Source organism: Amblyomma maculatum, chromosome 3 (assembly GCF_055883805.1).
Source record: "Amblyomma maculatum isolate TAMU_Amacu chromosome 3, ASM5588380v1, whole genome shotgun sequence".
In the NCBI taxonomy this organism is placed as follows: domain Eukaryota; kingdom Metazoa; phylum Arthropoda; class Arachnida; order Ixodida; family Ixodidae; genus Amblyomma; species Amblyomma maculatum.
Genome location: NC_139346.1, coordinates 63,486,221 through 63,558,309, shown reverse-complemented (window position 1 = coordinate 63,558,309; position 72,089 = coordinate 63,486,221). Strand labels below are relative to the sequence as shown.

General features: G+C 42.1%; 1 long non-coding RNA gene across 1 annotated transcript; it reads right to left on the bottom strand.

Annotated features, from left to right (window-relative positions):
- Positions 1-34,671: 34,671 nt before the first annotated feature.
- On the bottom strand, positions 34,672-42,506 carry LOC146194870 (uncharacterized). Its single transcript, XR_014705499.1, has 3 exons — positions 42,457-42,506; positions 36,471-36,673; positions 34,672-34,843 (listed from the first exon to the last, which is right to left on the bottom strand). It is a non-coding gene; the product is annotated as an uncharacterized LOC146194870 (long non-coding RNA).
- Between the last annotated feature and the right edge of the window lie 29,583 nt (positions 42,507-72,089).

Here is a 72,089-nt window from a genome sequence, read left to right as displayed (position 1 = left end):
GCGCGCGTCTCTCAGCCGACTACCGCATATTGTGAAGCGACTTACATACCCTTGCCGAATCCTTGCTGTTTCCCGCAGCAAAATGGACTTGATGCGTTCCCCTCGACAAAGCGTGTCCCTGCGTTGGCGCTTTTTCGTGAACATGGTGATAAAGAAAGCGGAGGAAATCACGTCTGCCTCGTGTCCTGATGACTCCTACAGTGAATCTGATGAAGACGACATTGTTGTGCTTGTGTAAAAATGCGACTCCTTCGACAGCTTCGTTTCATGAGAACAAAGCCGACAAGGGCCCTGTGCCTGCTAATTGAGATCAATGCTGCCAACAACCCTCTCCCTGGAACTTGTATATAATTTGTATCCATGCCCATATTTTATGTCCGTTTCTAATTAAGCCAAGCTTGGGTAAATAAACTATGGTTTCATCTCGAACTCTTTCTTGCTATTCATATTATTAAGGGAGGCTTTGCATAATTCATTTTTTGTAAATTGCCTATTCTCGATGCACTTCGCATTTCCTTAATTGCTCTCAAAATAGTTGCCAGAAAAACATTGTTTTTTTTTCACGCGCCCGTTTGCTGCCTGTCGCAGTCCTTTTTCTCACCGTACTCTCCAAATCTTGTTTGAATAGTTACCACGCAGGAGCGAAGAAAGGAACAAATGTATATACTGATTTATTGTTGGTAGAGCATTCAGTAGTTATTTCAATATTGTTTCCATTATTCCTATACAGTAGGTTATGGCGGCTAATTAGGATGGAGAGTTTTCTTGTCCCTTCCGACTAAAGCTGCTTATAGCACTAACAGTTCACGTGCAAGAAAAATAGAAGGGTTCAATGGTGCTGAACCTAATTAGGAGGGAAATCATGAGATCAGCTGCTCTAGTAGGCGAGGATATTTTCGATGAACATGCAAGTGTGAAACAACAAAGTGAAAAGCACCTTCAAAGGACTCTCAGGTCGAATCGACTTTCGCAATCGCTTTCACACACCTCATCTAAAAACAAAAGCGGCATTTTACGAGCCGCGTGTTACACAAATTCTTGCAAACCTTGGGTCGGTGAAAACCATAAGCATGCATTCGCAAGCGTTTCTCCCAAGGGTGATATAAAAAAAATATTCAGCGCGCTGTTTAGGCCAAATTGACGCAGAATATGGAGGTGGACGCCTATTAGTAAGCAACAAAAATTGTAAACCCAATTGTTCTACACAAATATACAGAAACATAAACTAGATGCGAACGCAAAATATGTACGTCCAAATAATGAAATTGACAATGCAAAGGATCAAAATTGGACACTAGAAAGGGGCGCCCTAACCGCGTTCAAAATTATCCTAGTTCGAATTCTTCTGGAAATGTAGCTTCAAAACTGTTTCAACTTCCCTCCGGCTATTTTAGTTGTTTCCGCCGCCGGACATACTCTGAAGTGCACAAGGGAATATTCCGGTCGCGTGCGTGGTGCTTCCTCTCTTAGTAGCGATTTGGAATTTATTTTGCAAGGTCAACTCTTCTCAAACGTAAAAAGAATTTGACGGTCACGCATTTTTCCTTACTTTTGTAATTTACGAACTTCAACTTCTGAGGCTGGGCACGCGCGAGCTAACAAAAAAAACAAAAGATGTTATTGCTCGAAATCGACTTCATTTGTTCCTCGTTATCATATACGAATAACGTTTGATAAAGCTAAGGTTTTTTGATAAATGGAACTGTCACTTTCCATTGCTACAATATTACGCCTGCTCATATTATTTCTACACATATTATAGTTACTATACCTTAAACAGTGATGTCATGGTTGCAGATCGCAATACCAGAGTATGAAATAGGAAACAGAGACTTTGATTTGAGTTACGGTTGTGACGAATCCTCAAGGCGTAATGTTTATATAGGGCATAACTATATATTTCTGGATAACGCAAACTTGCTATTTGGAATCCATTTTCGCAATGCTCTTATACAAAATTTTAAACAGGATATTGCGTTGACTATGTAACACCAACTCGCCCACGCTTCCACTCCATCAAAAATAAAGCAGGAAAAGATGCTATCGGCTATCGATATTTTTTGTTTTTTATGACGAGCGTTAAAAATGCTAAAATATTGCAATTCAGCTGCCCAGTATTATAAGCCAAATAATTACTTTATTAAAACACAAGCACACATAATAAGCGGCGTGCCGAAACGCACCAAATAAACTTTTACTCACGAATGGCGGGAGAAAAAACGTTTTGCCATTTTCTTTAAAAGTCCCCGCGTCAATCAACTATAAAATTGTAAAAAAACTAAATGTTTTGCCGGTGAGCCAGCACTACCAAAGGAATCACAACGCCGCGAAAAGCGCCTAATTTAACTCGCAGACTTTGCTCTGCTTCGGGGTTTGGAATTCTATGTTGCCGCATGTGATTTCGGCCTCAAACCGTACCAGTGCCGACACTAACGCGCATTGTCTTGTGCTCATGCGCACAGTTTATACATTTACGTTATAGACAGGTATTCGAAACTGTGCTTAGTGCCAGTTTGGTAGTTTGAGCCGCGTTATTCTGTTAAAACATGGCCGTCGGTATTACATTAAGAGCTGTGCGTCTGGTGTCGTCATTCTTCTTCCTCCCCTGAGCTGTATATGCTTTTAACCATGAGCTGTCTTGCTTAGGAACCTCTACAGGCCATGTCAGTCTGTAATTCGCACCAGAGCAAAAGGTGGTCGCCACCAGCTGGTGCTGAATATGTTTTTCTCTCTGTAGAGATAAGATAACGGGAGTGAACAGCCGGGCTTCCACAGAACTAGAGGAGGAAAGGGAAAATACACTGCTTTCCCTAAACCAGTCAAGTTTTATCTATCCTCTACATCTTCGACACATTAAATGTGTAGTGCTTCATGAAACAAATAAATAAAAACCTAATAAAGAACTTAAGCAAGCAAAGTTAGATTACTATGAAAAGTTGTTTACCCGTGTTTCCGATAACCCTAGGAAAATTTGGCAAGAGGTCAGAAACCTTACGCACTGCAGTCCTCGTAAGGAAACTATTCAGGTTTCCTCGCCACACGGAAATCTTAGTGACACAACAGCTGCTGATACCCTCAACAACCATTTCATACAAAGCGGAAAATACACTTCCACTTGCCCACCTGTACAAGAGCTTGTCTTACCGAAACCTGCTATTGTGAACTCATTGGCAGTGTCGCCAACCACACCACTTGAAATTGAGCGACTGATAGAAAATCTTAAAAATAGCACTGCGGCCGGCATTGATGATATTAAGGCAATTCCTATAAAATATATTTCCGATCTAATCTCTGTTGTTCTTACCCATATTGTTAATAGTATGCTGGAGACTGGAATATTTCCTGATCAACTCAAAATAGCAAGGGTGAGTCCAATTCATAAAGGCGGGAGTGATTACTCAGTTAACAACTTCCGTCCCATATCAGTGCTCCCCCTTTTGTCAAAAGTTTTTGAGGGTGTTATAAACGTCAGAATGGAAGATTTCATAAGAAAACATAACATAATCTATGAGACACAATACGGATTCCAAAAGAATAAGTCAACTGAACAGGCTTTACTAAACATTAAAAACGAAATAATACGCAATATTGAACAAAGACTCTACACAGTAGGTATATTTCTGGATCTTCAGAAGGCTTTCGATTCGGTGGACCATGAAATATTATTAATGAAGCTTTACGACTACGGTATACGAGGTGTCGCTTTAGATCTAATAAGAAATTATTTGACTAATCGTTCCCAATATGTTACAATAAATAATGCGCATTCATCATTATTAAATGTACTGTACGGCGTACCGCAAGGATCAATTCTAGGACCGATATTGTTCAATTTATACATTAATGACATCTACAATATACCAAGTTCGCCAAAATTAATTATGTACGCAGATGACACTAATCTTTTCTTCGCAGGCAGACCGCTCATTTCGCTCCAGGGCACAGTGAATAACTACCTCAACTCACTATCCTTCTGGCTCGATGTTAATAAATTAAGGTTAAACATACACAAAACCAAATATATAATCTTTGCACCAATAAATAAGCCTCTATGTTTCAAAATCGCCATCAATTTCCGTAATAAACTGCTAGATCAGGTATCGACACAAAAATTTTTGGGTGTGTGGTTTCAGAATAACTTATCTTGGAATACGCATGTTAGTCGTCTAGCAGGGGACTTAAGTCGAGCTGTTGGGTGTCTGTATAAGATTAAGAACCTCGTTCCACTTTGGCTGAAAAAAATGTATTACACCCTCTTCTACTCTCGACTGTCTTACTGCGCACTCGTCTGGGGAACTACGACAGCCCAAAATTATAAGAATTTAATTTTATTGCAGAAGAAAATGCTGAGAATATTTGAAAACTTTTATGGCAAGCCCCATCTTCTCCCAACGCATCCGCTTTTTTCACAACATTTAATAATCAAAGCAAACCAGGTCTACTACTACAAGCTCATACAGTACATTAACAATAATAAGTTATATAAAGCTTCTGATTCAAACCCATGTTCACAGTATTCTTTTCGCCGAGTACTCAGAAGGACACCTGTCACAAGAACAAACTACGGCCGGCAACATACAGACTACCAGATACCGTTTCTGTTGAATCGTGTAGATACGCTCGTAAACTTTAACAAACCTGTCACCAAAAAGTTTCTTAAAGCCCTATTACTCAAGTATGACATCGCAATTGCATAGTTTAATTTTTTGTTTTGTGTTTTTTTGTATCAGAGGTTACATGTGCTTTTCTTTATTATTTTGCAAGTGTTCTATACTGTATCACTAAGTTCAACAAACGGTTTTATTGATATCGTCTACAGCGGTATGTTTCATCTGTTTCATTAATTGCAGTTGGTTTATTACATAGCAATCCGCAATAAAATGCCAATCTTTTGTATTTCTTTTTTTCCTGTCCATAGTTATTTGGAGTGACTCAGTTTCATGCAATCAAATTTCTGTATTTGCGCGTTGTGTTTATGATTCGAAGTGCTCTTTTGTATGTTTTGTATACGTTTTTCAAACTGCACGCTGAACGTCATCCGGAGCGGAAGCCTTTGTCAGGCTCTGTAGCCTTTAGCTTTCGCTCCGGCTTTCTGTAATAGAAAGGAACAAATAAAGAAAGAAAGAAAGAAAGAAAAGCCATTCTTGGATTGTTGCAGCCAAGCTTCAGTCGTGCGGCCTCGCGAGTCCCTGCTCAACTTTTGCCGACCCATGGAGTCAACGTCGCCTTTTGCTGGTGGCAACAATGGTTCAGTTCCATCTGCGCGCGTCTCTCAGCCGACTACCGCATATTGTGAAGCGACTTACATCGACCCTTGCCGAATCCTTGCTGTTTCCCGCAGCAAAATGGACTTGATGTGTTCCCCTCGACAAAGCGTGTCCCTGCGCTGGCGCTTTTTCGTGAACATGGTGATAAAGAAAGCGGAGGAAATCATGTCTGCCTCGTGTCCTGATGACTCCTTCAGTGACTCTGATGAAGACGATATTTTTGTGCTTGTGTAAAAACGCGACTGCTTCGACAGCTTCGTTTGATGAGCACAAAGCCGACAAGGACCCTGTGCCTGCTAAATGTGATCAATGCTGCCAACAACCGTCTCCCTGGAACTGGTATATAATTTGTATCCATGCCCATATTTTATGTCCTTTTCTAATTAAGCCAAGCTTGGGTAAATAAACTATGGTTTCATTTCGAACTCTTTCTTGCCATTAATATTATAAGGGAGGCTTTGCATGCTTCTTTTTTTGTAAATTGCCTATTCTCGATGCTCTTCGTATTTCCTTAATTGCTCTCAAAATAGATGCCCGAAAAACATTGTTTTTTTTACGCGCTCGTTTGCGGCCTGTCACAGCCCTTTTTCTCACCATACTCTCCAAATCTTGTTTGAATAGTTACCACGCAGGAACGAAGAAAGGAACAAATGTATACACTGATTAGTTGTTGGTAGAGTATTCAGTAGTTATTTCAATATTGTTTCCATTATTCCTATACAGTAGGTTATGGCAGCTAACTTGGATGGAGAGTTTTATTGTCCCTTCCGACTAAAGCTGCTTATAGCACTAACAGTTCACGTGCAAGAAAAATAGAAGGGTTCAATAGTGCTGAACCTAATATAGAGGGAAATCATGAGATCAGCTGCTCTAGTAGTCGAGGATATTTTCAATGAACATGCAAGTGGGAAACAACAAAGTGAAAAGCGCCTTCAAAGGACTCTCAGGTCGAATCGACTTTCGCAATCGCTTTTACACACCTCATCTAAAAACAAAAGCGGCATTTTACGAGCTGCGGGTTACACAAGTTCTTGCAAACCTTGGGTCGGTGAAAACCATAAGCATGTATTCGCAAGCGTTTCTCCCAAGGGTGATATAAAAAAAATATTCAGCGCGCTGTTTAAGCCAAATTGATGCAGAATATGGAGGTGGACGCCTATTAGTAAGCAACAAAAATTTTAAACCCAATTGTTCTGCACAAATATACAGAAACATAAACTGGATGCGAATGCTAACTACGTACGTCCAAATAATGAAATTGACAATGCAATGGATCGAAATTGGACACTAAAAAGGTGCGCCCTAACCGCGTTCAAAATTATCCTAGTTCGAATTCTTCTTCTGGAAATGTAGCTTCAAAACTGTCTCAACTTCCCTCCGGCTATTTTAGTTGTTTCCGCCACCGGACATACTCTGAAAAGCACAAGAGAATATTCCGGTCGCGTGTGTGGTGCTTCCTCTCTTGGTAGCGATTTGGAATTTGTTTTGCAAGGTCAACTCTTCTCAAACGTAAAAAGAATTTGACGGTCACGCATTTACATTTGTAATTTACGAACTTCAACTTCTGAGGCTGGGCACGCGCGAGCTAACAAAAAAACAAGGGATGTTATTGCTCGAAATTGACTTCATTTGTTCCTCGTTATCACATACGAATAACGTTTGATAAAGCTAAGATTTTGTGATCACTGGAACTGTCACTTTACACTGCTACAACTATTACGCCTGCTCATATTATTTCTACGCATATTATAGTTACTATACCATAAACAGTGATGTCATGGTTGCAGATCGCAATACCATAGTATGAAATAGGAAACAGAGACGTTGATTTGAGTTGCGGTTGTGACGAATCCTCAAGGCATAATGTTTATAGAGGGCATAACTATATATTCCTGGATAACGCAAACTTGCTATTTGGAATCCATTTTCGCAATGCTCTTATACAAAATTTTAAACAGGATATTGCGTTGACTATATAACACCAACTCGCCCACGCTTCCACTCCATCAAAAGTAAAGCAGGAAAAGATGCTATCGGCTATCGATATTTTTTGTTTTTTATGACGAGCGTTAAAATGATAAAATATTGCAATTCAGCTGCCGAGTATTATAAGCCAAATTATTACTTTATTAAAACACAAGCACACATAATAAGCGGCGTGCCGAAACACACCAAATAAACTTTTACTCACGCATGACGGGAGAAAAAACGTTTTGCCATTTTCTTTGAAAGTCCACGCGTCAATAAACTATAAAATTGTAAAAAAAACTAAAGGTTTTGCCGGTGAGCCAGCACTACCAAAGGAATCACAGCGCTGCGAAAAGCGCCTAATTTAACTCGCAGACTTTGCTCTGCTTCGGGTTTTGGAATTCTAAGTTGCCGCATGTGATTTCAGCCTCAAACCGTACCAGTGCCGACACTAACGCGCATTGCCTTGTGCTCGTGCGCACAGTTTATGCATTTAGGCTTAAGGTATAGACAGGTATTAGAAACTGTGCTTAGTGCCAGTTTGGAGTTTGAGCCGCGTTATTCTGTTAAAACATGGCCGTCGGTATTACATTAAGAGCTTTGCGTGTGGTGTCGTCATTCTTCATCTTCCCCTGTGCTGAACATGCTTTTAACCATGACCTGTCCTGCTTAGGGACCTCTCCTGCCCATGTCAGTCTGCAATTCGCACGAGAGCAAAAGTGGGTCACCACCAGCTGGTTCTGAATATGTTTTTCTCTCTGTAGAGATAAGATAACGGGATTGAACAGCCGGGCTTCACACACGACTAGAGGAGGAAAGGGTAAAAACTCTGCTTTCCCTAAACCAGTCCAGTTTTATCTACCCTCTCCATCTTCGACACATTAGATGTGTAGTGCTTCATGAAACAAGCCATTCTTGGCTTGTTGCAGCCAAGCTTCAGTCGTGCGGCCTCGCGAGTCCCTGCACAACTTTTGCCGAGTCATGGAGTCAACATCGCCTTTTGCTGGTGGCAACAATGGTTCAGTTCCATCTGCGCGCGTCTCTCAGCCGACTACCGCATATTGTGAAGCGACTTACATCGACGCCTGCCGAATCCTGGCTGTTTCCCGTAGCAAAATGGACTTGATGCGTTCCCGTCGACAAAGCGTGTGCCTGCGCTGGCGCTTTTTCGTGAACATGGTGATAAAGAAAGCGGAGGAAATCACGTCTGCCTTGTGTCCTGATGACTCCTACAGTGATTCTGATGAAGACGACATTGTTGTGCTTGTGTAAAAATGCGACTCCTTCGACAGCTTCGTTTCATGAGAACAAAGCCGACAAGGGCCCTGTGCCTGCTAAATGTGATCAATGCTGCCAACAACCCTCTCCCTGGAACTTGTATATAATTTGTATCCATGCCCATATTTTATGTCCGTTTCTAATTAAGCCAAGCTTGGGTAAATAAACTATGGTTTCATCTCGAACTCTTTCTTGCTATTCATTATATTAAGGGAGGCTTTGCATAATTCATTTTTTGTAAATTGCCTATTCTCGATGCACTTCGCATTTCCTTAATTGCTCTCAAAATAGTTGCCAGAAAAACATTGTTTTTTTTTTCACGCGCCCGTTTGCTGCTTGTCGCAGTCCTTTTTCTCACCGCTTTCTCCAAATCTTGTTTGAATAGTTACCACGCAGGAACGAAGAAAGGAACAAATGTATATACTGATTTATTGTTGGTAGAGCATTCAGTAGTTATTTCAATATTGTTTCCACCATTCCTATACAGTAGGTTATGGCGGCTAATTTGGATGGAGAGTTTTCTTGTCCCTTCCGACTAAAGCTGCTTATAGCGATAACAGTTCACGTGCAAGAAAAATAGAAGGGTTCAATGGTGCTGAACCTAATTAGGAGGGAAATCATGAGATCAGCTGCTCTAGTAGTCGAGGATATTTTCGATGAACATGCAAGTGTGAAACAACAAAGTGAAAAGCACCTTCAAAGGACTCTCAGGTCGAATCGACTTTCGCAATCGCTTTCACACACCTCATCTAAAAACAAAAGCGGCATTTTACGAGCCGCGTGTTACACAAATTCTTGCAAACCTTGGGTCGGTGAAAACCATAAGCATGTATTCGCAAGCGTTTCTCCCAAGGGTGATATAAAAAAAAATATTCAGCGCGCTGTTTAAGCCAAATTGATGCAGAATATGGAGGTGGACGCCTATCAGTAAGCAACAAAAATTGTAAACCCAATTGTTCTACACAAATATACAGAAACATAAACTGAATGCGAAAGCAAAATACGTACGTCCAAATAATGAAATTGACAATGCAAAGGATCGAAATTGGACACTAGAAAGGGGTGCCCTAACCGCGTTCAAAATTACCCTAGTTCGAATTCTTCTGGAAATGTAGCTTCAAAACTGTTTCAACTTCCCTCCGGCTATTTTAGTAGTTTCCGCCGCCGGACATACTCTGAAGTGCACAAGAGAATATTCCGGTCGCGTGCGTGGTGCTTCCTCTCTTGGTAGTGATTTGGAATTTATTTTGCAAGGTCAACTCTTCTCAAACGTAAAAAGAATTTGACGGTCACGCATTTTTCCTTACTTTTGTAATTTACGAACTTCAACTTCTGATGCTGGGCGCGCGCGAGCTAACAAAAAAACAAGGGACGTTATTGCTCGAAATTGACTTCATTTGTTCCTCGTTATCATATACGAATAACGTTTGATAAAGCTAAGATTTTGTGATCACTGGAACTGTCACTTTACACTGCTACAACTATTACGCCTGCTCATATTATTTCTACGCATATTATAGTTACTATACCATAAACAGTGATGTCATGGTTGCAGATCGCAATACCAGAGTATGACAAAGGAAACAGAGACGTTGATTTGAGTTACGGTTGTGACGAATCCTCAAGGCATAATGTTAATATAGGGCATAACTATATATTTCTGGATAACGCAAACTTGCTATTTGGAATCCATTTTCGCAATGCTCTTATACAAAATTTTAAACAGGATATTGCGTTGACTATATAACACCAACTCGCCCACGCTTCCACTCCATCAAAAGTAAAGCAGGAAAAGATGCTATCGGCTATCGATATTTTGTGTTTTTTATGACGAGCGTTAAAATGATAAAATATTGCTATTCAGCTACCGAGTATTATAAGCCAAATATTACTTTATTAAAACACAAGCACAAATAATAAGCGGCGTGCCGAAACGCACCAAATAAACTTTTACTCACGCATGGCGGGAGAAAAAACGTTTTACCATTTTCTTGGAAAGTCCACGCGTCAATAAACTATAAAATTGTAAAAAAACTAAAGGTTTTGCCGGTGAGCCAGCACTACCAAAGGAATCACAGCGCTGCGAAAAGCGCCTAATTTAACTCGCAGACTTTGCTCTGCTTCGGGTTTTGGAATTCTAAGTTGCCGCATGTGATTTCAGCCTCAAACCATACCAGTGCCGACACTAACGCGCATTGCCTTGTGCTCATGCGCACAGTTTATGCATTTACGCTTAAGGTATAGACAGGTATTCGAAACTGTGCTTAGTGCCAGTTTGGAGTTTGAGCCGCGTTATTCTGTTAAAACATGGCCGTCGGTATTACATTAAGAGCTTTGCGTGTGGTGTCGTCATTCTTCATCTTCCCCTGTGCTGAACATGCTTTTAACCATGACCTGTCCTGCTTAGGGACCTCTCCTGCCCATGTCAGTCAGTAATTAGCTCGAGAGCAAAAGTGGGTCACCACCAGCTGGTTCTGAATATGTTTTTCTCTCTGTAGAGATAAGATAACGGGAGAGAACAGCCGGGCTTCCACATGAGTAGAGGAGGAAAGGGTAAAAACTCTGCTTTCCCTAAACCAGTCCAGTTTTATCTACCCTCTCCATCTTCGGCACATTAGATGTGTAGTGCTTCATGAAACAAGCCATTCTTGGCTTGTTGCAGCCAAGCTTCAGTCGTGCGGCCTCGCGAGTCCCTGATCAACTTTTGCCGAGTCATGGAGTCAACATCGCCTTTTGCTAGTGGCAACAATGGTTCAGTTCCATCTGCGCGCGTCTCTCAGCCGACTACCGCATATTGTGAAGCGACTTACATCGACGCCTGCTGAATCCTGGCTGTTTCCCGCAGCAAAATGGACTTGATGCGTTCCCGTCGACAAAGCGTGTGCCTGCGCTGGCGCTTTTTCGTGAACATGGTGATAAAGAAAGCGGATGAAATCACGTCTGCCTCGTGTCCTGATGACTCCTACGGTGACTCTGATGAAGACGACATTGTCGTGCTTGTGTAAAAATGCGACTCCTTCGACAGCTTCGTTTCATGAGAACAAAGCCGACAAGGGCCCTGTGCCTGCTAATTGAGATCAATGCTGCCAACAACCCTCTCCCTGGAACTTTTATATAATTTGTATCCATGCCCATATTTTATGTCCGTTTCTAATTAAGCCAAGCTTGGGTAAATAAACTATGGTTTCATCTCGAACTCTTTCTTGCTATTCATATTATTAAGGGAGGCTTTGCATAATTCATTTTTTGTAAATTGCCTATTCTCGATGCACTTCGCATTTCCTTAATTGCTCTCAAAATAGGTGCCAGAAAAACATTGTTTTTTTTTCACGCGCCCGTTTGCTGCCTGTTGCAGTCCTTTTTCTCACCGTACTCTCCAAATCTTGTTTGAATAGTTACCACGCAGGAGCGAAGAAAGGAACAATTGTATATACTGATTTATTCTTGGTAGAGCATTCAGTAGTTATTTCAATATTGTTTCCATTATTCCTATACAGTAGGTTATGGCGGCTAATTAGGATGGAGAGTTTTCTTGTCCCTTCCGACTAAAGCTGCTTATAGCACTAACAGTTCACGTGCAAGAAAAATAGAAGGGTTCAATGGTGCTGAATCTAATTAGGAGGGAATTCATGAGATCAGCTGCTCTAGTAGTCGAGGATATTTTCGATGAACATGCAAGTGTGAAACAACAAAGTGAAAAGCACCTTCAAAGGACTCTCAGGTCGAATCGACTTTCGCAATCGCTTTCACACACCTCATCTAAAAACAAAAGCGGCATTTTACGAGCCGCGTGTTACACAAATTCTTGCAAACCTTGGGTCGGTGAAAACCATAAGCATGTATTCGCAAGCGTTTCTCCCAAGGGTGATATAAAAAAAATATTCAGCGCGCTGTTTAGGCCAAATTGACGCAGAATATGGAGGTGGACGCCTATTAGTAAGCAACAAAAATTGTAAACCCAATTGTTCTACACAAATATACAGAAACATAAACTAGATGCGAATGCAAAATATGTACGTCCAAATAATTAAATTGACAATGCAAAGGATCGAAATTGGACACTAGAAAGGGGCGCCCTAACCGCGTTCAAAATTATCCTAGTTCGAATTCTTCTTCTGGAAATGTAGCTTCAAAACTGTTTCAACTTCCCTCCGGCTATTTTAGTTGTTTCCGCCGCCGGACATACTCTGAAGTGCACAAGAGAATATTCCGGTCGCGTGTGTGGTGCTTCCTCTCTTGGTAGCGATTTGGAATTTGTTTTGCAAGGTCAACTCTTCTCAAACGTAAAAAGAATTTGACGGTCACGCATTTACATTTGTAATTTACGAACTTCAACTTCTGAGGCTGGGCACGCGCGAGCTAACAAAAAAACAAGGGATGTTATTGCTCGAAATTGACTTCATTTGTTCCTCGTTATCACATACGAATAACGTTTGATAAAGCTAAGATTTTGTGATCACTGGAACTGTCACTTTACACTGCTACAACTATTACGCCTGCTCATATTATTTCTACGCATATTATAGTTACTATACCATAAACAGTGATGTCATGGTTGCAGATCGCAATACCATAGTATGAAATAGGAAACAGAGACGTTGATTTGAGTTGCGGTTGTGACGAATCCTCAAGGCATAATGTTTATAGAGGGCATAACTATATATTCCTGGATAACGCAAACTTGCTATTTGGAATCCATTTTCGCAATGCTCTTATACAAAATTTTAAACAGGATATTGCGTTGACTATATAACACCAACTCGCCCACGCTTCCACTCCATCAAAAGTAAAGCAGGAAAAGATGCTATCGGCTATCGATATTTTTTGTTTTTTATGACGAGCGTTAAAATGATAAAATATTGCAATTCAGCTGCCGAGTATTATAAGCCAAATTATTACTTTATTAAAACACAAGCACACATAATAAGCGGCGTGCCGAAACACACCAAATAAACTTTTACTCACGCATGACGGGAGAAAAAACGTTTTGCCATTTTCTTTGAAAGTCCACGCGTCAATAAACTATAAAATTGTAAAAAAAACTAAAGGTTTTGCCGGTGAGCCAGCACTACCAAAGGAATCACAGCGCTGCGAAAAGCGCCTAATTTAACTCGCAGACTTTGCTCTGCTTCGGGTTTTGGAATTCTAAGTTGCCGCATGTGATTTCAGCCTCAAACCGTACCAGTGCCGACACTAACGCGCATTGCCTTGTGCTCGTGCGCACAGTTTATGCATTTAGGCTTAAGGTATAGACAGGTATTAGAAACTGTGCTTAGTGCCAGTTTGGAGTTTGAGCCGCGTTATTCTGTTAAAACATGGCCGTCGGTATTACATTAAGAGCTTTGCGTGTGGTGTCGTCATTCTTCATCTTCCCCTGTGCTGAACATGCTTTTAACCATGACCTGTCCTGCTTAGGGACCTCTCCTGCCCATGTCAGTCTGTAATTCGCACGAGAGCAAAAGTGGGTCACCACCAGCTGGTTCTGAATATGTTTTTCTCTCTGTAGAGATAAGATAACGGGATTGAACAGCCGGGCTTCACACACGACTAGAGGAGGAAAGGGTAAAAACTCTGCTTTCCCTAAACCAGTCCAGTTTTATCTACCCTCTCCATCTTCGACACATTAGATGTGTAGTGCTTCATGAAACAAGCCATTCTTGGCTTGTTGCAGCCAAGCTTCAGTCGTGCGGCCTCGCGAGTCCCTGCACAACTTTTGCCGAGTCATGGAGTCAACATCGCCTTTTGCTGGTGGCAACAATGGTTCAGTTCCATCTGCGCGCGTCTCTCAGCCGACTACCGCATATTGTGAAGCGACTTACATCGACGCCTGCCGAATCCTGGCTGTTTCCCGTAGCAAAATGGACTTGATGCGTTCCCGTCGACAAAGCGTGTGCCTGCGCTGGCGCTTTTTCGTGAACATGGTGATAAAGAAAGCGGAGGAAATCACGTCTGCCTTGTGTCCTGATGACTCCTACAGTGATTCTGATGAAGACGACATTGTTGTGCTTGTGTAAAAATGCGACTCCTTCGACAGCTTCGTTTCATGAGAACAAAGCCGACAAGGGCCCTGTGCCTGCTAAATGTGATCAATGCTGCCAACAACCCTCTCCCTGGAACTTGTATATAATTTGTATCCATGCCCATATTTTATGTCCGTTTCTAATTAAGCCAAGCTTGGGTAAATAAACTATGGTTTCATCTCGAACTCTTTCTTGCTATTCATTATATTAAGGGAGGCTTTGCATAATTCATTTTTTGTAAATTGCCTATTCTCGATGCACTTCGCATTTCCTTAATTGCTCTCAAAATAGTTGCCAGAAAAACATTGTTTTTTTTTTCACGCGCCCGTTTGCTGCTTGTCGCAGTCCTTTTTCTCACCGCTTTCTCCAAATCTTGTTTGAATAGTTACCACGCAGGAACGAAGAAAGGAACAAATGTATATACTGATTTATTGTTGGTAGAGCATTCAGTAGTTATTTCAATATTGTTTCCACCATTCCTATACAGTAGGTTATGGCGGCTAATTTGGATGGAGAGTTTTCTTGTCCCTTCCGACTAAAGCTGCTTATAGCGATAACAGTTCACGTGCAAGAAAAATAGAAGGGTTCAATGGTGCTGAACCTAATTAGGAGGGAAATCATGAGATCAGCTGCTCTAGTAGTCGAGGATATTTTCGATGAACATGCAAGTGTGAAACAACAAAGTGAAAAGCACCTTCAAAGGACTCTCAGGTCGAATCGACTTTCGCAATCGCTTTCACACACCTCATCTAAAAACAAAAGCGGCATTTTACGAGCCGCGTGTTACACAAATTCTTGCAAACCTTGGGTCGGTGAAAACCATAAGCATGTATTCGCAAGCGTTTCTCCCAAGGGTGATATAAAAAAAAATATTCAGCGCGCTGTTTAAGCCAAATTGATGCAGAATATGGAGGTGGACGCCTATCAGTAAGCAACAAAAATTGTAAACCCAATTGTTCTACACAAATATACAGAAACATAAACTGAATGCGAAAGCAAAATACGTACGTCCAAATAATGAAATTGACAATGCAAAGGATCGAAATTGGACACTAGAAAGGGGCGCCCTAACCGCGTTCAAAATTACCCTAGTTCGAATTCTTCTGGAAATGTAGCTTCAAAACTGTTTCAACTTCCCTCCGGCTATTTTAGTAGTTTCCGCCGCCGGACATACTCTGAAGTGCACAAGAGAATATTCCGGTCGCGTGCGTGGTGCTTCCTCTCTTGGTAGTGATTTGGAATTTATTTTGCAAGGTCAACTCTTCTCAAACGTAAAAAGAATTTGACGGTCACGCATTTACTTTTGTAATTTACGAACTTCAACTTCTGAGGCTGGGCACGCGCGAGCTAACAAAAAAACAAGGGATGTTATTGCTCGAAATTGACTTCATTTGTTCCTCGTTATCACATACGAATAAAGTTTGATAAAGCTAAGATTTTGTGATCACTGGAACTGTCACTTTACACTGCTACAACTATTACGCCTGCTCATATTATTTCTACGCATATTATAGTTACTATACCATAAACAGTGATGTCATGGTTGCAGATCGCAATACCAGAGTATGACAAAGGAAACAGAGACGTTGATTTGAGTTACGGTTGTGACGAATCCTCAAGGCATAATGTTAATATAGGGCATAACTATATATTTCTGGATAACGCAAACTTGCTATTTGGAATCCATTTTCGCAATGCTCTTATACAAAATTTTAAACAGGATATTGCGTTGACTATATAACACCAACTCGCCCACGCTTCCACTCCATCAAAAGTAAAGCAGGAAAAGATGCTATCGGCTATCGATATTTTGTGTTTTTTATGACAAGCGTTAAAATGATAAAATATTGCTATTCAGCTACCGAGTATTATAAGCCAAATATTACTTTATTAAAACACAAGCACAAATAATAAGCGGCGTGCCGAAACGCACCAAATAAACTTTTACTCACGCATGGCGGGAGAAAAAACGTTTTACCATTTTCTTGGAAAGTCCACGCGTCAATAAACTATAAAATTGTAAAAAAACTAAAGGTTTTGCCGGTGAGCCAGCACTACCAAAGGAATCACAGCGCTGCGAAAAGCGCCTAATTTAACTCGCAGACTTTGCTCTGCTTCGGGTTTTGGAATTCTAAGTTGCCGCATGTGATTTCAGCCTCAAACCATACCAGTGCCGACACTAACGCGCATTGCCTTGTGCTCATGCGCACAGTTTATGCATTTACGCTTAAGGTATAGACAGGTATTCGAAACTGTGCTTAGTGCCAGTTTGGAGTTTGAGCCGCGTTATTCTGTTAAAACATGGCCGTCGGTATTACATTAAGAGCTTTGCGTGTGGTGTCGTCATTCTTCATCTTCCCCTGTGCTGAACATGCTTTTAACCATGACCTGTCCTGCTTAGGGACCTCTCCTGCCCATGTCAGTCAGTAATTAGCTCGAGAGCAAAAGTGGGTCACCACCAGCTGGTTCTGAATATGTTTTTCTCTCTGTAGAGATAAGATAACGGGAGAGAACAGCCGGGCTTCCACATGAGTAGAGGAGGAACGGGTAAAAACTCTGCTTTCCCTAAACCAGTCCAGTTTTATCTACCCTCTCCATCTTCGGCACATTAGATGTGTAGTGCTTCATGAAACAAGCCATTCTTGGCTTGTTGCAGCCAAGCTTCAGTCGTGCGGCCTCGCGAGTCCCTGATCAACTTTTGCCGAGTCATGGAGTCAACATCGCCTTTTGCTAGTGGCAACAATGGTTCAGTTCCATCTGCGCGCGTCTCTCAGCCGACTACCGCATATTGTGAAGCGACTTACATCGACGCCTGCTGAATCCTGGCTGTTTCCCGCAGCAAAATGGACTTGATGCGTTCCCGTCGACAAAGCGTGTGCCTGCGCTGGCGCTTTTTCGTGAACATGGTGATAAAGAAAGCGGATGAAATCACGTCTGCCTCGTGTCCTGATGACTCCTACGGTGACTCTGATGAAGACGACATTGTCGTGCTTGTGTAAAAATGCGACTCCTTCGACAGCTTCGTTTCATGAGAACAAAGCCGACAAGGGCCCTGTGCCTGCTAATTGAGATCAATGCTGCCAACAACCCTCTCCCTGGAACTAGTATATAATTTGTATCCATGCCCATATTTTATGTCCGTTTCTAATTAAGCCAAGCTTGGGTAAATAAACTATGGTTTCATCTCGAACTCTTTCTTGCTATTCATATTATTAAGGGAGGCTTTGCATAATTCATTTTTTGTAAATTGCCTATTCTCGATGCACTTCGCATTTCCTTAATTGCTCTCAAAATAGGTGCCAGAAAAACATTGTTTTTTTTTTCACGCGCCCGTTTGCTGCCTGTTGCAGTCCTTTTTCTCACCGTACTCTCCAAATCTTGTTTGAATAGTTACCACGCAGGAGCGAAGAAAGGAACAATTGTATATACTGATTTATTCTTGGTAGAGCATTCAGTAGTTATTTCAATATTGTTTCCATTATTCCTATACAGTAGGTTATGGCGGCTAATTAGGATGGAGAGTTTTCTTGTCCCTTCCGACTAAAGCTGCTTATAGCACTAACAGTTCACGTGCAAGAAAAATAGAAGGGTTCAATGGTGCTGAATCTAATTAGGAGGGAATTCATGAGATCAGCTGCTCTAGTAGTCGAGGATATTTTCGATGAACATGCAAGTGTGAAACAACAAAGTGAAAAGCACCTTCAAAGGACTCTCAGGTCGAATCGACTTTCGCAATCGCTTTCACACACCTCATCTAAAAACAAAAGCGGCATTTTACGAGCCGCGTGTTACACAAATTCTTGCAAACCTTGGGTCGGTGAAAACCATAAGCATGTATTCGCAAGCGTTTCTCCCAAGGGTGATATAAAAAAAATATTCAGCGCGCTGTTTAGGCCAAATTGACGCAGAATATGGAGGTGGACGCCTATTAGTAAGCAACAAAAATTGTAAACCCAATTGTTCTACACAAATATACAGAAACATAAACTAGATGCGAATGCAAAATATGTACGTCCAAATAATTAAATTGACAATGCAAAGGATCGAAATTGGACACTAGAAAGGGGCGCCCTAACCGCGTTCAAAATTATCCTAGTTCGAATTCTTCTTCTGGAAATGTAGCTTCAAAACTGTTTCAACTTCCCTCCGGCTATTTTAGTTGTTTCCGCCGCCGGACATACTCTGAAGTGCACAAGAGAATATTCCGGTCGCGTGCGTGGTGTTTCCTCTCTTGGTAGCGATTTGGAATTTATTTTGCAAGGTCAACTCTTCTCAAACGTAAAAAGAATTTGACGGTCACGCATTTTTCCTTACTTTTGTAATTTACGAACTTCAACTTCTGAGGCTGGGCACGCGCGAGCTAACAAAAAAACAAAAGATGTTATTGCTCGAAATCGACTTCATTTGTTCCTCGTTATCATATACGAATAACGTTTGATAAAGCTAAGATTTTTTGATCAATGGAACTGTCACTTTCCACTGCTACAATATTACGCCTGCTCATATTATTTCTACGCATATTATAGTTACTATACCTTAAACAGTGATGTCATGGTTGCAGATCGCAATACCAGAGTATGAAATAGGAAACAGAGACGTTGATTTGAGTTACGGTTGTGACGAATCCTCAAGGCATAATGTTTATATAGGGCATAACTATATATTTCTGGATAACGCAAACTTGCTATTTGGAATCCATTTTCGCAATGCTCTTATACAAAATTTTAAACAGGATATTGCGTTGACTATGTAACACCAACTCGCCCACGCTTCCACTCCATCAAAAATAAAGCAGGAAAAGATGCTATCGGCTATCGATATTTTTTGTTTTTATGACGAGCGTTAAAAATGCTAAAATATTGCAATTCAGCTGCCCTATATTATAAGCCAAATAATTACTTTATTAAAACACAAGCACACATAATAAGCGGCGTGCCGAAACGCACCAAATAAACTTTTACTCACGCATGGCGGGAGAAAAAATGTTTTGCCATTTTCTTTAAAAGTCCCCGCGTCAATCAACTATAAAATTGTAAAAAAACTAAATGTTTTGCCGGTGAGCCAGCACAACCAAAGGAATCACAACGCCGCGAAAAGCGCCTAATTTAACTCGCAGACTTTGCTCTGCTTCGGGGTTTGGAATTCTATGTTGCCGCATGTGATTTCAGCCTTAAACCGTACCAGTGCCGACACTAACGCGCATTCCCTTGTGCTCATGCGCACAGTTTATACATTTACGCTTAAGTTATAGACAGGTAATCGAAACTGTGCTTAGTGCCAGTTTGGTAGTTTGAGCCCGCGTTATTCTGTTAAAACATGGCCGTCGGTATTACATTAAGAGCTGTGCGTCTGGTGTCGTCATTCTTCTTCTTCCCCTGAGCTGTATATGCTTTTAACCATGACCTGCATTGCTTAGGGACCTCTACAGCCCACGTCAGTCTGTAATTCGCACCAGAGCAAAAGGTGGTCGCCACCAGCTGGTGCTGAATATGTTTTTCTCTCTGTAGAGATAAGATAACGGGAGTGAACAGCCGGGCTTCCACAGAACTAGAGGAGGAAAGGGAAAAGACACTGCTTTCCCTAAACCAGTAGAGTTTTATCTATCCTCTCCATCTTCGACACATGAAATGTGTAGTGCTTCATGAAACAAGCCATTCTTGGCTTGTTGCAGCCAAGCTTCAGTCGTGCGGCCTCGCGAGTCCCTGCTCAACTTTTGCCGAGCCATGGAGTCAACATCGCCTTTTGCTGGTGGCAACAATGGTTCAGTTCCATCTGCGCGCGTCTCTCAGCCGACTACCGCATATTGTGAAGCGACTTACATACCCTTGCCGAATCCTTGCTGTTTCCCGCAGCAAAATGGACTTGATGCGTTCCCCTCGACAAAGCGTGTCCCTGCGTTGGCGCTTTTCGTGAACATGGTGATAAAGAAAGCGGAGGAAATCATGTCTGCCTCGTGTCCTGATGACTCCTTCAGTGACTCTGATGAAGACGACATTTTTGTGCTTGTGTAAAAACGCGACTGCTTCGACAGCTTCGTTTGATGAGCACAAAGCCGACAAGGACCCTGTGCCTGCTAAATGTGATCAATGCTGCCAACAACCCTCTCCCTGCAACTTGTATATAATTTGTATGCATGCCCATATTTTATGTCCTTTTCTAATTAAACCAAGCTTGGGTAAATAAACTATGGTTTCATTTCGAACTCTTTCTTGCTATTAATATTATAAGGGAGGCTTTGCATGCTTCATTTTTTGTAAATTGCCTATTCTCGATGCACTTCGTATTTCCCTAATTGCTCTCAAAATAGATGCCCGAAAAACATTGTTTTTTTTACACGCTCATTTGCGGCCTGTCGCAGTCCTTTTTCTCACCGTACTCTCCAAATCTCGTTTGAATAGTTACCACGCAGGAACGAAGAAAGGAACAAATGTATACTCTGATTTATCGTTGGTAGAGAATTCAGTAGTTATTTCAATTATGTTTCCATTATTCCTATACAGTAGGTTATGGCGGCTAATTTTGATGGAGAGTTTTCTTGTCCCTTCCGACTAAAGCTGCTTATAGCACTAACAGTTCACGTGCAAGAAAAATAGAAGGGTTGAATGGTGCCGAACCTAATATAGAAGGATATCATGAGATCAGCTGCTCTAGTAGTCGAGGATATTTTCAATGAACATGCAAGTGGGAAACAACAAAGTGAAAAGCGCCTTCAAAGGACTCTCAGGTCGAATCGACTTTCGCAATCGCTTTCACACACTTCATCTAAAAACAAAAGCGGCATTTTACTTGCCGCGTGTTACACAAATTCTTGCAAACCTTGGGTCGGTGAAAACCATAAGCATGTGTTCGCAAGCGTTTCTCCCAAGCGTGATATAAAAAAAAAAATTCAGCGCGCTGTTTAGGCCAAATTGACGCAGAATATGGAGGTAGACGCCTATTAGTAAGCAACAAAAATTGTAAACCCAATTGTTCTGCACAATTATACAGAAACGTAAACTGGATGCGAATGCAAAGTTACGTACGTCTAAATAATGAAATTAACAATGCAAAGGATCGAAATTAGTTCGAATTCTCCTTCTGGACATGTAGCTTCAAAACTGTCTCAACTTCCCTCCGGCTCTTTTAGTTGTTTCCACCGCCGGACATACTCTGAAGTGCACAAGAGAATATTCCGGTCGCGTGCGTGGTGCTTCCTCTCTTGGTAGCGATTTGGTTTTTTTTTTTTTGCAAGGTCAACTCTTCTCAAACGTAAAAAGAATTTGACGGTCACGCATTTTTCCTTACTTTTGTAATTTACGAACTTCAACTTCTCAGACTGGGCACGCTCGAGCTAACAAAAAAACAATGGATGTTATTGCTCGAAATTGACTTCATTTGTTCCTCGTTATCATATACGAATAGCTTTTGATAAAGCTCAGATTTTGTGATGACTGGAACTGTCACTTTACACTGCTACAACTATTACACCTGCTCATATTATATCTACGCATATTATTGTTACTATACCATAAACAGTGATGTCATGGTTGCAGACCGCAAAACCAGAGTATGAAATAGGAAACAAAGAGGCGTTGATTTGAGTTACGGTTGTGACGAATCCTCAAGGCTTAATGTTTATATAGGGCATAACTATATATTTCTGGATAACGCACACTTGCTATTTGGAATTCAGTTTCGCAATGCTCTTATACAAAATTTTAAACAGGATATTGCGTTGACTATGTAGCACTAACTCGCCCACGCTTCCACTCCATTAAAAAATAAAGCAGGAAAAGATGCTATCGGCTATCGATATTTTTTCTTTTTATGACAAGCATTAAAAATGCTAAAATATTGCAATTCAGCTACCGGTATTATAAGCCAAATTATTACTTTTTTAAAACACAAGCACACATAATAAGCGGAGTGTCGAAACGCACCAAATAAACTTTTACTCACGCATGGCGGGAGAAAAACGTTTTGCCATTTTCTTTAAAAGTCCACGCGTCAATAAACTATAAAACTGTAAAAAAAGCTAAAGGTTTTGCCGGTGAGCCAGCACTACCAAAGGAATCACAGCGCCGCGAAAAGCGCCTAATTTAACTCGCAGACTTTGCTCTGCTTCGGGTTTTGGAATTCTAAGTTGCCGCATGTGATTTCAGCCTAAAACCGTACCAGTGGAGACACTAACGCGCATTGCCTTGTGCTCATACACATATTTATACATTTACACTTAAGTTATAGACAGGTATTCGAAACTGTGCTTAGTGTCAGTTTGGTAGTTTGAGCCGCGTTATTCTGTTAAAACATGGCCGTCGGTATTACATTAAGAGCTTTGCGTGTGGTGTCGTCATTCTTCTTCTTCCCCTGTGCTGAACATGCTTTTAACCATGACCTGTCCTGCTTAGGGACCTCTCCAGCTCATGTCAGTCTGTAATTCGCAGGAGAGCAAAAGTGGGTCACCACCAGCTGATTCTGAATATGTTTTTCTCTCTGTAGAGATAAGATAACGGGAGTGAACAGCCGGGCTTCCACACGACTAGAGGAGGAAAGGGTAAATACTCTGCTTTCCCTAAACCAGTCCAGTTTTATCTACCCTCTCCATCTTCGACCCATGAAATGTGTAGTGCTTCATGAAACAAGCCATTCTTGGCTTGTTGCAGCCGAGCTTCAGTCGTGCGGCCTCGCGAGTCCCTGCTCAACTTTTGCCGAGTCATGGAGTCAACATCGCCTTTTGCTGGTGGCAACAATGGTTCAGTTCCATCTGCGCGCATCTCTCAGCCGACTACCGCATATTGTGAAGCGATTTACATCGACGCCTGCCGAATCCTGGCTGTTTCCCGCAGCAAAATGGACTTGATGCGGTCCCGTCGACAAAGCGTGTGCCTGCGCTGGCGCTTTTTCGTGAACATGGTGTTAATGAAAGCGGAGGAAATCATGTCTGCCTCGTGTCCTGATGACTCCTACAGTGACTCTGATGAACACTATATTGTTGTGCTTGTGTAAAAACGCGACTCCTTCGACAGCTTCGTTTGATGAAAACAAAGCCGACAAGAACCCTGTTCCTGATAAATGTGATCAATGCTGCCAACAACCCTCTCCCTTGAACTTGTATATAATTTGTATCCATGCCCATATTTTGTGTCCGTTTCTAATTAAGCCAAGGTTGAGTAAATAAACTATAGTTTCATTTCGAACTCTTTCTTGCTATTCATATTATTAAGGGAGGCTTTGATGCTTCATTTTTTGTAAATTGCCTATTCTCGATGCACTTCTATTTCCTTAATTGCTCTCAAAATAGTTGCCAGAAAAACATTGTTTTTTTTTTCACGCGCTCGTTTGCTGCTTGTCGCTGTCCTTTTACTCACCGTACTCTCCAAATCTTGCTTGAATAGTTACCGCGCAGGAACGAAGAAAGGAAAAAATGTACACACTGATTTATTGTTGGTAGAGCATTCAGTAGTTATTTCAATTATGTTTCCATTATTCCTATACAGTAGGTTATGGCGGCTAATTTGGATGAAGAGTTTTCTTGTCCCTTCCGACTAAAGCTGCTTATAGCACTCACAGTTCACGTGCAAGAAAAATACAAGGGTTCAATGGTGCTGAACCTGATATAGAGGGAAATCATGAGATCAGCTGCTCTAGTAGTCGAGGATATTTTCGATGAACATGCAAGTGGGAAACAACAAAGTGAAAAGCACCTTCAAAGGACTCTCAGGTCGAATCGACTTTCGCAATCGCTTTCACACACCTCATCTAAAAACAAAAGCGGCATTTTACGAGCCGCGTGTTACACAAATTCTTGCAAACCTTGGGTCGGTGAAAACCATAAGCACGTATTCGCAAGCGTTTCTCCCAAGGGTGATATAAAAAAAAATATTCAGCGCGCTGTTTAGGCCAAATTGACGCAGAATAGGGAGGTAGGCGCATATTATTAAGCAACAAAAATTGTAAACCAAATTGTTCTGCACAAATATACAGAAACAAACTGGATGCGAATGCAAAATACGTACGCCTAAATAATGAAATTGACAATGCAAAGGATCGAAATTGGACGCTAGAAAGGGGCGCCCTAACCGCGTTCAAAATTATCCTAGTTCGAATTCTTCTTCTGGAAATGTAGCTTCAAAACTGTCTCAACTTCCCTCCGGCTCTTTTATTTGTTTCCGCCGCCGGACATATTCTGAAGTGCACAAGAGAATATTCCGGTCGCGTGCGTGGTGCTTCCTCTCTTGGTAGCGATTTGGAATTTATTTTGCAAGGTCAACTCTTTTTAAACGTAAAAAGAATTTGACGGTCACTCATTTTTCCTTACTTTTATAATTTACGAACATCAACTTCTGAGGCTGGGCACGCGCGAGCTAACAAAAAAACAAGGGATGTTATTGCTCGAAAGTGACTTCATTTGTTCCTCGTAATCATATACGAATAACGTTTGATGAAGCTAAGATTTTGTGATCACTGGAACTGTCACTTTACACTGCTACAACTATTACGCCTGCTCGTAATATTTATACGCATATTATAGTTACTATACCATAAACAGTGATGTCATGGTTGCAGACCGCAAAACCAGAGTATGAAATAGGAAACAAAGAGGTGTTGATTTGAGTTACGGTTGTGACGAATCCTCAAGGCATACTGTTTATATAGGGCATAACTATATATTTCTGGATAATGCGCACTTGCTTTTTGGAATCCATTTTCGCAATGCTCTTATACAAAATTTTAAACAGGATATTGCGTTGACTATGTAACACTAACTCGCCCACGCTTCCACTCCATCAAAAAATAAAGCAGGAAAAGATGCTATCGGCTATCGATATTTTTTGTTTTTTTTATGACGAGCTTTATAAATGCTAAAATATTGCAATTCAGCTACCGAGTATTATAAGCCAAATTATTACATTTTTAAAACACTAGCACACGTAATAAGCGGCGTGCCGAAACGAACCAAATAAACTTTTACTCACGCATGGCGGGAGAAAAAACGTTTTGCCATTTTCTTTAAAAGTCCACGCGTCAATAAACTATAAAATTGTAAAAAAAACTAAAGGTTTTGCCGGTGAGTTAGCACTACCAAAGGAATCACAGCGCTGCGAAAAGCGCCTATTTTAGCTCGCAGACTTTGCTCTGCTTCGGGTTTTGGAATTCTAAATTGCCGCATGTGATTTCAGCCTCAAACCGTACCAGTGCCGACACTAACGCGCATTGCCTTGTGCTCATGCGCACAGTTTATACATTTACGCTTAAGTTATAGACAGGTATTCGAAACTGTGCTTAGTGCCAGTTTGGTAATTTGAGCCGCGTTATTTTGTTAAAACATGGCCGTCGGTATTACATTAAGAGCTTTGCGTAAGGTGTCGTCATTCTTCATCTTCCCCTGTGCTGAACATGCTTTTAACCATGACCTGTCCTGCTTAGGGACCTCTCCAGCCCATGTCAGTCTGTAATTCGCAGGAGAGCAAAAGTGGGTCACCACCAGCTGGTTCTGAATATGTTTTTCTCTCTGTAGAGATAAGATAACGGGAGTGAACAGCCGGGCTTCCACACGACTAGAGGAGAAAAGGGTAAAGACTCTGCTTTCCCTAAACCAGTCCAGTTTTATCTACCCTCTCCATCTTCGACACATGAAATGTGTAGTGCTTCATGAAACAAGCCATTATTGGCTTGTTGCAGCCAAGCTTCAGTCGTGCGGCCTTGTGAGTCCCTGCTCAACTTTTGCCGAGTCATGGAGTCAACATCGCCTTTTGCTGGTGGCAACAATGGTTCAGTTCCATCTGCGCGCGTCTCTCAGCCGACTTCCGCATATTGTGAAGCGACTTACATCGACGCCTGCCGAATCCTGGCTGTTTCCCGCAGCAAAATGGACTTGATGCGTTTCCGTCGACAAAGCGTGTGCCTGCGCTGGCGCTTTTTCGTGAACATGGTGATAAAGAAAGCGGAGGAAATCATGTCTGCCTCGTGTCCTGATGACTCCTACAGTGACTCTGATGAAGACGACATTGTTGTGCTTGTGTAAAAACGCCCCTCCTTCGACAGCTTCGTTTGATGAGAACAAAGCCGACAAGGACCCTGTGCCTGCTAAATGTGATCAATGCTGCCAACAACCCTCTCCCTGGAAATTGTATATAATTTGTATCCATGCCCATATTTTATGTCCGTTTCTAATTAAGCCAAGCTTGGGTAAATAAACTATAGTTTCATTTCGAACTCTTTCTTGCTATTCATATTATTAAGGGAGGCTTTTCATGCTTCATTTTTTGTAAATTGCCTATTTTCGATGCACTTCGTATTTCCTTAATTGCTCTCAAAATAGTTGACAGGAAAACATTGTTTTTTTTTTCACGAGCTCGTTTGCTGCCTGTCGCAGTCCTTTTTCTCACCGTACTCTCCAAATCTTGTTCGAATAGTTCCCACGCAGGAACGAAGAAAGGAACAAATGTATACACTGATTTATTGTTGGTAGAGCATTCAGTAGTTATTTCAATATTGTTTCCATTATTCCTATACAGTAGGTTATGGCGGCTAATTTGGATGGAGAGTTTTCTTGTCCCTTCCGACTAAAGCTGCTTATAGCACTAACAGTTCACGTGCAAGAAAAAATAGAAGGGTTCAATGGTGCTGATCCTAATTTAGAGGGAAATCTTGAGATCAGCTGCTCTAGAAGTCGAGGATATTTTCGATGAACATGCAAGTGGGAAACAACAAAGTGAAAAGCACCTTCAAAGGACTCTCAGGTCGAATCGACTTCCCAATCGCTTTCACACACCTCATCTAAAAACAAAAGCGGCATTTTACGAGCCGCGTGTTACACAAATTCTTGCAAACCTTGGGTCGGTGAAAACCATAAGCACGTATTCGCAAGCGTTTCTCCCAAGGGTGATATAAAAAAAAATATTCAGCGCGCTGTTTAGGCCAAATTGACGCAGAATATGGAGGTAGACGCCTATTAGTAAGCAACAAAAATTGTAAACCCAATAGTTCTGCACAAATATACAGATACATAAACTGGATGCGAATGCAAAATACGTACGTCCAAATAATGAAATTGACATGGCAGAGGATCGAAATTGGACGCTAGATAGGGGCGCCCTAACCGCGTTCAAAATTATCCTAGTTCGAATTCTTCTTCTGGAAATGTAGCTTCAAAACTGTCTCAACTTCCCTCCGGCTCTTTTATTTGTTTCCGCCGCCGGACATATTCTGAAGTGCACAAGAGAATATTCCGGTCGCGTGCGTGGTGCTTCCTCTCTTGGTAGCGATTTGGAATTTACTTTGCAAGGTCAACTCTTCTCAAACGTAAAAAGAATTTGACGGTCACTCATTTTTCCTTACTTTTATAATTTACGAACATCAACTTCTGAGGCTGGGCACGCGCGAGCTAACAAAAAAACAAGGGATGTTATTGCTCGAAAGTGACTTCATTTGTTCCTCGTTATCATATACGAATAACGTTTGATGAAGCTAAGATTTTGTGATCACTGGAACTGTCACTTTACACTGCTACAACTATTACGCCTGCTCGTAATATTTATACGCATATTATAGTTACTATACCATAAACAGTGATGTCATGGTTGCAGACCGCAAAACCAGAGTATGAAATAGGAAACAGAGACGTTGATTTGAGTTACGGTTGTGACGAATCCTCAAGGCATAATGTTTATATAGGGCATAACTATATATTTCTGGATAACGTAAACTTGCTATTTGGAATCCATTTTCGCAATGCTATTATACAAAATTTTAAACAGGATATTGCGTTGACTATGTAACACCAACTCGCCCACGCTTCCACTCCATCAAAAATAAAGCAGGAAAAGATGCTATCGGTTATCGATATTTTTTGTTTTTTATGACGAGCGTTAAAAATGCTAAAATATTGCAATTCAGCTACTGAGTATTATAAGCCAAATTACTACTTTTTTAAAACACAAGCACACATAATAAGCGGCGTGCCGAAACGCACCAAATAAACTTTTACTCACGCATGGCGGGTGAAAAAACGTTTTGCCATTTTCTTTAAAAGTCCACGCGTCAATAAACTATAAAATTGTAAAAAAAATAAAGGTTTTGCCGGTGAGCCAGCACTGCCAACGGAATCACAGCGCCGCGAAAAGCGCCTAATTTAACTCGCAGACTTTGCTCTGCTTCGGGGTTTGGAATTCTATGTAGCCGCATGTGATTTCAGCCTCAAACCGTACCAGTGCCGACACTAACGCGCATTGCCTTGTGCTCATGCGCACAGTTTATACATTTACGCTTAAGTTATAGACAGGTATTCGAAACTGTGCTTAGTGCCAGTTTGGTGGTTTGAGCCGCGTTATTTTGTTAAAACATGGCCGTCGGTATTACATTAAGAGCTTTGCGTGTGGTGTCGTCATTCTTCATCTTCGCCTGTGCTGAACATGCTTTTAACCATGACCTGTCCTGCTTAGGGACCTCTCCAGCCCATGTCAGTCTGTAATTCGCATGAGAGCAAAAGTGGGTCACCACCAGCTGGTTCTGAATATGTTTTTCTCTCTGTAGAGATAAGATAACGGGAGTGAACAGCCGGGCTTCCACGCGACTAGAGGAGGAAAGGGTAAAGACTCTGCTTTCCCTAAACCAGTCCAGTTTTATCTACCTTCTCTATCTTAGACACATGAAATGTGTAGTGGTTCATGAAACAAGCCATTCTTGGCTTGTTGCAGCCAAGCTTCAGTCGTGCGGCCTCGCGAGTCCCTGCTCAACTTTTGCCGAGTCATGGAGTCAACATCGCCTTTTGCTTGTGGCAACAATGGTTCAGTTCCATCTGCGTGCGTCTCTCAGCCGACTACCGCATATTGTGAAGCGACTTACATCGACGCCTGCCGAATCCTGGCTGTTTCCCGCAGCAAAATGGACTTGATGCGTTTCCGTCGACAAAGCGTGTGCCTGCGCTGGCGCTTTTTCGTGAACATGGTGATAAAGAAAGCGGAGGAAATCATGTCTGCCTCGTATCCTGATGACACCTACAGAGACTCTGATGAAGACGACATTGTTGTGCTTGTGTAAAAACGCGAGTCCTTCGACAGCTTCGTTTGATGAGAACAAAGCCGACAAGGACCCTGTGCCTGCTAAATGTGATCAATGCTGCCAACAACCCTCTCCCTAGAAATTGTATATAATTTGTATCCATGCCCATATTTTATGTCCGTTTCTAATTAAGCCAAGCTTGGGTAAATAAACTGTAGTTTCATTTCGAACTCTTTCTTGCTATTCATATTATTAAGGGAGGCATTGCATAATTCATTTTTTGTAAATTGCCTATTCTCGATGCACTTCGTATTTCCTTAATTGCTCTCAAAATAGATGCCAGAAAAACATTGTTTTTTTTACGCGCTCGTTTGCGGCCTGTCGCAGCCCTTTTTCTCACTATACTCTCCAAATCTTGTTTGAATAGTTACCACGCAGGAACGAAGAAAGGAACTAATGTATACACTGATTTATTTTTGGTAGAGCATTCAGTAGTTTTTTCAATATTGTTTTCATTATTCCTATACAGTAGGTTATGGCGGCTAATTTGGATGGAGAGTTTTCTTGTCCCTTCCGACTAAAGCTGCTTATAGCACTAACAGTTCACGTGCAAGAAAAATAAAAGGGTTCAATGGTGCTGAACCTAATATAGAGGGAAATCATGAGATCAGCTGCTCTAGTAGTCGAGGATATTTTCGATGAACATGAAAGTGGAAAACAACAAAGTGAAAAGCGCCTTCAAAGGACTCTCAGGTCGAATCAATTTCGCAATCGCTTTCACACACCTCATCTAAAAACAAAAGCGGCATTTTACGAGCCGCGTGTTACACAAATTCTTGCAAACATTGGGTCGGTCAAAACCATAAGCATGTATTCGCAAGCGTTTCTCCCAAGGGTGATACAGAAAAAATTATTCAGCGCGCTGGTTAGGCCAAATTAACGCCGAATATGGAGGTTGGCGCCTATTAGCAAGCAACAATAAATGTAAACCGAATTGTTCTTCACAAATAAACAGAAACAAACTGGATGCGAATGCAAAATTACGTACGTCTAAATAATGAAATTGACAATGCAAAGGATCGAAATTGGACACTAGAAAGGGGCGACCTAAGCGCGTTGAAAAATATCCTAGTTCGAATTCTTCTTCTGGACATGTAGCTTCAAAACTGTCTCAGCTTCCTTCCGGCTCTCTTAGTTGTTTCCGCCGCCAGACATACTCTGAAGTGTACAAGAGAATATTCCGGTCGCGTGCGTGGTGCTTCCTCTCTTGGTAGCGATTGGGAATTTATTTTGCAAGGTCAACTCTTCTCAAACGTAAAAAGAATTTTACGGTCACGCATTTTTCGTTACTTTTGTAATTTTACGAACTTGAACTTCTCAGACTGGGCACGCTCGAGCTAACAAAAAAACAAGGGATGTTATTGTTCGAAATTGACTTCATTTGTTCCTCGATATCATATACGAATAGCGTTTTATAAAGCTCAGATTTTGTGATGACTGGAACTGTCACTTTACACTGCTACAACTATTACGCCTGCTCATATTATTTCTACGCATAATATAATTACTATACCATAAACAGTGATGTCATGGTTGCAGATCGCAAAACCAGAGTATGAAATAGGAAACAGAGACGCGGATTTATGTTACGGTTGTGACGAATCCTCAAGGCATAATGTTTATATAGGGCATAACTATATATTTCTGGATAAAGCACACTTGCTATTTGGAATCCATTTTCGCAATGCTCTTATACAAAATTTTAAACAGGATATTGCGTTGACTATGTAACACTAACTCGCCATGCTTCCACTCCATCAAAAAATAAAGCAGGAAAAGATGCTATCGCTAACGATATTTTTTGTTTTTTATGACGAGCGTTAAAAATGCTAAAATATTGCAATTCAGTTACCGAGTATTATAAGCCAATTAATTACTTTTTTAAAACAAAAGCACACATAATAAGCGGCGTGCCGAAACGCACCAAATAATCTTTTACTCACGCATGGCGGGAGAAAAAACGTTTTGCCATTTTCTTTAAAAGTCCACGCGTCAATAAACTATAAAATTGTAAAAAAACTAAAGGTTTTGCCGGTGAGCCAGCACTGCCAAAGGAATCAAAGCGCCGCGAAACGCACCTAATTTAACTCGCAGACTTTGCTCTGCTTCGGGGTTTGGAATTCTATGTTGCCGCATGTGATTTCAGCCTCAAACCGTACCAGTGCCGACACTAACGCGCATTGCCTTGTGCTCATGCGCACAGTTTATACATTTACGCTTAAGTTATAGACAGGTATTCGAAACTGCGCTTAGTGCCAGTTTGGTGGTTTGAGCCGCGTTATTCTGTTAAAACATGGCCGTCGGTATTACATTAAGAGCTTTGCGTGTGATGTCATCATTCTTCTTCTTCCCCAGTGCTGAACATGCTTTTAACCATGACCTGTCTCTCTTAGGGACCTCTCCAGACCATGTCAGTCTGTAATTAGCTCGAGAGCAAAAGTGGGTCACCACCAGCTGGTTCTGATTATGTTTTTCTCTCTGTAGAGATAAGATAACGGGAGTGAACAGCCGGGCTTCCACACGACTAGAGGAGGCAAGGGTAAAGACTGCTTTCCCTAAACCAGTCCAGTTTTATCTACCTTCTCTATCTTAGACACATGAAATGTGTAGTGGTTCATGAAACAAGCCATTCTTGGCTTGTTGCAGCCAAGCTTCAGTCGTGCGGCCTCGCGAGTCCCTGCTCAACTTTTGCCGAGTCATGGAGTCAACATCGCCTTTTGCTTGTGGCAACAATGGTTCAGTTCCATCTGCGTGCGTCTCTCAGCCGACTACCGCATATTGTGAAGCGACTTACATCGACGCCTGCCGAATCCTGGCTGTTTCCCGCAGCAAAATGGACTTGATGCGTTTCCGTCGACAAAGCGTGTGCCTGCGCTGGCGCTTTTTCGTGAACATGGTGATAAAGAAAGCGGAGGAAATCATGTCTGCCTCGTATCCTGATGACACCTACAGAGACTCTGATGAAGACGACATTGTTGTGCTTGTGTAAAAACGCGAGTCCTTCGACAGCTTCGTTTGATGAGAGCAAAGCCGACAAGGACCCTGTGCCTGCTAAATGTGATCAATGCCGCCAACAACCCTCTCCCTGGAACTTGTACATATTTTGTATCCATGTCCATATTTTATGTCCGTTTCTAATTAAGCCAAGCTTGGGTAAATAAACTATAGTTTCATTTTGAACTCTTTCTTGCTATTCATATTATTAAGGGAGGCATTGCATAATTCATTTTTTGTAAATTGCCTATTCTCGATGCACTTCGTTTTTCCTTAATTGCTCTCAAAATAGATGCCAGAAAAACATTGTTTTTTTTTCACGTGCTCGTTTGCTGCCTGTCGCAGTCCTTTTTCTCACCGTACTCTCCAAATCTTGTTTGAATAGTTACCACGCAGGGACGAAGAAAGGAACAAATGTATACACTGATTTATTTTTGGTAGAGCATTCAGTAGTTTTTTCAATATTGTTTCCATTATTCCTATACAGTAGGTTATGGCGGCTAATTTGGATGGAGAGTTTTCTTGTCCCTTTCGACTAAAGCTGCTTATAGCACTAACAGTTCACGTGCAAGAAAAAATAGAAGGGTTCAATGGTGCTGACCCTAATTTAGAGGGAAATCATGAGATCAGCTGCTCTAGAAGTCGAGGATATTTTCGATGAACATGCAAGTGGGAAACAACAAAGTGAAAAGCACCTTCAAAGGACTCTCAGGTCGAATCGACTTCCCAATCGCTACATACACCTCATCTAAAAACAAAAGCGGCATTTTACGATCCGCGTGTTACACAAATTCTTGCAAACCTTGGGTCGGTGAAAACCATAAGCATGTATTCGCAAGCGTTTCTCCCAAGGGTGATATAAAAAAAATATTCAGCGCGCTGTTTAGGCCAAATTGACGCAGAATATGGAGGTAGACGCCTATTAGTAAGCAACAAAAATTGTAAACCCAATTGCTCTGCACAAATATACAGAAACATAAACTGGATGCGAGTGCAATATACGTACGTCCAAATAATGAGATTGACAATGCAAAGGATCGAAATTGGACACTAGAAAGGGGCGCCCTAAGCGCGTTCAAAATTATCCTAGTTCGAATTCTTCTTCTGGACATGTAGCTTCAAAACTGTCTCAACTTCCCTCCGGCTCTTTTAGTTGTTTCCGCCGCCGGATATACTCTGAAGTGCACAAGAGAATATTTCGGTCGCGTGCGTGGTGCTTCCTCTCTTGGTAGCGATTTGGAATTTATTTGCAAGGTCAACTCTTCTCAAACGTAAAAAGAATTTGACGGTCACGCATTTTTCCTTACTTTTGTAATTTACGAACTTCAACTTCTGAGGCTGGGCACGCGCGAACTAACAAAAAAACAAGGGTTGTCATTGCTCGAAATTGACTTCATTTGTTCCTCGTTATCATATACGAATAACGTTTGATAAAGCTAAGATTTTGTGATCACTGGAACTGTCATTTTACACTGCTAGAACTATTACGCCTGCTCATATAATTTCTACGCATATTATAGAACTATACCATAAACTGTGATGTCATGGTTGCAGATCGCAAAACCAGAGTATGAAGTAGGAAACAGAGACGTTGATTTGAGTTACGGTTGTGACGAATCCTCAAGGCATAATGTTTATATATTGCTTAACTATATATTTCTGGATAACGCAAACTTGCTATTTGGAATGCATTTTCGCAATGCTCTTGTACAAAATTTTAAACAGGATATTGCGTTGACTATGTAACACTAACTCGCCCACGCTTCCACTCCACCCTATTGGAAAACGCAGTGTCACTGGGAGACACTGGGCCAGTGTCATACCTGATTATCGGACCAGTGTGGCACTGCATATTGGCACACTGGCCTACACTGGCATGCTGGCCTACACTGGCGTGCTGGCCTACACTGGCATGCTGGAATACACTGGCATGCTGGAATACACTGGCATGCTGGACTACACTGGCATATGGCCTACACTGGCACAATGGGTGACACTGCTGGCACACTGGCAGTAGCTAGCCAGCATACAGACCACACGTGATACTAGCATGCAGGACAGAATACACCCCGCACAGAAGCGGGTGATGCCCTGTTCCCATTGACTGTAACGTAGAGCTTCGCATGATATATGCAATTTTATTTTCACACATTTCCTTCTGACGGCCCACACGACTGACTTCTGCAAACATATCATCAATGGCTTTTCGGTCCGAGATCCTTTTGTCAGTCGACATGTCACTTGGGTTTTCAGTGACCACCTTTTGTATTAGATCTAAAAAAAAGAGAAGATATGCATAAGTAACAGAAGCAAAATGGTGTTTAAGGTCATGGTTCGGAATTACACTGTTGATCTGCGACTAATTTTATCATTCATTTCACAGGGGTGCAATAGAAGAAATAGGATTTGTAGCAATTTTTGGAGCAGCAAAATCCGTATTTGGAGCAGCTCATAGGAGAAAAAAAAACCTGCACTTTGCAGAATGAATTTAAATTTTGAAGCCATTAGCCAGAAAAGAAACCTTACCTTCGGGGCAAACAAACAAAAAATATGTGAATATCGGACCGTATGGATGTGATCCAAAGGAAATCTAGCAAGGGCCACCTATTACAGGCGCTTGGCATATTTTGTTCCAGAATCTGGCGTGCACCTCTTTCTGTAAGCATTTTGTACCGCAAGGCGTGGCATCAAACAAAAAAAGAATGTTAGCCATACAACCAAGGTTAATTTTTCAAAAAAGAAAGGATACAAAAAGCTAAAGAATGTGCTTTTTTTTGCATCTAGCGCGGATTGACAATCTCATTCAGAGATTCTTGCTTGCAAGACTTTTAAAACATTATTTTACTGTCTGCAAAATTCATAGCTTGTGTCGCGCGACGACAGCTCCAGTCGAGATTCAAAGCCATCAGCCTGCTATCAGCCTGTGCTTAAATGCGAGCGCAGTACCAAAAACAAAAATCTTCATTCAAAAGCACAAAAAAAAGCAACCGAAAGGCGAAAGGGCAAATGCCAAAAGCAGATAGGAAATCAAGTCGTATATATTCGTATAAGCAAGGCTATATACTTCGTGCACAGAGCAATTTAGATGTTCCGGCATCCATAAATGTTAATTCTGACAGTCTTGGGCTACATTGTGGTGTTATGGAATTCAAAATTTGGCTGCTGCGCGTTTCCCGACATGCCGATGCCTTCCCTCCACCCCACCCCCCAATTTATTATCACCAACAGAAGCCATAACTGATGCATCTCCTACACTATCTGACGGGAAAGTGAGTCTTGAGTCTATCAACTAGACTGATTAAAAACAACCTTGCTGCACATGAATAGCCCAACAAAGTACAGAAAACTACCAGAAGCGACATAAAAAAAAACAAGATACACCCATTAAAAGCATGCGGTGCTTAAAACAAAGCATGGAAGTATTACTGCAAAATCAAAAATACTACCACGCCCCTTTTAGCAATGCAACGCAGTAGCAGTGGTGCCTCGTTACAAATGGCTTCTATGCATTAAAAGGATACTTCACCGCACGAACTGTGACTCGTGCGTTGAAGCATCCTCAAACCGCAACAGTTCAGCGTACTCAAAGTGGAGGAATCACGTGAATGCTAGAAAGGAAAATATGGGTAGGCGTTAGAACGGCATGAAGCCATCTCAAAATAAAAATAAAAGGCCAGTGACATGCTGGAGTGTCTGAAACGTCATGACTGGCTATATCACGGTCGCAGAAAGTTGTCTTCGAGCATGGCAAATTTTTGCGGCCGTTCGGCGCATTTTGGTGCAAATTCAGCAAGTTTTGCGCACGCAGAATTATGCTGCTGTATCAAAATGGCACAATTGGCACAGCTGTTGCAGCATTGATTTCAGCAACAAGCATAAAACGAAACCTAGTCATGATTACCATCACTTTCTCAGGGGTTGCCGGCATCTCTGGAACACTGCCTGCAGTCCTTCTGCAATGCTGGCCCGTGAGGCTTCTCTCTCAACTCCGCAGGTGTCCAGAAATACCATCACCATTTCCCGCTCCACTTTTGTCTCATTTTTCTTGCTTGTGATAAATTGAACTTTTCTCTCGTTGATGTACAGATTCGACCCAAAGTGAATCTGCAAGCACAAAATTGGCACACATAAAATATGTATATATAGAGGGTGGAAAAAAGAGGCACAGTCATCCATAATGAGAATTTGCAACACTAAGATGAGTTCAAAAAGTACTTCAGTGGTTATTTATGTGGTTTAACATCACAAAGTGACTCAGGCTATAAGAGACGCCACAGTGGAAGGCTCCAGAAATTTATACCACCTAGGGTTCTTCCGCATGCAAGGCATCGCACAGCACAGTGGCGCCTTGCTTTTCACAAACTGTGCCCACTGCCACCAGAATTCGATCCTGCATCCTTGAGTTCAGCAGTCGTCGCCCGGAATCAGATCGCGGACAGCCAATTGCGGAAGGCTTTGAGGTATTCAACTTCCGTTTTGGCCTTTTTTGCGACAAGTTTTTCTATAATCTGTTTTGCACGAAGGAAGATCCTGCAGACGATCACTTCATTTCGTCCATGCGCATACGAGGGCATCGAGTCGATTGATTGGTAGGGTAATAAGGGAAAACAAAGGTTATAGAGTGGCTAGATATTGTTTACTTTCGAAAGGAGCTGGACAAAGTCACTGCTTGCAATGGAAGTCTGCATCGATGTGCAGGAGCACACCACGCACCAATGTGGTGTTTCCATTAGAAACCAGATGTGTTACATGAAATTTCATCAGTGTTATATCGTGCTTCATGCTGTTAAGTGTTAGAAATAGAGTATTAGCCTAACTGTACTTCCCTAGACCAAACCGCGAGGCAGCAGTAACAGAGCAACGCTGAAAATGCGCTGCTCTGTTGCAGTCCCGTTTGTGCGGTGTGCACCAGTGGCAACGACAGGAGTTAGCGCAGTGATGGCACGACTCATCGCCAAGGATTGTCGCTTCACATGGTTACGACTTAAATGTTAGCTCCTTTAAATGGCTTAATATTGCTTCAATAACATTCCCCATCCAGCTTGGCACGGGAAAATGCTGTGCATTCTAGACACTTATCGCACTATGGCTGTATTCGCACTTTTGCAGATGTTGCATGTGTTCGTGATCAGGGTGTCCGGCCCGGCCCACCCAAGATAAATATACCTGGGCCCAGACCAAGCCCAAGGGCTTCTGAGCAGCCCCAGCCCGTGCACAGCTCTAGAACCTACCTTAACTATAAAGCAGGTTTGGGGGTGCAGGTTAACTGCAAATTTTTTTCCAGGGGGAAGGGGGAGGCAGTGGTCACTGCACAACAATGTAGTCCATGTAGTCCGCCATTCTCATAGCCATCAACGCTTGTCAAACAGATAAGGAGCCAACAGAAGGCAGAGGCAAATCCACATCCATAGCATAGTCTTTATTCTCCATGCCATTGGTCGCTTTGTTCTGCCAGCAGTTCTTAGGCCTTTTGCAAGGTGCTGTTTCAACACCCTATCAACACAGTTTGCACTGATAGCCTTTGTTTTGGTGCCATGAGTGCGACTCGGCAGCAGTCTTTCACAGCGAAAAACAAGCTAAAGTTTACGAACCAGTTTTTTTTTACCCTCACGACTGCTAGCGCGCTCCTGCTCTCGACACTAGGCAACATCTGTCAGGCGCGCGTGACAGGGGACTGCAGGACTGTGGGTCATGCGGATGCCCCGTGTTGAATAAGTGTTTGTGAGCGATCATTCTTCAATGCTGTCGTTAACGCACTGTACCGCTTATGCATGGAGGTGTATGCTGTGTCTCGCTACTCATACCTGTCCCTGTTCCAGAGAGTACAACAGCATTTTAAAGCGCACTGTTCTTTTCTTGAAGCAATATACGAAGGTAGTCGACCATGCAGGTTGCAAACTGTAAATCGCCGTTTATGTGCAGTGGCGGCGTTTTTTTCTGAGAGTGCCCTTCGCATAATTCACACGTTTCGCTTTTTACTTTTTTGATTCTGCGAATGAGAATGTAAAATTTTGGACCGGACTCCATGATGTGAGATGTAACCAGATCTGAGAGCTTCGCACTGAAGGTTGGTTAGGCAAAACGCGTTTTCAGCCACCAGTGGTTTGTCTTTGGCTTTCGTTTGCCGTTCCTTAACAGCAGTGTAAGTCTGACCATGGGCGACTTGGTAATCCAAGAGAGTGCAGACAGCGCGAAAAAAAAAATACTAGCACAAAAGCTTTTTTTTTATGGTGCTGTGTGCAATTTGACTGTAAGCAATACAAATTGTTATTTCCTTATTACAGAGAAAAGTATGCATGCAAAACATTTGAGCGGAATAGCTTTTTGCTGTCAGCAACTCCCCGAGACACAACACAATTTCATTACATGCTTTGACCTGGCCCAAATGGCTAAACAGCTCTTTCACACACACTGAAAGCACTGAAATAGAATATACTTGTATTCAGCTGCTACTGTGTTAATATTTGTTCAAAACTTAAAAGAAATAGAGAAACTGTGTTGTGTCCTCTAGCGGTGGCTGTGGATAGGGCTCTTCACTGCCGAGCCAGAAGACATGGGTTCGATCACGGAAGCTATGGCCGCTCTTCGATGAAGATGAAGGCGCTTGTGATGTCATGTGATGTGTTGTGTGATGTCAGCGCGCGTTAAAGAACCCCAGGTATTTGCTAAATTTCCGGAGCACTTCACTACGGCGTACCTCATTGCCGATGCCACTTTTGGATGCTAAACTCCATATACCACTGATAACCGAGTTGTCATGCTCCAGTTAGCATTTCTTTGCTGCAGTTTCTTCCTTTGGCATGTACAAAAATGCTTGAAACGCAGGCATTACGGTTTGATAGGCACTAGATTTTCCAGGGATAAAATGAAACGATCCTAATGTGGTGGTATGTATAAAGCACAAAAAAAACTTGCCTGCTGTTAGCCTGTCGACTCAGATGCGCACACCGCGATAATTTGTTGGTGTTAATGGCACACACCACGCTAACAACAGCACAGCGCAATTGGTGAGGTTCGAAATGGCTGGTATGAAGGAAGAGCTCACTAGAAGTGAAATTATATGCGAGTCGTATGCAAGAGTAATGGTTTGGTTTGGTTCGTGGGGTTTAACGTCCCAAAGCGACTCAGGCTATGAGAGACGCCGCAGTGGAGTACTCCGGAAATTTAGAGCACCTAAAGGTTCTTTAACGTGCACTGACATCGCACAGCACAACGGGCGCCTTGCTTTTCGCCTCTATCGAAAAGCGGCCGTTGACGGCCGGGATACGATCTCGCATCCTTGGGAACAGTATTCGAGCGCCATAACCACTGCGTCACCCCAGCGGGGTGCAAGAGTAATGCTTGCAATTGTTCAGACATTTTGTCATCAGTAAGGCACCAAAATGACAGCATTATAGTGCAGTTGCATGCTGAGCATCAAACACAGTTAACGTGAATGTAGTACTAAATCCCACTAATAATTAGTCGATTTTAACTTTACGACAATGAAAATAAACTTGCTCCAACACAATCATGCCATGAAAATATTTTTGGCAATTTTGTCTAGCTCCCGAACGCTAGCTGAACATGGCTACTGAACAGGCACGGTCCTGCCGTCCCCAAGGAAGTGTCCACGTGGCGGCGCGCCGGCAAAAAATGGCCGCGCCCGGGAGCAGCTATAAATCTGGTCTATAGCCACTGGAAATTTGCAACAAAGCTGCAGCAAAACAAAATGACGTCGAAGAGTTGTGCATTCGCAAGTGGAGGAAGACAAAAAAAAAAATCTTGAAAGAATTACAAGCGTTTCGTGGCCTGAAGACTGGATTCCATTCCGTCCCCCTTTATTCACTACATAGTGAAGTGTGCCTTTTTTGGAGAAAAATTAATTTTGGGTAAAAGTTAAGAATAGAGTACAGAAATGCAGGGGTGTAACAGCTGAAATAGGATTTGTAACAATTTTAAGAGCAGCAAAATCTTAATTTTTGGAGTAGTAATATCCATATTTGGAGCAGCTGAACGAAAAAAAAACTGCACTTAGCAGCAGCATGAAGTTTTGGAGCCATTAAACAGGGAGGAAACATTACTCTCGGCACAAAAAAAATGAAAAGATGTGAACATCGACAGTATGAATGTGATCCAAAGGAAATCTAGAAGGGGCCATCTATCACCGGCACTTAGTATATTTCTTTTAAAAATCTGGCATGTACCTGTTTTTGTAAGTAAGCATTTTGTATTGCAAGGCATGCTATCACACTAAGAAAAAAAAGAATGTGAGCCATAAACCCGAGGAGGTTAATTTTTCAAACTTCCGGGACTGAACAAAAAACCAAAATCTAGAGAATATTCATTCCTTTTTTTCTGCATCTAGTGCGGTTTGACGATCTTAATCATGGGATCTTATTCCCCACCGGGGTGGCGCAGACAACTATTCCCAAGGATGCGGGATCGAATTCCGGCCTTGGCGGCCGCTTTTCGAAGGGGGCAAAAAGCAAGGCGCCCGTGTGCTGTGCGATGTCAGCGCACGTTAAAGAACCCTAGGTAGCCGAAATTTCCGGCGCCCTCCACTACGGCGTCTCTCATAGCCTGAGTCGCTTTGGGGCGTTGAACTCCACAAAACACAAACAAAACAAACTTATGGGATCTTACCTTGCTCGGAAGACTCGCAAAACAATGTTTTACTGTCTATGAAATCTACAGCTTGTCTCATGCAAGTGCAGCTCCGGAGCTCAATTGGAAGCCTATGCCCAAAAGTTACCGCAGTACAAACACATAACAAAAAGCAATGCTGGTTCAAAAGAAAACGCAAACAAATACCAAATACAAGAAAAACAGCAACCAAAAGACAAAGGGGCTATACCGAAAGCAGATAAAGTGCGTAATAAGCAAATAAAAAAAAAAATTAGCGGGAATGTCTTCGGCCTGTGACTGACTCTTCCTAGAGGTTGGCAATGACGGCTTTGCCTGAATATTTTGATTAAGGGGAGCAGGGCGATGAGTCGGGATATTAAGTTAAATATTTCATGCACAGAACAGACTGCAGAAAGGGTTAACGCAGAGTGTTCAAAGCCAATCAAGATTCTTAATTATGAACTTCACTTTGAAGGCGAACAGCCAGCCACCTGTCAGAAAGGCAAATCATCCTTTGACACCATTTATATCACTCCAAGTGATGAGCGGTTGCAATAAATCTGGTTGTTCCAAGTAGCTAGATTTTCATTCAAGTACATTCAAATCTCGTTACTACAAACACGTTAACATAAATATGTTAGCAAACAGAGAGAGTCGGTGCAATGAAGTATGCACCCGATGAAGCATTGCACAAAGCGGAAGGTATAGAGGTTTTTAATCAGTCGCGTGCTGCACGCAGTAGAAGAAAATAACTTATTTCTTCAAAGGAAGCAGCTTTGAAGTTCGTGAAACATTTTCATTTCAGATCTGGCTTTTATGCATGTCTCTACTGCCAAGATACATCATTTTCATACCAAGATTAGATCACTCCCTTATAACCACTAATTTTTCAGTACCGTGATAATTCAAAATAATGAACCATTTTAGCCCAACATGATTCATAATATCGAGGTTTGGCCATGAAAATCCAGTGCCCAGAAAAATTCAAGGCATTCCACTTTTTTTCTTGCTGTGATACATGGATGCATATTATAAATGAGTAAACAGGATACTTCTAGATAGTTTCATTTTACAGATGCCTTAAAGCCATGCACCTGTCAAAATATATGAAGTCTGTGCTAGCACCACACCATACTAAAGTGCTGTTTTAGTTTTCCAGGCCATATGTAACTGCATTAAATAGGATAAGCAGAACATGTCACATCATACAACATGCACACGTTAACTAATACTCTTGAACGATCAAAAGTTACAGCCTTCTAGCTTTGTTAGGGGCTTACATTTCTTCCCGTGACTTCAAAGAGCTGAACACGAGGCGGAGAGGTGGGGGGGGGGGGCTGCCAACTTTCGCATGAGCCATGTTGACTGAAAGGGAAGGTGAAAAATACAGGTCAAATATGAGATACTTGTATGGACTGACATTAGCAAGTGGCACTCCAGATACCTTTTGCAATGACAATAACATGTACGGCACCTACTTCTAATAAAGTAGCCATGTATGTACAAAAGGACAAAAAGCAGGCAACAAGGTATTTATAGCGCAAAAAGCATTATAGGGTGTATGTAATAGACAGTAAAGCAACACTAGTAGCAGGTCTGGAAAAATTATATCAGCAAAGATATATCCATTGCAGGCCAAAGGCCTCTTTCATATTCTTACAATTAACCCGGTCCTCTGCTAGCTGCATCCACTTGACCCCTGTGAACTTCTTAAATTCATCCGCTCACCCAACTTTCTGCTGCACCCTGCTATGCTTTAGTTACCTTGGAATCCAATTTGTTGCCCTAGGTGACCATCGACTATCTTCTGTTTGATAAACAAGTATGTGGCAGTTTTATCAAACATTATTTACGTAGTGTCCAAAAACATCAAACAAGAATATTTAGGGTGCCTTCTATGGACACAGTAATGAGGTTGAGCCTTGTGGAAGTAAACAGTATGTGCATATTTTCATTTCTGAGGGCTTTATTTGTGGTTATGTAGGCTGCTGCTAAAATGTCTACATATAAAAAACCTCCAAAACAAGAGAATTAGAACAAAAATAAACTCAATAAGAATGAATATACATCATTCCAAGATGACATCCTCCCATTCCTTGAAAAAAAAATTGAGCAGTGCATCCTCGATTATGCCAAAATGGTAGGTGGATGCCACTGTAGGATGGCTCGAAGAGAGCTACTGAATGAACACAGTAGGTAATAAACAATGCAATCACTTATACTTAAAAGAATACAGTATACATCGAGATGAAAGTGAATGCAGGTTGTCTGGTGCCTTGTTGATGAAGGCAGCTGATGTACGATCAACGACTGTGCCAGTAACACCAACAAATTATCGCGGTTCGTTCATCGGAATCGACAGGCTAACAGCACGCAAGTTTTGTTGCGCTTTATTTATAAACAACGGAGCATTAGGATCGTTTCTTTTCATCGCTGGATAATCTAGCACCTATTAAACAGTAGTGCCTTTATGTCAAGCATGATACTTTTTTTTGATCCTGCACGTACATTGTCATACACGCCAAAGGAAGAAACTGCAGCAAAGAAATACTAGCTGGAGCATGACAACTGTTTTTATGTGGTATATGAAGTTTAGCGTCCAAAAGTGGCATCGGCTATGAGGTACGCCGTAGTGAAGTGCTCCGGAAAGTTAATGAATGCCTGGGGTTCTTTAACGTGCGCTGGCATCGCACACCACACAAGCGCCTTCAGCTTCATCTTCATCGAAGAGCTGCCATAGCTTCCGTGATCGAGCCCATGTCTTCTGGCTCAGCAGTCGAGAGCCCTATCCACAGAGCCACTCGCTGAAAGGCACAACACAGTTTCTCTATTTCTTTCAAGTTTTGAACAAATAACACAGTAGCGGCTGAATACGAATATTCTCCATTTAGATGCTTTCGGTGTATGTGAAAGATCTGTTTAGCCATTTCGGCCAGGTCATAGCATGTAATGAAATTATGTTTTTGAGTCTTAGGCAGAAATCACAAAAAGCTACTACGCTCAACCATTGTTCATGCAGACTTCTCTTTGAAATAAGGAAATAAAAATTTGAATTGCTGTTAGTGGGAGTGCAGACCGCCCAAGCAAAAAAAAAAAAACATCGGAAATGTAGCTCCACATTTTTTTTTTTTGCGCTGTCTGCACTTGTGGATTGCCCAACTCGCCCAAGCGTCTGTTATAATCGGACTTAAACTCGCGTTAAGGAATGCAAATGAAAGCCAAAGACGAACCACTGGTGGCCGAAAACACGCTTTGCCTAAGCAACCTTTAGCGTGAAGCTCGCCAATCCGGTTACATCTCACACCATGGAGTCTGGTCCAAAATTCGTAGAATCAAAGAAGTAAAAAAGCAAGACATATGCATTCAATGCTTCTGAAGGGCAGTCCGAGAAAAAAAATACGCCACTGCTGCGCATGAACGCTGATTTACAGTCCGCAACCTGCATGGTAGCCCACCTTCGTATATTGCGTCAAGAGGACAGTGCGTTTCAAAATGCTGTAGTATTATGTAGAACAACGACAAATGTGAGTAGCAAGGCACAGCGCACACCTACATGCGTAAGTGGTAGAGCGCGTTAACCGCAGAATTTGACAACGATTGCTCACAAACACGCATATTCAACGCGAGGCGCCTGCGTGATCTGCGGTCCCGCAGTCCCCATACATACGTCGCCTGGTGTCTAGAGCAGGAGCGCGCTGGCAGCCTGCGCGTGAGGGTAAAAAAATCTGGTCTATACCAAGCAGATATGTCTGGCCAACAATAACTGTTACCAAGGTAGCGTCCAAGCAACAAATACAAAACCAAGATCATCACTCACATCGTTCAAACAAGACAGTCACTACTCTCGCCACAGACACAAACTTAAACAAAAAATAAACATCTGCAGCTGCCACGAATTAGGTTCACATTCCCTCCCAATACCTCTAAATGTGTCCGATTTCTGAGTTTCAACGGAATAAAAAACACATCAAGGCAACCCTCCTTTCAATTGCTGATCACCTTGGCCAATCTGGTCAGCTGCAGTTCATTACAAAACACGACTGCTTTTGCACCAGCTTTCTTCCTCACAAACATAAAATTCTTAATTTACTGGGTTGCCTTCTCTTTGCATAGGCCAGCCGGAGCTGCGAAGCCCCGTTGTTTGTCAGTTTAAAGAAGACTAAGGTTATTCCTCAGAAGGTATTTAAAGTCATTGATTTTTTAGAGGAACAACCTTCGTCTTCTTCAAACTGACAAACAATGGGGCTTCACAGCTCCGGCTCATCTTCCGAGAAGTCCTCAGTAAGTCTTCAAGCTCATCCAAAAAGCATTCCTCATGCACCACACATCCCTAGCAACAACTCATAAACAGCCTTCAAGAACTGAAATTTCATTTTTGCACAAGGACAAAGAGGCATCAATGAACCATGTGCTGTCTTTCTTTTGTATCTATAACGCCTCAAAAATTTCTCTGCCAATCCTATTCCGACTCTTGCCTAATAAGAAGACCTTAGGCAATTAAAAAGAATTTTATGCTTGTGAAGAAGAAATGAACTGCAGCTGACCAGATTGGGCAAGGCAATCAGCGATTCAAATAAGGGTTCCCTTCATATGTCTTTTGTGTTGAAACTCACAAACCGGACTCATTGTTTAGATGTATTGTGCGTGAATGTGAACCTGATTCTTGGCAGCTGCAGATGTGTTTTTTTTTTAGTTTGTGCCTATGTGGCAGGAGTTTTAACTCTTGTTAGAAGATGTGAGTGACAGCCTTGGTCTTGTATTTGTTGCTTGGATGCTACCTTGCTAACATTTACTATTGGCCAGACATATCTGCTTGGGATAGAAGATGTGTGCGAGTGTGCGGTACTTGAGAGTAGAGGAGGAAGTTGTGGCCGAGTGTGCAAGAGGAAATTCGGGTACAGTTTTGTATTACAGTTTGTAGTGTGTGCCTGTTTCGTGTTTGTTTCTATGTGTTTGTCTAGGCTTCACTGCAATTCTGAGTATTATGCACCAACTCACCCCATAAGCTGCTACACCACCCTTTACTGACTATCAAGGAGGTGACAAATTATGAATGTAACATACCTCATTGGGAGTTTTGAAAGATTTGAATGCCTTGAGGATGTTCTCCATCTCAATGTGATTCGCCTGGCACTTTCATTTCCTTTTCCGATTGGACATTATGAGGCCATTGAAGAAGACAAGTCGCTCACAGATTAGCGTGCAGTTGAATAGATGATCCTTCAGTTGATCAGCTCCAGCGTTCTGCTGCCACCCTCATAGTAGTCAGCTGACCTATCTATTTTCCTTTCAATAAATCTTGCTCTGTAGACATACCGGTTGTCTAAAATAGCCAGTTTGCAATGACCCCACAATGCAAAACCGTTACTCGGCAAGCACCTTTACGATTCTCAAGGAGGTGGTAGCTAATCATACTATTATAATAAAATGAACCCCAAGTGATATTGCTCATGCACTTTCACTTACTATTTAGAGGGTCACAATGTATCTAATACTGCACACATGTTAGCCTCATCTTGCAAAGCACTTTTGAATTGGTCCCTCATCCAGACAGTAAGTGTTGCATGTATAGGCTACAGCTTTAAGAAATGGACTGTCCAACTGGACCACATCACAAATAAAACTGCACTTAATAAATACCCTAACTATTATGTACAGCTCTTTTGAGCGCAGCTGGTTATGGCGTGATGACAAAAAAATCCTTACCTTAGCAGACTTGGTGACTTTACCAAGAATCAGCCTTGGCACTGGGGTCCACGATATCTTAAAAGAAGCCATCAGCTCTCGGAGACCTTCTGCATGACAACACACAAAAGACATGAGAAGAGCTCGCATAGAAGCTTTTGTTAAATGCCTGGCAAACAAGAAAATCTCATTTAACCATATCAGTGGATAGAAACTAATATGGTACGATAACCAAAATGAACACAAGTGCATGATGTATAGAATTCGTGAAACTGCTCCAACACTCTGCCCAAGTTTGCTGAGCTGTTCGTAATGGCAAAGTTATGAATTCAGGCTCGGTCATATTAGGTCCAAATATGCAATCACAAAAACTATAAGCGGTAAGGGATAAATATGTGCAGCTACATGACATAAGCTCGTGCCTTGTCTTGAAACTGTTTCCCTTCCACATGTTATTGCCAATAAGCATACAGGCAAATATGAGTTAAAACTTCCTCCTTAAAAGGTCCTCTTGTTTGTGTACAGGCACGCTGACTGAGCTCTTCCGATATATAAAACTAACAAGGGTCGTTCTGCACCAAACGACCCGGAGGTTGCACTCAACCTGATTTGTCCAAAAACATTGCCGATGACTCATCCCAAGGCATGTTTGAAAGCTTAAAATTGCTCCAAAACATTTTTCTGAGTTGAATAAAATTCAAATGTTTCAAAAAAGCGAGAAACCAAGTATCACATTCAATAAACAATAAAGCATTCAAAATATTCGAAATATTTCCTTAAACATTGTGTAAGAAATCCTCAAAGTACATAAATTTTCATTTTGTTACAACTATTAACAAGCCTTTGGGAATTAGAAAATAGCCATATTGCTTCCCTAGATGTCATTTATAACCAATGTTACATCTAGTAAATCAGTGTATATCGAAATAGAAAACAGTTTGCAGAAAGAAGTGCATGTTGAACCATGAAGACATGTTGGTGTCAGCCTGGAAGGGTTACAGTAAAAAAAAGAACGAACGTTAAGGCGCTAGGTAGAGCAGCTTATTGTCTTTCATTTCTGAATTTTTCATCGCGTTAACTGTTGCTTTAAGAGAGAAAGTAATTTTCGATGTCGAGCTCACTGCTGCAAGTTGCGTCGCCTTTTAGCGCCCCTTCACCGCAGAGCACAGCTGGCATGTAATAGCACACTTATCCGAAGAGCAGAGCACGCGACAGTGCGAAGTGCACACAGCTGCGGTGAGCGCTCGCACAGAGGGTGCCTCGTTCGCATGAGGGGGGTGGGGGAGTCTCATGAACACCTGTTCGACTAATCTTCCGATGTTTGCCTGAAATGCAGACCCTACTTAAGAACAATAACGTCTGGTAGCAGCGGTAAAAGCATTATACAGTAGGTCGTGGGTAAAAGCGTCGACGGCGCCTTGCACAGCGGTGAAAAGACAAGAGACAAAGCAACTTGCGGCTATAGAGCTCAAATAATTTCTTTTTGCGCTTTTATCAAGCAGTATCTCGATGAAAATTTCGGAAATGAAAAACAATATACTGTTCTGCGTAACCACCTATTGCTCGTAAGCACTGCTTGAGAGCATACAGAAGTGGAGAAAGGCTTACCACTGACGTATTCCCCGCTGCCTTCGACTGCATACTGAGACGACACAAACACTTGAGACGAGGACGGATCCACCGCTGTTAGTAAACGACGCGCGCTGTGGTCAGGGAGCAGCTGATGCCAACATGGCACGCAGGCAGAAGTAAAATACGGCAGAAAGCACAAAGATAACACAACATACAATAGGCCGTGGGCCACACAGACCGTTGACCGTTGATACACACCAGTGACCAGCGCCTGTACACACACATGCGAACTGCCAAGCAGTTACTTGTGAGTAGTAGTATCGTAGTATTGTATACAAAAGTGCAGCAATAATTAACAATCATTTTATTAATAATATAATAAAAAGTGAGCCTGTTTTTGAAAAGTTTTGAAAGCCAAAAATGGAGCATAAGTTTTCTTTTATTTTCAACCAATGGGAACCAGAAGTACCATCGGCAGCCGAGACGCGGGAAGTTTGAAATTATGGATTGTAGCGGCGTTCAAAATTGCAAACCAATCAGCCTACTATCTGTTACATATAATGGTGTTTACTAACGTAATCACAAAATTGCTAACACAATTACGACAATCTTAGACTTCAATCAAGCAAAAGATCAAGCAGGTTTTCGAAAATTTCATGTCCATATCATCAATCAGGTGAATGCAAAATGCTAGGAATATAATAACCAATTAAGCTACCAGCCCTTATACATAGCATTCATTGATTACGAAAAAGCATTTGACTTAGTAAAAACCTCGAGAGTCATGCAGGCATTGTGAAATCAGGTTGCAGACGAGCCGTTTGTAAAAGTACTGGATTAAGATATATATAGCGGCTGTTCAGTAACCATAAGTAATACACTCTGAAGGGCTGGTTCGTTCATACTAATTGAACGGGTAAAACTGCGCAAAATAGACAGGACGTAAAAAACACACAGGCACGAACAAGGCGCAGACGCAGTTTTACCCGTTCAATCAGTAACCATAGTTCTGCATTAAAAAGTAACAAAATTCCCATATAAAAAGGTACTACGCAAGGAGACACGACCTACGCAGTACTGTTCACAGCTTACTAAGAGGAAGTATTCAGAGACTTGGAATGGGAGCAGTTGATAGGGGCGGATGTCAGTAATCTGCAATTCTCGAATGGCGGTAATCTGCGAAGTAGCTCACGGGATGAACTGCAAAGAAGGATGATGACCGAGACTGGAAAAACAGAAAGGTAGGCTCCAAAATCAACATGCACAAGATTAAGGTAATGTTCAACAGCCTCGGGAAGGTAGGTTCACAATAGGTAGCGAAGCACTGGAAGTAGTAGGCAAATATATCTAAGGGAACAAAATGTAGCGCACCAAGACAAGGACAGAGAAAGAAGACACACACAGCGCTGTCCTTGTCTTGGTGCGCTACATTTTGTTCCCTTCGATCATGTACCAACAAGCCCAAGTATCTACCCTTCTGAAATGTATCTACTTTGGACAGGTAGTAACCGCATCCAGACCATGGAAGGGAAATAACTAGGAGAATAAGATTGGGATGGAGCGCATTTGGCAAATATTCGCAGATTATGACTAGCAGCTTACCGGTATCACCCAGGAAGTATACAACAGCTGCATCTTACCTTACTCACTTTTGCGGCTGAAATGTGGAGGCTAATGAAAAGGGTTCTTTAAGAGAGTTAACTGCTGAGCTAGTTGGCTGTCACACATAATTACAAGGTATCGAGTGCAATACAAATACACACAAGAAAGAGTTCAACATGGGCACCCATGGTGTCCTCTTTCTTGTGTGTGTTTGTGTTGCACAGAATACCCTGTAAAAAGGTTCTTCTTAAGTTGAGGACAACGCAGGGGGCTATGGAACGAAAAATGATAGGTGTAACGTTAAGAGAAAGGAAGCACGTAGAGTGGGTCAGAGAAATAACTCGAGTTAATGACATTCTAGAGTAAGTAATGAAGAAAAGAGCATGGGCAGGGCAGGTTGTGCTAAAAGAGGATAACCGATCGTCGTTAAGGGTAACAGATTGGATTCCAAGGGAAAGAAAGCGTAGCAGGTGGCAACAGGAAGTTTGGTGGGTGGAAGTGGTTAAGGAAGTTCGCATGGGTTAAGTGGATGCAGTTAGCACATGACCGGGTAAATTGGAGGAATAGGGGAGAGGTATTTGCCCTGCAGTAGGTATAGTCTGGCTAATTATGATGATTATGACCGATGTCCAAACTTGGGAACAGTGGTGAATGTAAAGGTTGCGTTATCCTGGGCACACAGCAGTAAATTGGCTCTGAAGGTATATTGACCGTGTCAAAGAGTGCACCTATGTACAACACATGCAGTGGTGTGCACAAACTAGGTGCGAGAATTGCTGGTTAGTTTTTTGTGAAGTGCATCTAGCTTGGCATCCATAGAAGATGGTTTGGTTTGGTTTTGGGGTTTAACGTCCCAAAGCGACTCAGGCTATGAGAGACGCCGTTGTGGAGGACTCCGGAAATTTCGACCACCTGGGGTTCTTTAACGTGCACTGACATCGCACAGCACACAGGCGCTTAGCTTTTCGCCTCCATCGAAAAGCGGCCGCCGAGGCCGGGATTCGATCCCGCGTCCTTGGGCACAGTAGTCGAGCGCCCTAACCACTGCGCCACCCCGGCGGGGCGCATCCATAGAAGAGTATTTGCAGTTTTGCTACTAAGTTGCAGAAGCTTGGTACTCAGGGTGACTTTTTGTAATGCAGCAAGCCAATTTAAATGATCACAGGGACACGCCTTCTCTTTCTAACTTGTGTTCTTCTTTTTCATGTTGAAACAGATCAATATGAAATGATATGGGACAACACGGCATGTCGCACTTATCTCTAACTTGCATACAGGTTTTGCGACGCAGTTTGTGTTTGATTCGAAATAATTTCGACCATCTAGGGTTTTTGAATATGTGTTACTAGCATTTTGCCGCACATAAAAACTCTGCTTCTTTTGAAACGTAATGTCTGTAGGTAAGATTTTGTCATGGAGCTTTTAAAGCTACTGAATTTCATGACCATAAGTTTTTTGGCACTAATTAAAATGAAACAGTATAATGTTTCTAATCCATATCAGCTAATTAAAAGAACCATTTTATTTGTATATCCTGATATTATTAAGGGGAAAATTCCTTTTTGTGCCAGAATGCAAATCACAAAACCATGTTGTTTACGGTTGGCACCACATTTAATTGTGTGCTTTCTGAGTTTGCTGGTTGGTTTGTGGGATTTAACGTCCCAAAGCGACTCAAGCTGTACAAGATGCTGTAGTGGAGGAGTCAGAAAATTTAGACCATTTGGGGTTTTTTAACGTCACTGACATCACACAGCCTATGGGCGCCTTGCTTTTTGCCTCTCGAAAAGAGGCCGCCGTGGCTGTGATTTGATCCTGCATCCTTGGCCACAGAAGTCGAGCACTCTAACCACTCTGAATTAAGTCCTGGACACAAGCATTCTTTCAGGAGTTGTGCAGTATGTTTGTAAGATTTTCTTTGTTTTGGAACAAAGAAGCTGTTCATGCTGTAGAACAAACTTAGTTGGTACACCTTTTCTCTATGCAGTGCATTCGATTTATGCACAAAAAGTTTTGGTTTGAAACAGGTGCAGATTTTATTTCTTAATTGTGAAATTATCAACAGTTAAAATCCTTTATGCAGTACCTAGACAATTCAAGCTGAAACTGCATCTACAAGTTCTATTTTTTATCTTGCTAATGGCTGTTCCATTGCTGTTCTTATGCTTCTGCTTTATCCATGTGGTGCATTGCTAGAGGGAGGAGGTATTTCTGCATTATACAATATTTCCATAGGTTAGCAGTGCAGTGCTACAAATCAAACCATCTCGAATAACAAAGTCGACATGTAATTTAGGTTCGGTGTTGTCCAAAGATTTTTTTTTTCTTTGCTTTGAGAAGTGAAATGGATGAATGCTAATGAATGCTTGCTTTCCTACAAAATACTACTAGAATAATTATACACTGGAGATGCTGCCTGACAGAGTAATGGTGATTAATGTTGAGTGCAGCATTTATCTACATCTGAAAGCAGCTATTCTTTGATGTTTTCAATGAAATCTGTCAATGGTTTTCTGGCTCAAACTTCTTTCTCTTTTGAACAAGAGCCTACAGAGCCCTTGTAATTATCTGATGCATATCATAGTGAAAATCAGAATAGTGGGCGTGGAATAATAATTAGCTGTTTAATTATCAGGACCTGCACATTGGAAGCAGCACTGCCAGTGCGGATATGGTTGTGCCTTGTACTGATGCAGAGCTGTGAGGCTGGAGCAAACAGGTTTACCAAGCAAAGCCCTGTTTGCGATAGTATAGAAGTATCTGGTACTAAGTAGATTTATGGTGACACTTGAAAAAATAAATATGATTATGTACACGTGAACCATATATTGACACTGACCTTGAAATGACAGAATTTTTTCAGGTTCATTTCTGGTTTGCATCTGTTTGCACATGGTGACCGCTTAGAAGTGCCCGCACTCTTGGCGCTAATCTAGAACTCACGAAAGTACTCTCGTAAGGAGAAATTCAGGCTCGATAGTTATCTAGTCTTCCTCAAACATCCCTGTTGCAGCGGAGCACACCTTTGCCTCGGCAGGCGCGACGGGCGGGGAATTCTCTAGACCTCAAACAGATTCAACATACATTTGCTGTAGCTGTGCAGTGAATATAAAAAGGCTGTGGCTAAAGGTACATACGTCGGACGGACCCGATCAATGGCTTTAAAGGTACTACACCCGACGTACTCGGTGTGTTTTTCTTCGGGATCGTCGGAAAAGCCTGACAGATCCGGGAAATATATCTCACGGACCCGATCGGTGGTGTTTACGTCCGGCGGACACGATGTGTTTTTTCTCCGGGATACGTCGGAAAACCAGAACGGATCCGAGGTCCTCGGATGTGTGATTGTAGCAATGGGTGATAGACTACGTGATGGCCTGATAGGTTTACGTGTTTTGGGCCGCGGCAGAGAAGCACAAGCGCATATGTAATCGTTGAGGCTATATGGTACCGATGACGACCAGCCCGAGGCCCGCACGCCTGCTCATTTGGTTGGTTATCCTGTGGATTATCGTCTACGATGGCAGTTTTGTAGTTTCGATTCTTCAAAGTTTTCTCACTTCCATCAGTGATCAAATGCGTCACGTAACGCGTCGCTTTCTGCTGATGCTTTGCGGTGCTGCAAGTTGTATACAGACAAGCGGCGCTGAAAAAGCTGCTGGGTACCGCCTGCGTGTCTCTAGTCCACCGTGATCTAATACAAGCATCGCGTCATTTTTGTTTGCTGTATGGCTGGAGGTATAGGCGCCGGTTTGTGCTTTTCGTGAGATGCGTGATGTCCGGACCACGGTCTGGACTACATCCTGCGAGAGTGCTGTGATGAACGTGCGCTGAGCGTATTCACCACGACCTACTGTATTATACAGTAGGTCGTGGTATTCACATGGTGTTCACTTATGATCGCCGATGTTCCACGTGCATGTCAGTGTTTATTCAGTGGAAAGTCCGAAAATGTCGCGTAAAGAGAGCATCGTAATCTTATTGACGCGCGCTGTGCAACAGTCAGACCAAAATAAGTGATCGACAATTTATCAGACTGCATTACGGTGCTTAAAACTCGGAAAATGGGCTATTTCTACAAAGTACACGCCTATTGTTTTGAAGCTTGCAAAAAGCATTGAACGGCAATACTTTAACCTGGCGTTGCACAAAGTTGGGAATGCACATGATGTAGTTTTCGCATGTTGGAGTGGACAGAAAAATAAGTGCTCAGCACCCCCATGATGCGCATTACTACAGGTGAAAATAATAGCTGCCAGGCACAGCACCTTCCTTCAGGCTTTGTGCTGTTATTGAAGGCCACTTCATCATTAATAAAGGAACAAATGTGCTTTATATGTGTTAATGACTAGTCCTGTATTGTGTGTTTTTTTTTTAGGTTTTCCTTAATTTTTTTTTTCTTGCTTTGTCAAGCTAGGCAAACGTAAATGGCACACGTTAAGCTTGTCAGTCCAAAGCTGAACATGAATATCTGCCTTGCATGTGACGGCTGTAATGCTGGAGAGGTTACACACTGCGACGTCTTAGCATTGCGTTCTTAGCCCGACATCGTGATATTTAACCCCAGTGATGGCAGCCGCACTTTGGTGGAGGCGAAATGCAAACACATCTATTTGCTGCGATATGTCAATGCAAGGTACAAAGCCCAAGCAGTTAATCTGGAACCCTCCACTGCAGTATTCTTCATATATGTCACTTTAGGATGTGACACCACATACCATTTGTAGGATGTGCATTTATTTAGGTTTTGTAACCTCTCATTCATGTTGTGCAACATTTGGCTAATTATGGTTCTGGAACAGTTGTTGAAGATAAAACCGAAGCAGTTCTTGGATTAATTTGCTAATAGCACTTCTTTGAAGCTTGCATCAATGCTGGACAGCTCAAATAGCAAGCAGTTGAATAACAGGAGTGATGTAAAGGATGTATTTCAGTTCTGACAAATGGAACGTAATGGTCCCCTCCATGCATGCACAGGTGCCCTTAGACAAATACATAATTGGGCGTGGGATTGTGACACATACCAAGGGTTTACAGAAGGCCGTGTGGAGCCAATGTGGCATTCTTCATGAAGGCTAAAATAAAATTGTAGAACACATGCTGTCCCATGCAGAAAAAACTGGTCGTTTTGTGTATGATTAATTGACTATGAATAGCATCTTACTCAGACAGTGATGTGATATATAATATATGGTTTAGCATCCCAAAACAACTATGACTATAAGGGACGCAATATTTGAGGGCTCAGGTATAATTTTAACCACCTGGGGTTCTTTTACAAGCAATGGCACCACACGGTGCATGATAGCCTATTGTTTTGCCTCTACTGAAATGTCTACTGCGGCTGGAATCAAATCTGCATCTATGGGTTCAACAGCCGAGCGCTCTTAACTACTGAGCCAACAAGATGGGGTCTAGTAACAAAAAGCATGCCATTACATTTCCTTCAAGCCTGTGGAGTTCTTTACAGAACTAATGTATACATGAAGAAGGAAATAGCAAAAAACACTAGTTTTATTGCACATTATATTCACATTTCAGCAAACATTCACTAAAAGGAAATTTCTCACAATGTTTGCATGGAAACTATGAACATCTTACAAAAGCAATATGATACACTTACGGCACTCAAATTGTTAATGGGTAAGGTTGCATCTATGCTACTACACTGCACTTCTCACAAGACCACAAGTTCCATCAACTTTGGCCAATCACTTGATCAAACTAACGGAGACAGATGTCGCACACGACAGTTGATCGTCTCGCAACACATCTCTGCATTCGTTGCATTTCAATTTCATGCCTTTCCGCTAAGATTCGACTTTTGCTAGCACTTATTTACGGGATCAACCTCCTCGTAATTGATAGTCTTAGGCATTCTTGATGCTATTATTTTGACATCCTCCTTACCTAGAAGAACGAAGAAAATGACTTAAGCTTTGAGTAGACAAAAATTAGGGAGATTCCTAACCTCCACCTGTAAAGGTATGATGTGCCAGTGTTAATGACTCTTGTCTGCGGATGCCACTGTGGATTCCCATTAATGTACACCCGTGAGCAAAAGTGGTATACTCCACGCAAACCATAACGATTCATTTTTTTCAGCATAACAAAATGTGCCACACAAAATTACTTGGGCAAGATGGCAAGTATATCAAGAAGGATACGTAATGCATATCTCAGAAATAACTGCTTCTCTGTCGGAAAAATCTGGTGGGCAGTTTTCTTGCAGCGTGTGGAGTATACCACTTTTGCTCACAACTGTATATGCCCTTTGCTACACACTTAATCACTAATTCCTTAATTCATGTCTCTGTTATCTCACACATACTCATTAGCATGCAGTCATAGGCTGCCGTGTTATGTGAAAGACAACTTGACGGAGACCTCTGTAAGGCTTGTGTTAACCAAACTGTACAAATATGCCTACATGGCCTAGGAGTAACCTTTCTTACTTGGAGCTGAAACGTCTCAGAACAAATTTCAAGATGTAACTTTGCAAGCTCGAGTTAGCAGCTCCTGCCATATTGTGTGGCATCGTGGCACTTTTGGCTTGTGCACAAGGTATGTTTGTAAATCATGCTGGTTAACATGCATGAAAAAGACATTTTTGCACAAAAATTGGTGGCAAATAGTCAAGTGGTGCACTGGATGTTTTGAAATGTGTACCTTTATTTTTGCAAGGGCAGCATCATCACATAACATGATCAAGAGTTCTGTCAGTGCTTGTGGTTACATGGCACGACCACCTCAGGGGGCGATTGTTGTTACAAGACCTCTTCTAACAGTGTGCTGACACCATTCCACTGTGCGCTCAATATATAATATATATATATATATATATATATATATATATATATATATATATATATATATATATATATATATATATATATATATATATATGCATACCTTAGATAGCTAATGGTTGTGAGTCTCATTTATTTCTATGACTTGAAAGAAGTTCCTGTCGTCAGAAGCCGTACACTTTATGAACGCTGGATAGCTGTCTTCAAAGGCGCTGAAGAGAAATAACCGGTTAACCTAGCTGCAATGCTAAATTACAGAGGTTGAATATACTGCATAAAAATACCAAGAAGCTTTTACAAAGAAATTTGAGAGTGAAATTGCAGAATGATTGGAACATTGAAATAAACAACAAACTAAACTTTGTCAAACCTATCATCGAGGAATGGAAATCATGCTGTCATCAAAAACACATCATGGAGGACATTTTAGGCCGTCTTTACAAAAGACACACCCACACCTGACACAGAGCTTCATAGTTATGAAAGCAATAAACCATAGAAAGCAATAAAGAAAGCAATAACTAGCAATAAACCATATCTTACTTTCATATGCACCAGACGCGAGAAATTAAGAAGAAAACATTTTCTACAATTTTGCAACAGATCCCTTTCCATTCCAGTATAATCCTACGAGGAAGTGCACTAGTCCAAATTCCCTGCATTTTCCGTTTCCTAAAGGAAGCAATGTTCCTAAACAAGCTGCATCCTAAAGAACATTTTAGTCATTATGCAGAAAAAAAAAATACATTATACCTTGTTTTTAGTGCATGGCAGCATTAGTCGCTTATGTGCCATAAAAATCAACACAACGCTGTTAGGTATACCTTGGTTAGCTATACTATATGAGAAGCCTTTGGTCTGGTGTGGTCTATTCACATGACAGCTCTGTCATGCAGCTCTAATGTCCTAGCAATCGGAAAGTAACCTTTGGCAATTCTACAGATCTCTAAAGACGTGCGGGTGTTTGGTTTTGACTGGAGTGCTCAATTGTTTTGTCAACGTCTGCCCACTTTTTTTGTTGAAGACAACCTGGAATGAAAGTGTTAAATAGAAGAACCCCCCTCCCCCCCCCCCCCCCCCCCCCGAATGGTTTATCGCTAGTTCATCTCCACTCTTTGCATATTGGTAATTGTCCTCTTTCATAAGTATGAAGCTAGCTGTGGATGTGTCTTCTGCGAAAATGATCTAAAATGCCCTCTTGGTGTGTTTGTGATGACTGTCTAATTTTTTAAAACATTTTTTGAATATTTTTGAACATTTAGCACGTTTCTGAAGGCGTTGTTTATCATTACGGAGCCCACAAAAACCAGCTGAATGTCAAACGCCGCCTAGGTTGACTTTCTAGCAAGACAGCAGTGTGGCGTGGAAAGTCGCTCTGCTGGTCCAGCGCTCGCCGCGGGCTTGAAAGGCGAACAGTAATATAAGAGCGCAACAGAAATGAGACGAAGAGAAGAGGACAACAATGGTTTCTGTCGCGCTCTTATATTACTGTTCGTCATGGTTCACCAACTCCCCCAATCAGCCGTTAATTCGTCTTTAATGGCGACCTGTTCGAACTACTTGACCACACCTGAAACACTGAGTTTTGCATGGTCAAGGCAGAAATGATATAACTTCTCCTTCGCATACTGCTGTACAGCAGTTTGCAGCCCCTCAAAAGTAGAATATTTATTGTGCAACTGCATGTTTCATTTGAGAGCGCGCGGACGTAGTACATTCGACGCATATATATGCATCAAAAACGCAATTGAGGAACGATAATCACAGGACAAGTGCTTGGCTACAATTCACGTTTATTTTGCACACATCAAAACTCGATATGGAAGCGCCCAACAAGCAATAAAACGAACGCGATCGAGGGCAGAATTGCGAGCTCTGCACAGCCGGTCAACGCATTGGGGGCGCGTACTCGACTACATTCATATGCGCCACAGAGTAGGCCAGCCGTGGGAACATATATATGGGTGGTTGTAGCAACGATCGCTTGCGTGGCACCCTCTGCAAAATTCCAAGAGTCAGCTTCAGCAACTAAATGTGCAGCGCACATTTTCTACCGCGTACCGAAGTCCGGCGCGTACATATATCTTCCGCTCGTGTGAAAGCGGAGGCCATTCAATCGAGTTACGGTAACCTCGAGCATGAAGGGGTTTAAACTCCATGTACGCAAAAATAAAAATAGTGAACACCCTCTATGTACTGTTTGCACTTAAAAGAAAAGCTGCGCTTTAAGATGCGTGCTTTCAATGTCCGCGGCACTCGATAGATTCGGGGCGCGCAGTACGTACTTCAGAAAGCACTGAAGGCGCCGGCGGTCCATATATGCCGGCATCTTGTAAAATACGAGCAAATCGAGGTACGGCCGAGTTCGAGACCGTTTACTAAGCACGAAAGATGTGCCAAACTATATCGTGTATCTCTACTGGCCGATGTACGCCGCATTGCTTTGCCGCCGCGACGCCTGCATGCAATGTGGTGCGAGCGGCAGCGCTGCAGTGATCGCTGCGCGCAAATGCGCATGAAAACGCCGCGATCGGCATCATATGTGAGTGCGAGACATAAAAACGGTTAAACATTACTTTGAAGGTCCTGAATTTAGTGTCATTCCGGAAGAGCGCGTAGCATATAATGCATGTGGAGGACGTATAGTCTACATGTCTACGTCGACGTCCGGCATTGGCTGCATGGACTTCCGCCAGACGCATATTTAGACCCATTTTAAAAACCGCTATACTTACAATAAGATGCACGGTATGAATTCTCCAGCAATTAGGCGTTAGTAAGCGCTCCCAATTTTCTCAGGGAATGAGACGGGCACTATCCCAGTGTGCAAACTGTGTGCAGTGTGACACTGCACAGCTTGGCGCTGCACAGCGCTGGTACCAGTGAGTTTGCAGTGAACGTCCATTAGGCGCAGCGTGACACACTGCGACCCAGCGTGAAAGGTGTAGCTTGGCGCTGTGAAACGCTGGGACCAGTGAGCTTGCAGTGAATGTCCAGTAGGTGCCAGTGCGACCCAGTGCCAAACTGCGAGCGTCAGTACCATCCAAGTGTGGCCCAGCGAATCCAAGTGCGACGCCAGTGTGGCGCAGTATTACCAGTGTAAAAAACATACTGCTTTACACTGGAAAACACTGTCCAGTATCCCAGCGACACTGCATTTTTCGATAGGGCATCAAAAAATAAAGCAGGAAAAGATGCTATCGGCTATCGATATTTTTTATGACGAGCGTTAAAAATGCTAAAATATTGCAATTCAGCTACCGAGTATTATAAGCCAAATTATTACTTTTTTTAAAACACAATCACACATAATATGCGGCGCGCCGAAACGCACCAAATAAACTTTTACTCACGCATGGCGGGAGAAAAAACGTTTTGCCATTTTCTTTAAAAGTCCACGCGTCAATAAAATATAAAATTGTAAAAAAACGAAAGGTTTTGCCGGTGAGCCAGCACTACCAAAGGAATCACAGCGCCGCGAAAGGCGCCTAATTTAACTCGCAGACTTTGCACTGCTTCGGGGTTTGGAATTCTAAGTTGCCGCATGTGATTTCAGCCTCAGACCGTAATAGTGCCGACACTAACGCGCATTGCCTCCTGCTCATGCGCACAGTTTATACATTTACGCTTAAGTTATAGACAGGTATTCGAAACTGTGCTTTGTGCCAGTTTGGTAGTTTGAGCCGCGTTATTCTGTTAAAACATGGCCGTCGGTATTACATTAAGAGCTTTGCGTGTGGTGTCGTCATTCTTCATCTTCCCCTGTGCTGAACATGCTTTTAACCATGACCTGTCCTGCTTAGGGACCTCTCCAGCCCATGTCAGTCTGTAATTCGCACGAGAGCTAAAGTGGGTCACCACCAGCTGGTTCTGAATATGTTTTTCTCTCTGTAGAGATAAGATAACGGGAGTGAACAGCCGGGCTTCCACACGACTAGAGGAGGAAAGGGTAAAGACTCTGCTTTCCCTAAACCAGTCCAGTTTTATCTACCCTCTCCATCTTCAACACATGAAATGTGTAGTGCTTCATGAAACAAGCCATTATTGGCTTGTTGCAGCCAAGCTTCAGTCGTGCGGCCTCGCGTGTCCCTGATCAACTTTTGCCGAGTCATGGAGTCAACATCGCCTTTTGCTGGTGGCAACAATGGTTCAGTTCCATCTGCGCGCGTCTCTCAGCCGACTACCGCATATTGTGAAGCGACTTACATCGACGCCTGCCGAATCCTGGCTGTTTCCCGCAGCAAAATGGACTTGAAGCCTTTCCGTCGACAAAGCGTGTGCCTGCGCTGGCGCTTTTTCGTGAACATGGTGATAAAGAAAGCGGAGGAAATCATGTCTGCCTCGAGTCCTAATGACTCCTACAGTGACTCTGATGAAGGCGACATTGTTGTGCTTGTGTAAAAACGCGACTCCTTCGATAGCTTCGTTTGATGAGAACAAAGCCGACAAGGACCCTGTGCCTGCTAGATGTGATCAATGCTGCCAACAACCCTCTCCCTGGAACTTGTATATAATTTGTATCCGTGCCCATATTTTATGTCCTTTTCTAATTAAGCCAAGCTTGGGTAAATAAACTATAGTTTCAATTCGAACTCTTTCTTGCTATTCATATTATTAAGGGAGGCTTTGCATGCTTCATTTTTTGTAAATTGCCTATTCTCGATGCACTTCGTATTTCCTTAATTGCTCTCAAAATAGTTGCCAGGAAAACATTGTTGTTTTTTTTTTCACGCGCTCGTTTGCTGCCTGTCGCAGTCCTTTTTCTCACCGTACTCTCCAAATCTTGTTTGAATAGTTACCACGCAGGAACGAAGAAAGGAACAAATGTATACACTGATTTATTGTTGGTAGAGCATTGAGTAGTTATTTCAATATTGTTTCCATTATTTACAGTAGGTTATGGCGGCTAATTTGGATGGAGAGTTTTCATGTCCCTTCCGACTAAAGCTGCTTATAGCACTAACAGTTCACGTGCAAGAAAAATAGAAGGGTTCAATGGTGCTGAACCTAATATAGAGGGAAATCATGAGATCAGCTGCTCTAGTAGTCGAGGATATTTTCGAAGAACATGCAAGTGGGAAACAACAAAGTGAAAAGCACCTTCAAAGGACTCTCAGGTCGAATCGACTTTCGCAATCGCTTTCACACACCTCATCTAAAAACAAAAGCGGCATTTTACGAGCCGCGTGTTACACAAATTCTTGCAAACCTTGGGTCGGTGAAAACCATAAGCGCGTATTCGCAAGCGTTTCTCCCAAGGGTGATATAAAAGAAAATATTCAACACGCTGTTCAGGCCAAATTGACGCAGAATATGGAGGTAGGCGCCTATTAGTAAGCAACAAAAATTGTAAACCCAATTGTTCTGCACAAATATACAGAAACATAAACTAGATGCGAATGCAAAATTACGTACGTCTAAATAATGAAATTGACAATGCAAAGTATCGAAATTGGACATAAGAAAGGGGCGCCCTAAGCGCGTTCAAAATTATCCTAGTTCGAATTCTTCTTCTGGACATGTAGCTTCAAGACTGTCTCAACTTCCCTCCGGCTCTTTTAGTTGTTTCCGCCGCCGGACATACTCTGAAGTGCACAAGAGAATATTCCGGTCGCGTGCGTGGTGCTTCCTCTCTTGGTAGCGATTTGGAATTTATTTTGCTAGGTCAACTCTTCTCAAACGTAAAAAGAATTTGACGGTCACGCATTTTTCCTTACTTTTGTAATTTACGAACTTCAACTTCTGAGGCTGGGCACGCGCGAGCTAACAAAAAAACAAGGGATGTTATTGCTCGAAATTGACTTAAATTGTTCCTCGTTATCATATACGAATAACGTTTGATAAAGCAAGATTTTGTGATCACTGGAACTGTCACTTTACACTGCTACAACTATTACGCCTGCTCATATTATTTCTACGCATATTATAGTTACTATACCATAAACAGTGATGTCATGGTTGCAGATCGCAAAACCAGAGTATGAAATAGGAAACAGAGACGCTGATTTGAGTTACGGTTGTGACGAATCCTCAAGGGATAATGTTTATATAGGGCATAACTATATATTTCTGGATAAAGCACACTAGCTATTTGGAATCTATTTTCGCAATGCTCTTATACAAAATTTTAAACAGGATATTGCGTTCACTATGTAACACTAACTCGCCCACGCTTCCACTCCATCAAAAAATAAAGCAGGAAAAGATGCTATCGGCTATCGATATTTTTTGTTTTTTTATGACGAGCATTAAAAATGCTAAAATATTGCAATTCAGCTACCGAGTATTATAAGCCAAATTATTACATTTTTAAAACACTAGCACAGGTAATAACCGGCGTGCCGAAACGAACCAAATAAACTTTTACTCACGCATGGCGGGAGAAAAAACGTTTTGCCATTTTCTTTAAAAGCAAACGCGTCAATAAACTATAAAATTGTAAAAAAAACTAAAGGTTTTGCCGGTGAGCCAGCACTACCAAAGGAATCACAGCGCTGCGAAAAGCGCCTATTTTAGCTCGCAGACTTTGCTCTGCTTCGGGTTTTGGAATTCTAAGTTGCCGCATGTGATTTCAGGCTCAAACCGTACCAGTGCCGACACTAACGCGCATTGCCTTGTGCTCATGCGCACAGTTTATACATTTACGCTTAAGTTAAAGACAGGTATTCGAAACTGTGCTTAGTGCCAGTTTGGTAGTTTGAGCCGCGTTATTCTGTTAAAACATGGCCGTCGGTATTACATTAAGAGCTTTGCGTGTGGTGTCGTCATTCTTCATCTTCCCCTGTGCTGAACATGCTTTTAACCATGACCTGTCCTGCTTAGGGACCTCTCCAGCCCATGTCAGTCTGTAATTCGCAGGAGAGCTAAAGTGGGTCACCACCAGCTGGTTCTGAATATGTTTTTCTCTCTGTAGAGATAAGATAACGGGAGTGAACAGCCGGGCTTCCACACGACTAGAGGAGGAAAGGGTAAAGACTCTGCTTTCCCTAAACCAGTCCAGTTTTATCTACCCTCTCCATCTTCGACACATGAAATGTGTAGTGCTTCATGAAACAAGCCATTCTTGGCTTGTTGCAGCCAAGCTTCAGTCGTGCGGCCTCGCGAGTCCCTGCTCAACTTTTGCCGAGCCATGGAGTCAACATCGCCTTTTGCTGGTGGAAACAATAGTTCAGTTCCATCTGCGCGCGTCTCTCAGCCGACTACCGCATATTGTGAAGCGACTTACATCGACGCCTGCCGAATCCTGGCTGTTTCCCGCAGCAAAATGGACTTGATGCGTTCTCGTCGACAAAGCGTGTGCCTGCGCTGGCGCTTTTTCGTGAACATGGTGATAAAGAAAGCAGAGGAAATCATGTCTGCCTCGCGTCCTGATGACTCCTACAGTGACTCTGATGAAGGCGACATTGTTGTGCTCGTGTAAAAACGCGACTCCTTCGACAGCTTCGTTTGATGAGAACAAAGCCGACAAGGACCCTGTGCCTGCTAGATGTGATCAATGCTGCCAACAACCCTCTCCCTGGAACTTGTATATAATTTGTATCCGTGCCCATATTTTATGTCCTTTTCTAATTACGCCAAGCTTGGGTAAATAAACTATAGTTTCATTTCGAACTCTTTCTTCCTATTCATATTATTAAGGGAGGCTTTGCATGCTTCCTTTTTTGTAAATTGCCTATTCTCGATGCACTTCGTATTACCTTAATTGCTCTAAAAATTGTTGCCAGAAAAACATTGTCTTTTTTTCACGCGCTCGTTTGCTGCCTGTCGCAGTCCTTTTTCTCACCGTACTCTCCAAATCTTGTTTGAATAGTTACCACGCAGGAACGAAGAAATGAACAAATGTATACACTGATTTATTGTTTGTAGAGCATTCAGTAGTTATTTCAATATTGTTTCCATTATTCCTATACAGTAGGTTATGGCGGCTAATTTGGATGGAGAGTTTTCTTGTCCCTTCCGACTAAAGCTGCTTATAGCACTAACAGATCACGTGCAAGAAAAATAGAAGGGTTCAATGGTGCTGAACCTAATATAGAGGGAAATCATGAGATAAGCTGCTCTAGTAGTCGAGGATATTTTCGATGAACATGCAAGTGGGAAACAACAAAGTGAAAAACACCTTCAAAGGACTCTTAGGTCGAATGGCCTTTCGCAATCGCTTTCACACACCTCATCTAAAAACAAAAGCGGCATTTTACGAGCCGCGTGTTACACAAATTCTTGCAAACATTGGGTCGGTGAAAACCATAAGCACGTATTCGAGAGCGTTTCTCCCAAGGGTGATATAAAAAAAATATTCAGCGCGCTGTTTAGGCCAAATTGACGCAGAATATGGAGGTAGACGCCTATCAGTAAGCAACAAAAATTGTAAACCCAATTGTTCTGCACAAGTATACAGAAACATAAACTGGATGCGAATGCAAAATACGTACGTCCAAATAATGAAATTGACAATGCAAAGGATCGAAATTGGACACTGGAAAGGGGCGCCCTAACCGCGTTCAAAATTATCCTAGTTCGAATTCTTCTTCTGGAAATGTAGCTTCAAAACTGTCTCAACTTCCCTCCGGCTCTTTTATTTGTTTCCGCCGCCGGACATATTCTGAAGTGCACAAGAGAATATTCCGGTCGCGTGCGTGGTGCTTCCTCTCTTGGTAGCGATTTGGAATTTATTTTGCAAGGTCAACTCTTCTCAAACGTAAAAAGAATTTGACGGTCACGCATTCTTCCTTACTTTTGTAATTTACGAACTTCAACTTCTGAGGCTGGGCACGCGCGAGCTAACAAAAAAACAAGGGATGTTATTGCTCGAAATTGACTTCATTTGTTCCTCGTTATCATATACGAATAACGTTTGATGAAACTAAGATTTTGTGATCACTGGAACTGTCACTTTACACTGCTACAACTATTATGCCTGCTCATAATATTTATATGCATATTATAGTTACTATACCATAAACAGTGATGTCATGGTTGCAGATCGCAAAACCAGAGTATGAAATAGGAAACAGAGACGTTGATTTGAGTTACGGTTGTGACGAATCCTCAAGGCATAATGTTTATATAGGGCATAACTATATATTTCTGGATAACGTAAACTTGCTATTTGGAATCCATTTTCGCAATGCTATTATACAAAATTTTAAACAGGATATTGCGTTGACTATGTAACACCAACTCGCCCACGCTTCCACTCCATCAAAAATAAAGCAGGAAAAGATGCTATCGGCTATCGATATTTTTTGTTTTTTATGACGAGCGTTAAAAATGCTAAAATATTGCATTTCAGCTACCGAGTATTATAAGCCAAATTATTACTTTTTTAAAACACAAGCACACATAATAGGCGGCGTGCCGAAACGCACCAAATAAACTTTTACTCACGCATGGCGGGAGAAAAAACGTTTTGCCATTTTCTTTAAAAGTCCACGCGTCAATAAACTATAAAATTGTAAAAAAAACTAAAGGTTTTGCCGGTGAGCCAGCACTACCAAAGGAATCACAGCGCTGCGAAAAGCGCTAATTTAACTCGCGGACTTTGCTCTGCTTCGGGTTTTGGAATTCTAAGTTGCCGCACGTGATTTCAGCCTCAAACCGTACCAGTGCCGACACTAACGCGCATTGCCTTGTGCTCATGCGCACAGTTTATACATTTACGCTTAAGTTATAGACAGGTATTCGAAACTGTGCTTAGTGCCAGTTTGGTAGTTTGAGCCGCGTTATTCTGTTAAAACATGGCCGTCGGTATTACATTAGGAGCTTTGCGTGTGGTGTCGTCATTCTTCATCTTCCCCTGTGCTGAACATGCTTTTAACCATGACCTGTCCTGCTTAGGGAACTCTCCAGTCCATGTCAGTCTGTAATTCGCACCAGAGCAAAAGTGGGTCACCACCAGCTGGTTCTGAATATGTTTTTCTCTCTGTAGAGATAAGATAACGGGAGTGAACAGCTGGGCTTCCACACGACTAGAGGAGGAAAGGGTACTCTGCTTTCCCTAAACCAGTCCAGTTTTATCTACCCTCTCCTTCTTCGACACATGAAATGTGTAGTGCTTCATGAAACAAGCCATTATTGGCTTGTTGCAGCCAAGCTTCAGTCGTGCGGCCTCGCGAGTCCCTGCTCAACTTTTGCCGAGTCATGGAGTCAACATCGCCTTTTGCTGGTGGCAACAATGGTTCAGTTCCATCTGCGCGCGTCTCTCAGCCGACTACCGCATATTGTGAAGCGACTTACATCGACGCCTGCCGAATCCTGGCTGTTTCACGCAGCAAAATGGACTTGATGCGTTCCCGTCGACAAAGCGTGTGCCTGCGCTGGCGCTTTTTCGTGAACATGGTGATAAAGACAGCGGAGGGAATCATGTCTGCCTCGTGTCCTGATGCCTCCTACAGTGACTCTGATGAAGACGATATTGTTGTGCTTGTGTAAAAACGCGACTCCTTCGACAGCTTTGTTTGATGAGAACAAAGCCGACAAGGACCCTGTGCCTGCTAAATGTGATCAATGCTGCCAACAACCCTCTCCCTGGAACTTGTATATAATTTGTATCCATGCCCATATTTTATGTCCGTATCTAATTATGCCAAGCTTGGATAAATAAACTATAGTTTCATTTCGAACTCTTTCTTGCAAATCATATTATTAAGGGAGGCTTTGCATGCTTCATTTTTTGTAAATTGCCTATTCTCGATGCACTTCGTATTTCCTTAATTGCTCTCAAAATAGATGCCCGAAAAACATTGTTTCTTTTACGCGCTCGTTTGCGGCCTGTCGCAGCCCTTTTTCTCACCATACTCTCCAAATCTTGTTTGAATAGTTACCACGCAGGAACGAAGAAAGGAACAAATGTATACACTGATTTATTGTTGGTAGAGCATTCAGCAGTTATTTCAATTATGTTTCCATTATTCCTATACAGTAGGTTATGGCGGCTAATTTGGATGGAGGGTTTTCTTTTCCCTTCCGACTAAAGCTGCTTATAGCACTAACAGTTCACGTGCAAGAAAAATAGAAGGGTTCAATGGTGCTGAACCTAATATAGAGGGAAATCATGGGATCAGCTGCTCTAGTAGTCGAGAATATTTTCGATGAACATGCAAGTGGGAAACAACAAAGTGAAAAGCGCCTTCAAAGGACTCTCAGGTCGAATGGACTTTCGCAATCGCTTTCACACACCTCATTTAAAAACAAAAGCGGCATTTTACGAGCCGCGTGTGACACAAATTCTTGCAATACTTGGCTCGGTGAAAACCATAAGCTTGTATTCGCAAGCGTTTCTCCCAAGGGTGATATAAAAAAAAATTATTCAGCGCTCTGGTTAGGTCAAACTGACGCAGAATATGGAGATGGGCGCCAATTAGAGAGCAACAATAAATGTAAACCCAATTGTTCTGCACAAATAAACAGAAACATAAACTGGATGCGAATGCAAAATTACGTACGTCAAAATAATGAAATTGACAATGCAAAGGATCGAAATTGGACACTAGAAAGCGGCGCCCTAAGCGCGTTCAAAATTATCCTAGTTCGAATTCTTCTTCTGGGCATGTAGCTTCAAAATGTCTCAACTTCCTTCCGGCTGTTTTAGTTGTTTCCGCCGCCGGACATACTCTGAAGTGCACAAGAGAATATTTCGGTCGCGTGCGTGGTGCTTCCTCTCTTTGTTTTTTTTTTTTTTGCAAGGTCAATTCTTCTCAAACGTAAAAAGAATTTGACGGTCACGCATTTTTCCTTATTTTTGTAATTTACGAACTTCAACTTCTCAGACTGGGCACTCTCGAGCTAACAAAAAAACAAGGGATTTTATTGCTCGAAATTGACTTCATTTGTTCCTCGTTATCATATACGAATAGCGTTTGATAAAGCTCAGATTTTGTGATGACTGGAACTGTCACTTTACACTGCTACAACTATTACACCTGCTCATATTATTTCTATGCATATTATAGTCACTATACCATAAACAGTGATGTCATGGTTGCAGATCGCAAAACCAGAGTATGAAATAGGAAACAAAGAGGCGTTGATTTGAGTCGCGGTTGTGACAAATCCTCAAGGCATAATGTTTATATAGGGCATAACTATTTATTTCTGGATAACGCACACTTGCTATTTGGAATTCATTTTCGCAATGCTCTTATACAAAATTTTAAACAGGATATTGCGTTGACTATGTAACACCAACTCGCCCACGCTTCCACTCCATCAAAAATAAAGCAAGGAAAGATGCTATCGGCTATCGATATTTTTTGTTTTTTATGACGAGCGTTAAAAATGCTAAAATATTGCATTTCAGCTACCGAGTATTATAAGCCAAATTATTACTTTTTTAAAATAAGCGGCGTGCCGAAGCGCACCAAATAAACTTTTACTCACGCATGGCGGGAGAAAAAACGTTTTGCCATTTTCTTTAAACGTCCACGCGTCAATAAACTATAAAATTGTAAAAAAAACTAAAGGTTTTGCCGGTGAGCCAGCACTACCAAAGGAATCACAGCGCTGCGAAAAGCGCTAATTTAACTCGCGGACTTTGCTCTGCTTCGGGTTTTGGAATTCTAAGTTGCCGCACGTGATTTCAGCCTCAAACCGTACCAGTGCCGACACTAACGCGCATTGCCTTGTGCTCATGCGCACAGTTTATACATTTACGCTTAAGTTATAGACAGGTATTCGAAACTGTGCTTAGTGCCAGTTTGGTAGTTTGAGCCGCGTTATTCTGTTAAAACATGGCCGTCGGTATTACATTAAGAGCTTTGCGTGTGGTGTCGTCATTCTTCATCTTCCCGTGTGCTGAACATGCTTTTAACCATGACCTGTCCTGCGTAGGGAACTCTCCAGTCCATGTCAGTCTGTAATTCGCACGAGAGCAAAAGTGGGTCACCACCAGCTGGTTCTGAATATGTTTTTCTCTCTGTAGAGATAAGATAACGGGAGTGAACAGCCGGGCTTCCACACGACTAGAGGAGGAAAGGGTAAAGACTCTGCTTTCCCTAAACCAGTCCAGTTTTATCTACCCTCTCCATCTTCGACACATGAATTGTGTAGTGCTTCATGAAACAAGCCATTATTGGCTTGTTGCAGCCAAGCTTCAGTCGTGCGGCCTCGCGAGTCCCTGCTCAACTTTTGCCGAGTCATGGAGTCAACATCGCCTTTTGCTGGTGGCAACAATGGTTCAGTTCCATCTGCGCGCGTCTCTCAGCCGACTACCGCATATTGTGAAGCGACTTACATCGACGCCTGCCGAATCCTGGCTGTTTCACGCAGCAAAATGGACTTGATGCGTTCCCGTCGACAAAGCGTGTGCCTGCGCTGGCGCTTTTTCGTGAACATGGTGATAAAGACAGCGGAGGGAATCATGTCTGCCTCGTGTCCTGATGCCTCCTACAGTGACTCTGATGAAGACGATATTGTTGTGCTTGTGTAAAAACGCGACTCCTTCGACAGCTTTGTTTGATGAGAACAAAGCCGACAAGGACCCTGTGCCTGCTAAATGTGATCAATGCTGCCAACAACCCTCTCCCTGGAACTTGTATATAATTTGTATCCATGCCCATATTTTATGTCCGTATCTAATTATGCCAAGCTTGGGTAAATAAACTATAGTTTCATTTCGAACTCTTTCTTGCAATTCATAATATTAAGGGAGGCTTTGCATGCTTCATTTTTTGTAAATTGCCTATTCTCGATGCACTTCGTATTTCCTTAATTGCTCTCAAAATAGATGCCCGAAAAACATTGTTTCTTTTACGCGCTCGTTTGCGGCCTGTCGCAGCCCTTTTTCTCACCATACTCTCCAAATCTTGTTTGAATAGTTACCACGCAGGAACGAAGAAAGGAACAAATGTATACACTGATTTATTGTTGGTAGAGCATTCAGCAGTTATTTCAATTATGTTTCCATTATTCCTATACAGTAGGTTATGGCGGCTAATTTGGATGGAGAGTTTTCTTTTCCCTTCCGACTAAAGCTGCTTATAGCACTAACAGTTCACGTGCAAGAAAAATAGAAGGGTTCAATGGTGCTGAACCTAATATAGAGGGAAATCATGGGATCAGCTGCTCTAGTAGTCGAGGATATTTTCGATGAACATGCAAGTGGGAAACAACAAAGTGAAAAGCGCCTTCAAAGGACTCTCAGGTCGAATGGACTTTCGCAATCGCTTTCACACACCTCATTTAAAAACAAAAGCGGCATTTTACGAGCCGCGTGTTACACAAATTCTTGCAAATCTGGGCTCGGTGAAAACCATAAGCTTGTATTCGCAAGCGTTTCTCCCAAGGGTGATATAAAAAAAATTATTCAGCGCTCTGGTTAGGCCAAATTGACGCAGAATATGGAGATGGGCGCCAATTAGAGAGCAACAATAAATGTAAACCCAATTGTTCTGCACAAATAAACAGAAACATAAACTGGATGCGAATGCAAAATTACGTACGTCAAAATAATGAAATTGACAATGCAAAGGATCGAAATTAGACACTAGAAAGGGGCGCCCTAACCGCGTTCAAAATTATCCTAGTTCGAATTCTTCTTCTGGAAATGTAGCTTCAAAACTGTCTCAACTTCCCTCCGGCTATTTTAGTTGTTTCCGCCGCCGGACATACTCTGAAGTGCACAACAGAATATTTCGGTCGCATGCGTGGTGCTTCCTCTTTTGGTAGCGATTTGTTTTTTTTTTGCAAGGTCAATTCTTCTCAAACGTAAAAAGAATTTGACGGTCACGCATTTTTCCTTATTTTTGTAATTTACGAACTTCAACTTCTCAGACTGGGCACTCTCGAGCTAACAAAAAAACAAGGGATGTTATTGCTCGAAATTGACTTCATTTGTTCCTCGTTATCATATACGAATAGCATTTGATAAAGCTCAGATTTTGTGATGACTGGAACTGTCACTTTACACTGCTACAACTATTACACCTGCTCATATTATTTCTATGCATATTATAGTCACTATACCATAAACAGTGATGTCATGGTTGCAGATCGCAAAACCAGAGTATGAAATAGGAAACAAAGAGGCGTTGATTTGATTTACGGTTGTGACGAATCCTCAAGGCATAATGTTTATATACGGCATAACTATATATTTCTGGATAACGCACACTTGCTATTTGGAATTCATTTTCGCAATGCTATTATACAAAATTTTAAACAGGATATGGCGTTGACTATGTAACACTAACTCGCCCACTTTTCCACTCCATCAAAAAATAAAGCAGGAAAAGATGCTATCGGCTATC